A 72,089-nucleotide genomic window follows, 5' to 3' on the forward strand; every position below is an offset into this window, starting at 1 on the left:
TACACAACTTTTTACATTGCATCCATTTATACAGCTGGTTATATACTGAAGCAATGCATGCTAAGTACCGTGCCCAACGGCAGTGTCGTACCTGGGAATCGAACCTATGAGGTTACAGGACCAGCTCCTTAGCCAGTATGCTACACTGCCGCCCATGACGCTCATAAGCATATGTTTGTAAACTTAAACAATACTCAGATTACCTTTACAGCACAGTGGGCTCTTGAAAAAAGAAATTTGTTCTTGGTATGGAATGTGAAAGTTACAAAGACTTAAGATACCTGGGGCCCAATTTGACCATGCACACTTAGCCTTTGTGCAGATCTGGGGCCGTATTCACAAAAAATTCACAACAAGCATCGTTGTCATACCCAGTGAGTTGATATGTGGGAAAATGGAATTTCTAAATAAAAAAAAACTCTTAGAGTTACATCTGTGCTCATTTATAGAATGCAATTGGCCACGCACACCTCAAATCTGAATAATAGAGGGAACAGGGCGAGAGCTACAGTAAATGGCTAAGTAAGCAGCATTACCAGCATGGTTAATCCCAATGTCGACATCGTCAAGACCAGTAAGGTGGAAAATCCAATTTCCAATGCTCCAGATGGGTCGCAGCTTTATAATTTCGAGCCTGCTAGACATTAGATGAATTTAAAACACCTATTGTGACTGAATTTTCTTGTGGGGAAAAAAAATATTGACTTTGTATTTTGACCATATTATTACCATTGATAAACATGGAAACTGGTGGCTGAAACACCTACAAATGCAAAATGTTTGGTCATTTAAAAAATAAAAAGTTTTGCAAAAAAAAAAAAAAAATGCATATATATCTTATGGTCATAGGCAGCAATGCTACTAGAGAGAATTTTTGGCTCATCCAAAATAAAAAACGAACCCTTGTCCTAACCTTTCTTCAAGCTGCTGAACACGACCGTAAACATGCCTCAACCCTCAGACTTACCGTTTTCCGAACCCTAACCCTAGCTGAACCCTAATTTGAGCCCTAAAGCCTAATTGAAGCCATAGGTAACTTTGAAAACATCCTATTACTCATTTAAAATGAATGAAAAACAAAGTAAATGTTATGAATACTATACTGAAGCCAACCACACTGGCACTAGTGAGCAACGTTTCTCAACAAGACAAGGAAGTGAGCTTGGGTGAACCCTGTGTTTTCTTATAGCTTAAGAGGTCTCCCCTATCCTTTGTAGTCTCAGCAGCTTTGTGAATAGGTGCCACTTTTGGAGAACTTGTCATGGCAAGATAAAATGTTTTTTTGAATTTTGAGTCTATTACTACTGCTGAATTTAATTCTGATTTCCATTACCTCTAATCGGGAACTGATTTAGATTTGGCATACGAGGTCAGTGTCAGAATCTCTGGCCCATCAGTGACATTAATGATCAGGTAGAAATGAAAACCAGCAGTACTTCTAGTCTTGTGTATCTAATCTCTAGTCTATAGGTACGACATAGCTCAGGAGGTAAGAGCGGTTGTCTGGCAGTCGGAGGCTTGCCAGTTCGATCCCCCACCCTGGGTGTGTCGAAATGTCCCTGAGCAAGACACCTAACCCCTAATTGCTCCCAAGGAGCTGATTGGTACCTTGCATGGCAGCCTTTCACCGTTGGTGTGTGAGTGTGTGTGTGAATGGGTGAATGAGAGGCATCAATTGTAAAGCACTTTTGATGAAAGCGCTATATAAATGCAGTCCATTTACCATTTACCAGGTAAATTATGAGGCTGAGGTTGTTGGAATATTTTTGCCACTTCAGTTTTTTTTTAAATCACTCAAATTCATATGATGACAATGGCTGACTCTACTAATAGAAATAACTTTTTTTCAGGAAATATTTGATAATATATAAATATTGTAATGTGGTTGTATAATTTATGTTTTTAAACTATTCACTTTAATGTAGAAAAAGGACAATGTCTGGCTTCAGTGCCCACGTTCAAAAAGCATTTTGAAGTAAGAGTGCTGATCTGGGATCAAGTTTTCTCCATCCATGTTCTAATATCACCCATTATGATCTAAAATGTAATACTGATCCTAGATGGGCACTATGTGCTGAGCTTCTTCCACAGTCACATACCTTCCCAATGTTTGTAATGGTGTAGATGTGTATTTCTACATTATTCTATATAAACTGCATGTGTGCTGTACTGAGAAATCAAGGCTTTATGATACATTTCACTGTGTTAATTCTACATTTATTCATTCATATCCTCCACTTTTACTGTTTGGGGATTTTATGAACAATGTTTTTCACTTTCAGATGGAACATTGATGTCATGTTTTTTTCCCTCTTGCTCTTTTACCACCGACTTTGTTTCCCCCATTAATCTCATGCAAATTTAAAAACCTGTCAAAAACTTCAGGGGATGACTGATCCACATCAGACTTTTGCCAGGTCACTTATGTACTAGAGTGCTCAAAACGGTTGGTTCTATGTTTAAGTCCCTGTCCCCCGTCAACCTTAATACAATTGTAATGAGTGGCCTATTTACATAATCCCTTTCTGGCTGACATATGTCTGCAGTTATGTAACTTTTAAATATTCCAATAGCATGCTCCTTGTTCTAGAGGACTAGACTGAGATTTAGAGGCATGAAGTACAAAGCAAACTGTCAACCAAACGGGGATGGTGCAGATGATTTCTGTCAGCATCGCTTAGGGGGTCTGCTTTTGGTTATGGCCAAAGGAAACATGTAGTATTGATTCTAAGCGATAACACTGTTTGCCCCAGCGTGGTGTAAAATTTGAGCCTACAAAGTAAACCTGAGCAGTAAATCGGGTGTTGAGCTGAGACAGAAGTGTTCATAAGAGAGTCCCCTCAGTTTGGTTTAAATCCCTGATACTGGTATTTTCCATGCGGTTTCTTTTTAAAATGCACCTGGCATCTGCTGAGAAATACAAAATGCAAAGCACAGAAAGGGCTGCATATTGAAAGTTCCTGAAGAGGAAAGGAGATGTCATGTGTTGTCAGCCTGCTTGGATGGATATTTCGCAAAATGGCCGGTGTGCGTAAACTACCCTGGATTAGTCTGCTGAGAAAATCATGTAGTGTAACAAATAAGGATGCACTGCTTTCAGCTTTCTGAGAAACAGGCTGCTGAGGTAATGTGGTTTGGCATGTGTTAGAAACTAACGGTCATTAACGTTACATGCAAAATTTTATTGAGCCACAAACGGTAGACCTGAGCGGAAGGATCTGAGAAAAGAAAATATACACTGACATTTGGAAAGCCGAGGGCCTCCTCAAATTTGACCAGGCTCTTTGCAGGTCAAATGTTCACCGTCATGCACAGAAGGACAATTCTGGAATTGAAAATAAATACTTAAAGGCAGAGACATTTAACACCATTTCACGTGCAACTTGAAACACATTCTAGGGAAGTTTCGTTGTGGTTTTTGGTGTTGCTTTCAATTAGAAGATGCTTTTTCATTTAGAATCAAGTTTTCCCCTATTACTGCAAACTAACTAAAAATAAAAAAAAACAAAAACACATGATCTGACAAAATTGTGTTGTGAACTGCCCACAGCATGTTAAAAATGTAATTTAATACTGCAACTGAAGCAGTACAAATAGGCCAAAATACATTTTGAAAATGGAAAGTTCAAGGGAATAAAAATTCCACTGTCAGTCATTTTACAGCATGAGGAATGTATATTATCAATTATAGGGTCCAATAAATAGCTCAACTGGGTACTTAAGGTGTATGTTCAAACATATATCAAAATGGAATAAAGGCTTTCCAGCTGATACCTACAGCTCTACGATGGTGACCTTTGCACAGGCTTCTATTTAATGTTCGCGGCTCAGTCCATCTAACACATGTTGGAAAACGGAACTGCTAACCATATGCTATCCAATGTTCCCATGTATAAATGAAGCAGTCTGGCGGGTTTTATTGATTTACAGCACACTGCAGATGCCTTTATCAAGACAAGCAATGCCTTTGTGTTCCTACCGCAACCCTGGTTCCTGAAATAAGGCTTTACTGTAAATGTATTTCAGTACGTGACCATTTCTTAGCACGTTGTCATGTAGATTTAGATCATAATTTACATTCTATAGTTACAAATGTTTGATTATTTTTGATCAAATTCATTCTGTGCCATTGCATAATGTTAGAACAAAATGTCTTTATTTGTGAAGCAGTTCACACATGCACGTTTCACCCATTCACATTCTAAAGTAAGTTGATTCTTTGTTTCCAGGAATTTAGTAACCTACTAAAAAAGCTCCCTTCATAATTAGGGGTTTCTTCTGCAAAGCTGTTGTAACCACTGCTGTAGTTGTCTCCACCTATTAAATCACATGATTTACTGTGGTTTGACCAAAATGAATGTGTATTATCCAGAATTTAAAAAATGCGTCAAAAAATATATATTGAACTGCCAGCATGGAATGAAATGTTGATACAGAACATTATGATTAAGTGAACAAGGTTTTGCCTCCTTAGCAAATAGGAATTCTGTTAACCATTCTTGTAGCCAGTGACACTGGTACTTCCTGCCGTGCCCCATTTGACAAGGTTAATCTGCCCTGATGATATGCAGTTGTTCTTGGCTTCATTTTTTTCATAGATTACTTCCAATAACCGTAACGTGAACTCTGGCAATATGTGCTGGAACCTGAAAACACACCATGCGCTATTCCCACATTCAGCAAACCTCCAGGGATTCTGCTAATGTCGGGTGCAGTCCAGCGGTATGAGGCCAATTTGTGTTGCCATGCTTGTCACTTCCTTCGAAAACCCCAATCGCACCGGTCATGGTGAAAGTGGGGTGTTTCTGTGAAAGTTACCGGATCAGTGCTTTCCTCTGGAGTAGTAAATTTTATTTTTTATTTTCATTTTTCCCAGCACAAGGAGCAGCACAGATTCTTCTTCATTATGGGAAACACTGTGTTTTATCTCTATTTCTGTGCCAAGAGAAACAGTTTAAAAAAACATAATAATGAAAAAAAAAAACAGGTACATAACTTTTACAAGGCTTTAATGTTATTAACCAGCAATGCTTATTATTTTTTTCATTAATCTTTTGGCAAATCTTCATTTAAATGTTTTTAGTGATTTAGTGAAGGTGACAGCAACAAACAAACAAGAAAGGTTGATAGTGGAGCATGCCTGCCACTAATTCAAAAAGGCTAAAGTAAAAATTAATTTGGCTACTAATTACATCTTCATGGAATGTGTTTGCTCAAGGCTTTATCTCATGTGGTTGTGCATATGTTAGTGTCCAGAAGATATTTTATTTAGTTTTAAATCACTTAAAGAACTTTTAGCTGTGTGAATATATATAGCATGTGTGACATTGTTTTATCCCAAATTTGAACAAAGCTAGAGTTAACATAATCATTAAAATAGGGGTTAACAAAATCCTTTACAGAAATACATATATAATGCAGCAAGCCACGTCTATAATGTTTCCTTTGTAAGCGTTGGATATCACATTTAGACTGGCAATCTGCCATTGAGAACAGGTTCTAGGTGAAGTAAATCAAACCACCTGTTGCAAAGCAGTTGCTATGGGAACACCAACACAATATTTATGTTAAAATGTACAGAAGACATCTGATAGGGACAGTTCTACCAAAAACACATTCTGAATTTTCAGCTGTCCAAGAAAAATAATACAAACTTTTTATTTATTTTTTTTAGGATACAGAATTGTTCATACACCACTTGCCCTCAAGATGACCTGATTAAGAGAGTTCAGCTCTGATCTTTATGTTAAGACATAGGGAACTGAACTATCATGTTTTGTAGTATACCATCTGCAGAGAATTGCTGCATGCTTAAAATAGACAGTGGATTCAGAAAATATTTCAAGATGTAATGCTGGTTACCATAGGCATCAGCTTGCCATTATTTTTGTATTTATTTTAATTTTTTTTTTTTTTTTCCGAGGGGGGGGAACTATTTTTTTTTTTTTTTTGCAGTTACATAGAAGAACATGGATCAGACAGTAGAATTTCATCATAAAACAGTCGCACAATAATTAAGATTTGCACAAGTCAGCACTCCTGAAATAGCTGAATGAACGGTGACATGGGAGAGAACTTCTTTGTCTGCTGAGATAGCAGGCTCACAAAAACAAAACAAAACAAAAAAAAAAAAAAGCAGCAGGCTCACTCCTAGGGAACCAATATAAACAAAACATGCTAGATATCTGCCAGATGAACAGTAGCCCATAAGGTAAATATGAGACATCTATTCCACAATAAACAACACCAAGCATGTTGCAACCAGACTCAAGCCTGAGCTTCTGTGCCCTCTGTCTTAATTAACCCCTTCACACAGACGCCAAATCTGGCCAATCATTGTCCATTTAATGGGTGTTCTGTTTCATACTTATAAAGGCCAGAGGCAACGCCATTGGATGTTTAGACTTTGAAATTAAAATTACTCCTACGCTACAAATGCAGTACCCTACAGAGCCCCTAAAGGGAGAAAACATTTTTCAAATTACTTTTCCCTTGCAAAACCTTTGCATTCCCTCACAGGATGTGCACACGATCTCGCAAAACTTTTACAATCCCTCACAAAACATTTGTGAGATCTCACAAACAAATGTATATAAATAACAGTACATATGTATTTCTGGGTCATTGTCACTGTGTCATAGTTTCCTGAGAAACTGTAAACATGAAGGAGCAGCTGCTTGTGTTTTGCTTTGAACTTGATTTTAAACATGAGCAAGTTAGATTATCGTAAAAACGTGTAACCTACTCACAGTTCCTCTGTCTTAGGCTGCATTCAGACCGGATCAGGCAATGCGGGAAAAACAGCAGCCCTCCCATTCATTTGAATGAGGGTAGTGCGTTTAGGCTGCGGGAGTGGGGACCTCATGGGGTGCAGAAAAAAAACGCAGTGGCCGTGCGGGAAGAAGTAGAACCAGAATCAACTTTTGCCATAACGCAATCCGACGTCACGCTGCGGTGGCCATTCACGTAAACCAGCGGAATTAAACCAGTAATACAAATACAGTCTCTTTCTATCATTAAATATTATAGTGAGTAAAATAAATAACAAAGTATGTATTAACAGCTTATGTGTACTATCCTACAAATGAGAGCACTCGCTTTGTTTGTGTGTGCGCACACATGTCTTTTGTGGCGGTAACGATACTACAGTTATGATAATCAAAAGGAATTCTACAGATCTTTTAAGCCAACATGACATCATGCAAATGGGCCATGTAGTGACACGCCCACACCTCCGCACAACCCTGCGGGAAGGTGCCGCATTGCCTGATCTGGTCTGAATGCAGCCTTACACAGCAGTAAGAAAATGCTGTGTTTGTATTAGCTAGCTGACAATATGTCTTGCTTGTTAGCAACTTGCTAGTAGCAAGATATAATTATATACGTAGCTAGTTAACAAGAGAGTTATATAGATCTCTGTCTATCTGTCTAGCTAGCTGGTGAGACAGAGGTAGACCAGGCGGAAAAGGTTACCTATGGCTAGCAGAGCTAGGCCGACGAAGAAAAACGAAATTCAGACCTAGTATGCAAATATTCTGTAGTGTTCTTCTTTATATATGGTGCTGGGTATGGCAAGAGATTAATTAAACTATTTAAAAACCAACTGTATCAGTGGATTTTTGCAAACTGCATGCTTGGAACAAAATAATCTCTGCAGATTAGTAGCATGCATCCATTCGATTCATTTTTCTCTGATTCAGTATGTTTTACACTCATCGGGTCACAGAACACTACAGCATAGCTAGTGGCAACTGGAATGGAGGTGTATCTTTCACAGATTTCACTGGTAGCCTGTGGCTACTGGCATGCCATTGGAACTAACTAGGTTAATGGTAGCAGGAACCCAAGGAACCCTGGTCAGTTTGGCTGTGAATGACATCACCAAGGCTACAAGAGACGAGCCTTCATTTATTGCGAGAAACATTATTGACTGAGCCAATTGGGAGTCCTGGTTTGAAAATTCCCTTTCCGGTTTACTGCTTGTTGGCACAAACATAATTTGAAACGAGTCCTTTATGAATGAATTAATGAATTTATTTGACAATTTAAAAACGAGATTTCATAAGACTGCATAGCAGACAGCAATCCTATAAAAATTGTCAAGGGTAGAAACACAAGAATGCCAGCAGGCTTATTTCCATTATGCCTTAATGAAATCAAAATATGATGAGTGCATATACAGTTTTGAAAAACCTTTTACAAGGATTGGTTTTTGTACTTACCAAATAAATTCAATATGAATTTTTATTGTAAACATTGTTACATGGTGTTTACAGCCTCATTCCTAATTAGTAAGCATTTTGAAATAACTCTAAATTAAATTCAGACTATGTGATTTAGTGTGTATAGTTCTCAAAAGCATTCATCTTTTTAAAAAAGAGGTGAGTTTGCATGCAGGCTGTGCTGGACAAAGCTGGGATTGTTTGCTCCTGTCTATTCATGATAACAAAGTGCCATTCTGTACCTCAGCAGAACTTAATTTATTCCAACTCTTTGCCCTGACCTGTAATCCCCCGCCTCTCTGCCCATCTGACCCATCTGTGCTTCATTTCCCACTCATCACCAGCCAAAGCCCTGGGCCAAGGCCATGTTAGGAACCATTAGACAGAGCTTGGCACTCTTCCCTCTTCCTGTACCACATCCCCAGTTGAAAAAAAATGACCATCAGATTGGAAGAACAGAGCCTGCTTTGTCGACGGCAACCGAGTTCTGGAACCACTTTCAATCATTTGCACTCCAAACCCACTCCAGTGCATTAATGCGATCAACATCAAGCCTGTTGTACGCATTTTTCCCCCTCTCCCAAAGCTTGCTAAAATTCCAGGCATGTACTTCCCTGAAAACAAGGCTGAGACAGGGTTCTGGATATTCAAACTGGGAAAAGGAGCCAAGATTCCAAAGTTTGGGTGTGCATTGCTGGTGCTGATTCCTAATAAGTAACTTCCTAAAGCTGTGGCACGGTGCTATGCTGGCTTCATTTGCATATCTGATAAATATACAGGAGTAGCATCTGGTTTCATGTTGGAAACATAACACTGGAAACCACATCCTAAGCAGGTATTTTAAATTCTCAGTAAAGAGTCTGTTCACAAGAGAAACCATGCAAGAGGTGAGCTCATAGACCACAGAGCCTGAACACTTAAACTTTCAGATATTTTTGTCAGCTGTAGCATCATACTTACTGTGAGATTCAGAAGGGCACAATTAGACTATTTAAATGAAAAATTGAGAAACCAAAAGTTAAAAAAAAAAAACCTTTTCATTAATAATGGTATCACTATTTCTAGTTATTCATGAAATGTTGACTATGTACTACAATTATAATTGTAACTTTGCAAGTAATTTAAGTTTCTTAGCCCGTTGAACACAGTTTTACTTTTTTTGTTCATAATATGAAATTTTTAATTCAGTTTAATTAGATGATGAAATGAACTGGCCTCAGTGAGAAATTTGTGCCATGGTATTTTACTTAAAATGTCCTTCTCCCTACTAATTATCCAAACTAAACTTAATACAGCTTAAATTTGAAAATCCAGGCTATGAATTTCAGATATTTTCAGATATACTTTTCTGATATTCCATGTGACCACAGAGGACATTTTGGAAGGAATTACATTACTGTGACTCATGCCAACAAGCTTCGAAATGCATAAGTTCTGTTGTATTTTCCACATATTTATTATGCACAAGGCTGTTTGCTGGTGTGAATCTCTTTATTGTAACTGGCCCCCTGCAGCCAGTGCCTGCCAACACCAGCCTAGGATGAACACTGCACTGTGCACTTGGAAGCAAATAACTTGGCAGAGCTTAGTCCTTGCCTTCCCCATAGCATAGCAACAATCCATGTCTTTGTGAGAATCCTTACTATCTGAATTGTTCTGCTATCTTGCTGTTTCTGTCGACCCATTCAGAGCACGGGGGAAAGCATGTCAGCATAGCTCTTTTGCAAAATGCAACTTGATCTCAGCCTTCACTTTGGGATTAGAAGACAGTGATTTGTCACCTCAACATATGTATTCTTCAGCTGGTGAAGTTGCAGAAAAGCTGCCTAAATTTATTAGCAAATAGTATAGAAATTCCTAAGGAAATAAATATAATCTGTAATTTCAGCAGATCCTCTAAAAATGCTGCTTCTTTATTATAATTCAAAATATGTTGCTTCTGCTCTGCTTAGTTATTTGTAGAGTAGATGGTGTATACAACTCACAGGGTTATAAGAGAAATTACTGGGGTTTCTGGACTGATTCATTCCCCACTCACCTTTGAGACAATAAAGAAATAACAGCGTAATACTAGGCATAGTACATTCATTGAAACCACAATAAACCACATCTACTTAACGAGTCAGAATTGTTCATTTATACAAGCTGTAGCATAAATATAAACAATGTGCAAAAATATACAAGGGAGTAAAAACAAATCAAGGTTCAAATGTTCCCAGTCCTTTGGATGCTGGAATTACAGTGTGCCATTCTATATATTGCATTTATAAGGCAGCCTTGAAAAGTTTGATGCTTCTATTGTAATTTATTTGTTTGGATGAATGTTGATAATTGGCTTGGTTTAGTAATACACTTCTGGGCCTATATCTGTCAGTGAGCCAGCTCTTTCCTTTCAAATAAGACTATAAAGTCTAATTTATAGCACTTTATTTCATTTTTTATATTTTGTGAGAATGGCCATGCCATTAATTTTAGGGGATGAGGAATTTTGGTTTTACCGTGTAGAAATTACAGACGTTTTTATGCGTGCCATTTCAGGGCATAATTATGCTTGAGACAAATGGCTTCACAGGTGTTTTTGATTAGCCAGGTGTGTTCAGTTGCTTCCCCAGTGCAGGTATAAGAGAGCTTGCAGTATTGATTCTAGTCTTTTGATTGTCTTTGGTGTCTGTTATTGGTATTTGGCAACATGAGGACCAGAGTTATGCAAATGAAAGTCAAGGAAGCTATAATGAGGCTGAGAAAAAATCTCAGAGACATTGGCAAAACCTTACCAAAATCAACTATTTGAAACATTAGTAAAAAGGAAGAGAGCACAGGTGAGCTTACCAATTGTGAAGGGTCTGGTAGGCCAAGACCTCAACAGTTCATGACTGAAGAATTCTCACCGTATTGAAGAAAAACTCCCGAACACCTATCTGACAGATCAGAAACACTCAGGAGGCAGGTATGGATGTGTCAGTGACTACTGCCCGCAGATGACATCACAAACAGAACTACCAGGGCTACACTTCAAGATGAAATCCACTAGTTAGCTGCACAAAACAGGGTGGTCAGGTTACAGTTTGCTAAGCAGTACCTAAAAGAGCCTGCAATTTGGAAAAAAATAATAGTACATTTCATTTGTAAAGTGCTTTTCCCATGCTCAAAGCACTGTACAGTACAATAAAATGAACAATAGAGAACACAACAAAAATAGCATGAGTAAGACAACAGCAAAACAATACAGACAATATGTACAAGGAACCAGGAGAGAGAAGCATACTATGTATGACAAAAAGTGTTATAGACATTCCTAAACATGTAGGTTTTTAACTATGTTTTAAAAGAGTGGATGGAGTTAGAAGACCTACTGCACTCAGGTAGGTCATTCCAGAGCATGGGAACAGCGGCACAGAAAGCCCTGTCACCCACAGAGCGGAGTATGGTGGTAAGCACAGTAAGTGTGCCAAAATTGGAGGAGTGAAGAGTGCGGCCTCGAGTGTCAGGATTTCAAAGGTTCACTCATGTAATGGCCGTGAAAGACCAGATAGAACCTTGTAGGTCAGCGAAAGGACCTTAACCTCTATCCTGAAAGTGACTGGGAGCCAGTGGAGGCTTTGCAGTACTAAGGATATGTGCTTACTAGCATGTGTGCAGGTAAGAACTCTAGCGGAAAAGTTCTGAACCATCTGGAGATGTGATAGTGAATTGGAGGGGACACCTATCAGCAGAGAATTGCAGTTGTCCAGGCATGATGTAGTAAAAGCATGGACTTGCTTCTCTGTGTCAGAGAGGGACAGAAATGAGCAGATGCAGGCAACGTTATAAATGTTGAAGAATGATAATGTTTTGACATAATTGATGTGAGCTTGAAAGGAAATAGAGGGGTTGAAAATAACACCAAGATTCCTCACAAAAAGAGAATGAATAATGTTGTACCCACAGTAAGTAAGCTTTACTGATATTGCACTTTGTTCCAGTTAGAATCAGTTCAGTTTTGCCACAGTTCAGCTTCAAAAAGCTGTGCTCCATCCAGCATTTCATCCAGACAGTGGGTGAGTTGAGGGGTGACCGTTTACTACCACTTTTTAAGATAGATTTGCGTGTCATCATTATAAAAGTGCTAGCCAAGCCCAAACCTGAGAAAATGTGGCCTTACGGTAACATATAAATACAGAACAGCAGTGGACGCAGCACAGAGCCTTGAGGCACACGCTGAGTGACTGGCGCAGGGTTTGACTGACAGTGGTCCATGCTGACAAACTCATCTGTCAATGAGGAAAGATTTATATCACTGCAGGGCAACACCAGTGATCCCACAGATGCTGTCCATTCTGTTCAGGGAGAGGCTGTGATTGACCGTATCAAAAGCAACACTAAGGTCCAACAGGAGCAGTATACTGATAAACCCAGAATCAGCAGCCCTGAGACTCTGATCAGGGCAGTTTCACAACTACACTGTGCTCGGAAACCAGATTTAAATGGTTCTAGCATATGTAAGGGTCGCTATTTTTTCCAAACCATGCAGTTAGAGATTATAGAGGTAGCAGAGGTCTGCACATAATGAAACAATGAAGTAATGGCATAATTAGAATAATTCTGACTTGATAACAAAATAAATTGTAAAATTATTAACATTCTTTTTTTTTACATGTATGTCAAAAAACACCAGACTTTAAAGGTGAAAAAAAAAAATCTCAATTCCAAAAGTGTTAAATATTCTTGGCAGTACATTGTCATGATTTCTACTTTACACACACACACACACACACACACACACCCAAGCGTGCATACACGCAAACAGAAAGAGTTGAGCTTGTGTTTAAGCTTTACATCTTTTTTCTCTGGTACTATAATTCAGTGGTGTTTTAATGCTTTTAATTTTATCAAGCTATGTTATTTGGGAAACAATGTTGTAGACTTTGCCCTGGAGGGATCTCATCAAACACAAATTTTTGAGTAGAATTTATCTCTGGAAAATAAAATAACAGATTATACCCAAAATACTAATCACGCATGTTAACAAAGAGGACATTGTTTGCTGAAATATTGCACCTGTGTTAATTTCTCTGATGATACCTTTGGCAAAAAAATAATTTTTGTAGGTGGTTATTTTGAATCCCCAGGAATTTCAAGCATGCCGGCCATCTTTCATGCCTTTGACAAATTTCTGTCTTCAGCAGCAAACGAGGACAAGGCTCCCTCACCCCAGTTGCCTTCAGCGGCTTGTCAGGACATAGCACCTGCACATTGTAACATTATACCGGAGTTCTCAAATACCTCATAGTTGTGTGACAGACTCAAGAGATCAATTTCCTCCCATATGAGGCACAGGCTGTTGTTCTGACAAGGCCCAGCCTGGTGGTGGGGAGATCTTTTTTTATGAAGCTCCAGGATGATGTGGGAGCACGAAGAGCTGAAACCTGAAACACTTTGCAGTTACCTTAAGAAAAAAAAATGTCACACGCTGTTCAATTAGTTAGTCATACTTCCCGAATATCTAATATTAAACTCTTCACCAGTACAGCAATTGTGTTTACAGAGCATTAGCAGAATTTTTTTTAAAAATAATACGGATTGGTGAAATGTGGCATGTGTCACTAAAAATGATCTCGGCTTATATTATAACATATATACCTTACATTATGTTGTGTCAGTTAATTCAAAAAATGATAATGAAATGGTGAGTTAGTATCAAGCAGTTTTGAAATGTTCTCCAATTTCTGTTTGGTTTGAGATTCACATGCTCTTACTCCCCCAATTCTGCTGCAGTTTGTTAGTAGTGTGTGTCTAGTTCACTCAGTTAAAGAACTACCCTATACGTGGTGGACCTTTCTTGAATCAGCAGGTATCCAGGAAGTTTGGCTTTGAGCTGGCTTCACTTTCCACTGTAGGTCTGAGTCATTAAGGTGCTTGTATAGTACTACATCAAATTAAATATTTTGACCAGAATTCCTTTTACATACATCATTAACATGATTAACATACTTTGTGTGCTTATCATAAGTAAAAGTGGATACATTTGGTTTGCTATAATTTTCCTGACTTGACAAATCACTTTTAAGATTAAGTATAATCTTTGTTGATTCAGGTAACAAGATCAACTCTGAAATCTGTTTAGGATTAGACCTAAACATAAATGTTAGAAGAGGAATGTGTTTTTGCAAAGAAATAATGGGACTAATTTGTGATTTTGTGTTTTTGTAGCCTTGAGTAGACCTCCTTGGTGCTTTGGGAATTAAAATGTCAGACCCAAACCCTTCGGAAATGGCTAGTTTAGTAGTGTTGTAGAGAGCCACTCAAAATGTCAGTTCACCTTTATTTAATGCCATGCCAATCAAATCCCCAAACAGTGAAACGGTACCAGAGCAAGTTAATGTTTCAGTGAGCACAAATAGATGTGACAAATTGCTGTATTACTTTGTCTGCATAAGATGCTCTTGTTTATGTTAAGTGATTTGATTTTGTTGCTTCCCCTTCTGATTTGCTTGATGCTCCATCCAAAAATACTGACTACTGACTATTGAGTCATGCTGAATAAATATACATGTATAAAAAGAATCCAAAATCATGTGCAGAAGTATCTTTATATTTCCACTCTGTTGCAGTGTGCAAATAAATGGCCCAGGGGCCAATAGTCATCTCTTAACATAACAGCAGTGCTCACAATAGAAAAAAAGATACTTGTCCTGTATGAATTATAAGGTGGCGCCCTTGTCTGTTTCTTCTGCTGCTGGTAAAATAAATGTAGCCTGACCCTATGTTTTATTGACCTCATGAGTCAGAACTTAGGACATTCATTATTTAGCTATTCCCTTCAGTATGAAATTGTACAAATCATGAACTGCTTCATTGTCTGAACAAATATATTTTGTGGTAGAATTTGGAATAACAAAATTTAAAATATAACATTGTCAGTTACATCTTCAGGTGATTGGCTTGCAATTTCCCTTCAGTATCTCGGTACATGGTGCTTTGTAGTCTTATTTGCTGACATTTGCTATGATGACGGTAGTTCCATCGCTGTTTGTGGATTTTTTATATGATTGAACAATTTCTTTAATATAATTTCCTCATATTCAATCCACTCAGGTAAAGGAATAGCTCATCATATATGTTTAATAGTCGAGCTGGCCTTATTCATGATCCATCCAATATTCCTTAGCTCCTAGCATGGTGTTCACGGAACATGACTTTCCACTCACAAGTGTCGATGGCTGAATCCAGGATGAGGCAAATTGGATAGATTACGCATCAGGTCAGCTCATGTAGGATTAAAATGCTTTTACTCAGTCTTGAATAATACAGTATATCGAATCCTAAACACTATCCAGACACTAAGTAGAACACAGTTAGGTGTGTCACTGGTATAGAATCACAGGTCAAACAACTAATTTTCTCATTTTGAAGTGTCAAGTGATTAACTCATAGGTTTCAGAAATCTCTTCCCAACATATTCTACCATCCTCAAAAATGTCTCATTTCCCACTTGGAGAGTATGGAGAGTAAAATGTGTGCTGACCAAATGTGTTCAACAGAAAACTAACTGTGTTTCTAAAACACGTTTTACAATGAAGTGGAAAAGGACCCCGCTTCCTAAGAAAAAAGTCAAATACACAATTTATGTGCACAAAAGTATGTACTGCATTAAAACCCAACAAAGGATTTGCCCTTAATTTTGTAATAAAGCTTTGAACCCTTCCTTTTGTGATTAACGGTTGCTCAAAGCTGTAAAGCACGTTGAATGCCCTGATGTAGCCTTAGATTGTTCACTGGTTAATTATTTGCCAGTACAACTGTTCACTTCCTGTGGAGGGATTTATGTTAAATCCAGTTATTAGACTTGCTTTGCAGTTGCCATTGTCTGTGACTGGGCGGGCGCAGGTTGAAAGGCCGCAGTCAGCCTTTCATTACACAATGTGTCAGTGAGGAGTCAGCCTGGCGCTACGCTGCAACTTTATGTAAGCACGCTGGGCCTGTGCCTGCAGATGCCTGCTGGCCTTAAAATCGATTCTCTCGCCTAAGTCTTTAAATATTTGACAACGAAAAGCTCAAACTATGCCAAAAATAGGTTATACTAAAGAGGGCCGTAGCACTGTCACTGTACTTCCGCAGATTTTATTTTCCACCAACATGACGATATGTGTGCTTCAGGATGATGTTACACCAAGAGTGTGCTTAGGTCAGAGTAAAAATCATATTGAGTGTGACCTGAATGGTTTCAAATAGTCATACTTGTGTATAAGAAGGATTTCACCATGGGAAGCTGTCAGAACAAGTTTTCCTTGGTTGATGAGACACAATGTTACATCTGTTTATTATAGTGACTACAGAAAAAAAAAAAACACAGCTGAAAATGTCATGACTACACAGAAAGCTAAATTACATAAGCCTCATGGCCATTTGTATAATTATTTGTCATATATATTATATTATATTATATTATATGTCATTATTGCTGAATTATTTAGAGATAAATTGCTTCTCTAAGTATCATTTGGTTGAGACTATTCTCCATTGCAAGTCCCACATGGCCATCTCTGTTAGTTTTGTGGTATGAATTGACCATGATACTGTTTTCATAAAATTGTGAAGGCCTAATATTAATGTGAATTTTGATATGTTGAGCTGTGCTTCAAAATTTTAATAAAATGTTAAGCTGTTACGCAACTAATGGCAAGTCGATATGCTCTCAAAATTTGAATGGGAACCTTCTTTCCTTGAATTTATTTAGGTTTGATTAATCTGGTTTAATCTGAGTGGATGTAACCACAGTAAAACTTGTTAAAACAGCCATCATCTGCTCAGGATAACTGGGCTCAGGATATGTTATGCTTCTCAGCATTACATTTTTTTGTTTATATATTGGTGGGGTGTGACTAAACTGCTTGGACATAACAGAGCATTTTATTTCATTTGTATTAAGATTCCAGACACATCCATGAACGTTTTAATTATGAGATCAGTCATATACAGTCGGCAAAATTTCTTGCTCTAGTAAATACCTCCCCTTCCACTCACTAATTAGGCCATTTGGCCTCTCACTCAATTAGGCGAGGAACAAGGCCACTGCCTTCCATAGCTCTGACAGCATTACCCCCAGGCAGATTGTTCATTTGGAGGTGTTTCTGAGATGTACAAAGTGAGGCCTGTTATGTAAGTTTAAGACCTCTCTCTCATTTCAGTTGTCCTGAAATTCACCTTTGCATAAAGATGCATTTAATACAACAAATCATGCTTGCTTTGTTAAATGGGTACTGAGAGGTAACTATTGTATACAGTATGTACTGGCTAGAATTTATTTATTAGGGGTCCAAGCAGCGAAGCTGGTGGAACCCTATTGCATCTGTTAGGATTATTATTATTATTATTATTATTATTATTATTTTCCTCCGCTAAAAGTGTCTGAGGCTCAGCAACCATAAGTCCTAGAGCAACCAAATTTGGCAGGTGGGTTCCCATGGCCCCCCACTACTAAGGCACTACAAATCACCTATGTCAGCCAGATGGTGGCGCTATAACAAAGGGTCATACTTTAAAAGGCCATAACTCCCACACCATAAGTCAGATCAACACAAAACCTCATTGACGTATGCATGTACAACTTTGCTATTGGGACCACCTATGTCCGCCATATTGTTTGCCAGCCATTTGGACTTTTTTATTAGCTGCTGTGTGGAAGAGCTGTAGCTCCACATCTAAAGTGTTACGACATCTAGTAAACTCCTTTACGGAAGGGGCTAGAAGACATCCATGGCGACGCAACTAAGTAATCCGACACCGTCGTGTCTAGTTTTTATCAGTGAGGGGAGGGTCTGAACTTCATAATGGACAATATTAAACTATCTGGACATTCATAAAAATATTCTTTCACCACTCAAAAATCGTATTCCGTCATAGCAACAAGATAAACCCGACAATAGCCCTAAGATATGCCAATACGGTTGTGAAAACGCTGCTCACTGAGTAACGAAATAAACGAGGCAACATTTTAAAATATGCATGAGCGTAAGCTACAGGGGGGGTTAGGGGGGGTTGTAACCCCCCCAATAATCAAAACCGGCCAATACAACCCCCCCCCCCCCCCCCCCCCCCAAATAATCATATCATCATGATGAATGAAAAATATTAACTGTTATAAAACATGATAAAGTGGTTGGTTCTCGCGATTCAATGTAATTAGCACATTGGCTTAGGAACCGGGTGGGACGTGTTCCCCGCAATAATGGAAACAGTTGCATTTGTCCCACCCAATATCGGAAGTGCTATCCTAAAATGTATTCTTACCGTGAAGAGTTCTCACGGTCGGGAAAAATTTTATGACAACGTCAGCTAAAGTCAGTGACTCACAGCGGTTGGAAAGAACGGTAACGGTAATCCTATCAATATGTCAGCTAATGTCAATGTTAGCTAGCTATCAATCAATCAATCAATCAATTTTTAATTAAAGTGCAGAATCACCATGCAGCATGGTCCCAATACACTTTACAAATAATGCAGAACAGAGATGCATTAAAGAAAAAGGAAAGAAAGAAAGAAAGAAAGGAAAAGAAATGTAATTAAATAGACAATTTAAGACATCAAATTTGAAAAGCAGTAGCTATTTAAAACACAGTATTTAAAACGGTATTTAAAACAAAGTATTTAAAACACCGTATAGTTGTCAACAAATGAACTATGATATCTGATAGTAGAGAGGACAATCGAAAAATGTATTTCCGGAAAGTCTGCCTTACTTGTTTACATTTTGGACAGATGTGGCTCGTGGGTAAATCTATCGCTGTTTCCGTCGCAGCACTTTCCTAAAATCTTCTTACCGTGAAGAGTGCCTGACCCGCAACCGTAGTAATGTGTTAACACTAAATTTTACGACAACGCTAGCTAACCTTTCAAAAGTCGCGTTAAACAAGTAGAAATTAACGCTTGGGCCCGTGCCGGGCCGCCAGCCCCCGTCAAATAATACTTGCCACCAGGCCTAACAACTTATCTTGGGGAAACCCTGTTTGGTATCGTGATACGTGACAACACTAGTATCACGCTTTTTTTAATTGCGGAAGCGCTGCAACTCTACATACACGCCGGGCCATCTAAGTGTTACGATATGCCATCTAAGTGTTACGACGTAGTAAAGGCCTTTACAGCAAATGGCCAGGACACATCCATGGCGACACAACTAAGTAATCCGATAGCGTCTCTTAGCACAAAATTAGCCATAAGTCATCAATATTTTGTACAACCATCATGATATCCAGTAGATATGTTGGGTGAAGGTATATGATCGTGAGGACAAAACCATTTTAAAATCGCTCCATAGGGGGCGCGATAGTGACAATGCTTGGACCCCTCCCAATGCCGCTTGCGGCTTTAATTAATTAATTAATTTATTTATTCATTTGGTTTTGCATCAGGAATAGTCATGGGAAAATAGATTTGTCAAGTTTTTTGTTAGTTTTTTTAATCTCAATTACATAAGCCTTATATAAATGCACACAAAAAACTAGTAAAATGACAAAGCTATATATACATATATATATGTGTATATGCTAAGTAGATTAAATATGTTTCAACAATTTATTGTTTAAAATTCTTTGCCAAACAAAAAATATCAATCCATTGCTATATATAGCGTGCCACATATTTGGTCTATATAACATCCTTCAAATTCTTCACTTTTAGTGCGATGGAATAGATTTGTTTTTTCTTGTAGTTTCTACTATGTCCATCTTTGAAATAATATTAGGCTATACTTAATGAAATATTGCATTAATATATGTATTAAGCTATAATGTATTAAGTAGTGTGTGACACAAAGAAAGAAAAGGCAGGGGGTAGGGTTGTAAGTCAAACAGGAAATAGTTTCTTGTCGTACCACGTCTCTGTGGCCAGCTATACCTAGGCCTTCTGTACTGGAATTGTCGTGTGTTCTGTGAAATGAAAGGAGACTAGAGAATGCTGTTTGAAGTGTTGTCATGGCATCACTTTTCACACCGATGAGTAGCATGAGGCCACATCCTGTGTGCTTTTCTGTGCTTTCTTCATAAAGAGGAATACAACCTCCTTTTTGCTTGCAATTGAAATGCGGTTACAATGGCTGTTTTTTGCTACAAAAACTGGACTCAAATGCAAAATGAAGTAATGTGTTTTATGTTGCAGTGTAAATAATCTGGGCACAGCAGTCAGGAAACCATAGTGACCACATCTCAACAAGGATCCATTATACACTTTGACTGCAGATCTAAAAATCGCTTTTATAATACGCCATTATACTAAATCTGTCTTGGCATTCTAGCTACATGTGCATCACTTCCTGGTAAATGGAAATGGTTTGAGCCTTTTACAGGTCAACCTGCACAAGCACTGCCTTAAATGATCTTAAATCAGGATTATGATGAACCGTCAATGAATTACAATAAGGTTTCTTCAATAAGGTTGACTCCATGAGCTTTACTCTACAAGTCTCCACTGCCAAAAGGCCAGATAATAGATAGGACTAGAAATCACTTTTGTTCACATGGCTACTACATTTAAAAATATATATAAATGCATGCACTTGTGGTTTTTATATTTATACAAAACACCTAGTACTACAATTCCTACAATTTTAATTTTCATTATCCTGCTGTTTAACACTGCTACTTTTGCAAAGTGGTAAGATTGAAAATATGAAAAACAAGGCTGATATTGTGCAATTCATAAGTTTAGACTTTTCCACTATGTTGTTGTGTAGGTCATATATAATGCATTAGCACAAATTCACAAAGCATTTATGTCAAATGGCTCACCATTTTTGAGAGACATAGTTACCATGTCAGTTTTGATCAGCTCTTGCCTATTAGTTATCTTGCACACTTGCAATATTGAGAGTATGCAGATATAGTACTGCTTGTGCCATGACTAAGTATTATCTTGCTTACTAATAACCACAATATTTATTAAGGTTTCAGCACATATACAAAACAGTACAGCTTGCTCACAGTATAGCTGAATATTAGCAAGTGTTATTTTTTTTTTAAACTTTCCAAAAATGGAATGTGATGATTGATATTTGTATTTGTATGTTCCTATTTTTCTTATTTTTCATTTGCTTGCACACCACAAGCAAGTAAAATCATTGCTCTGTCTTCACATTAATAACAGCTTCATTGACCCTTAAATAATAGGAACAGTTAATAACTGAATCGTGAATATACCCCCAACATTAAGATTTAATATCCATCTTGTTTAATTAAGTCACAATGAATACCATACTGAATTGTACAGATCCACCCCCCCCCCCCCCCCCCCCAATATGATTCATAACTTGATTATGAACAGAGACTATCAGTCATAAACATACAGATAAAGAAAAGAATGGTGCAGTTACTGAGAGCTCTTTTAGGGCAAAGTATTTGGGATTTTTCTCTCTAGAAATCTATTAGGATAGACTGTGAAACAATGTTAAAACAGAAGTTATAAAATAAAGAAGCAGTATTTTGATAGATGGTGGCTTAAGGATACACAGTTCAAGGGTTTTCCTGAGCAGGCTACAACACTTCAAACAACAACATTATGAACATAGTTTACAGCACTAGAAATCAGCTTAATTTATTTTGCATGTTATTTCAGGAATATGTCTAAATATATTTACCAAAATGGAGCTTGAAATTGGTATTTAAAAATAATAACCATTTGTTCTGCTGATTCCTTTATGTAAAAGACCAGTTGGACACACATAATCCACCACAACAGGCTGGTGTATGAGTACCTCAACCCGGACTGCATAGCTGTTTGATTGCTTAAGCCCAGTGGTCAGACAATAGGACCATAAAGAATGGCCTCTTCCTTCCTTCCTTCCTGTCGAGTGTTCTGCATTAGTGAACAGATTCAATAGCTCTCTGCTTCACAGCAACGCTGGACTGCAGTGCCGACTAAAATCAACAAAGAGCCATTCTAGGGCATTTCCAATTGCCCCACTGCCAAGTCATTGCACCGAGGAATTCTTTTTGTTCCGTGTGTGTGTATCTGCAGGGATTTGTGTGTTTGGGAATGGGGTGGGGGTGGGGGTGGCGGGTGGTTGGGGGTTTGACAACTTCTCTGATATTTAAAAACTAATAAATGCAGCCATTTTGTTTTAAGTAAAAAAAAAAAAAGCTTGTTTTTAGTGAGAAAATTACATTTTAAATATTTTACTATGAGTGTACTTTCAAAGATTAATCATAACAGAGATGTTGATCTGTACTTGTTCCATGAATAAGAGAGATGATGTTTGCTTAAAATAACAGCAACATCATACAAATGGACTCATAGGGCAGTGTGCTCTGTGTATTAAAATGCTTTCTACCCAATTGTAAAAAATAAAAATGAAAGTCATATGAAGATTTCCCAAGCTACTTGGGAATGTAATCCTGGTAAAAATGATTTTACCTGAAAACGTCTTACATACTCATAACATGCAATCCATGTGAATGTAACAACTTTCTTAGATACTGCCAACTGAAAGATGACCTTGAGGACAGACTATTTATTGCACTGTATTGTGTTCAACATTAACCACTCCCTCTCAAACCATAGACTTTAGATCACTCATATTATTACGGATAGTGGATAGCTCATTCTTTTTTAAATTCCCATCACCACACCCATGATCACCGTTGCACTGTAAGCTTGCCATAAAAAAGCCATGTCCATTCTGTACAACCGATTGACAAAGAATAAGGGAGGTGCAGTTCACACCCACAAAACACCCCCCAAGCATCTGTCTTGTAGACTCCTTTCGAGCTCTGTAACCTTTTCATAGCACATAGCCAGAGGCAACGTGTCTTTGGTTTTTTTTTTTTTTTCAGTTTTTACTGCAACCTGTTTTTTAACAACTTCCTAACTTCCTGTGTCTGTGACTTGTAAGAGCACATGTTTTCAGGGCCAATCTTGCGTCGGTTTCACTCCCACATTGCATCTTTTTTTTTCACGTCAGGCCTATTTCTGTTTCTCAGCATTGCGTTCGTTTATAGTTGTTTATGCCCCTCTAATTCCCGATGAACTCTGCTTGCACCGACATGAGCATTTGCCGTGGCAGCTTTTCAAAGGGGTGTCATTTTTCCCCCCAATAATCTGCCTTCCTTTTGTGCTGGAGGCACATTAACAACACATTTACGGCTGGAAGCCTTCTCTCTCCGAGCTAAGATTCCTGTACTATTCTAAGGCTGGCTCATCCCCATTAGCACACAAATACAAAACACACACCAACCCAAAGCCCCCTCCAAGAATACCAAGCAGTGGCAGGTAGTTGAAGGGCTTAGAAAGCTGAAACAGCCAAGTCCATAGAAAACGGGATGAATACGTAAGGACCTGAATGTGGGGTAAACTGTTAGCCTTTTGTCATTTAAAGTGACGTCTTTAACCCTTTGCCTTCGCAGGCATGTGTGCCACCAACCCCCACCTCTTCTAGCACTCACCATTAAAAACAATAAGGGAAAGGAAGTTTTATAACTGAAGGAAAAAAATAATGCCTTTAATGATTAACATTTGTAGGCTCTTGTTTCCACAAATAAAAAGGCAAAAAAAGGGACCCTATGAGATGTAAGCTGCAATTAAGTCAGTTGTTCTAAATGTGCATTTTAAAACATTGCAGCATAGTGTAATATTACGGAAAATAACATGAAAATGGATTTAGAAATAAGTGAGGCCAGTGGAAGAGGCACATATATTGAGTATATCCATTTGTATTAGTATCAACAAAGTATGACTCGTGGGTAATAAGGCCTGATTATTCAAAGTAAAACACAACTTATTCACGTGACTCCTAGTGTAACTGAATTACATTAAGTTCAATCATTGGCATGCAATGTCCAAACTCCCAAAACTGAACAAGGGAAAAGGTCTGCCATTTCTGATGTGCGGAAAAGTGCACCATTCATGTAGACTTGTTTAATGCCCATGTGTGTACACCCTTGCCATTCATTTAGTCAGAAAAATTATGTTTTTAAGCAAAAACAGGTGATTACACTGCTAGAGTTGCATGAACAGATAAGAATGTATAGCTTCTTTTAGACAGGGTATTTAGATGAAGGCAAATTATGTATCCTCATGAAAACTGGCCCAATTTTAAATGTGCGCGCACACACACAGTTATCATACACATTGATATAGTGGTTTATTTACCCAAATAAATGTGCTTTTTTAACAAATATAACTTATCAATTTCAGAGACTTGGGCTCCTCTTGTCAATTGTATCCTTGTATTTGTCTTCTGTCCTTTGGTCAACCTTCTCATTGCATCAGACATAGAACTGATTGAAATCATTGCTTTTAAGAAACTACATGTGTGTGCAATTTGTAAGTTGTGTAATGTTTATAAGTTCAGTTATGCAAAAAGGACTTGTGTATTTCTTTTACCAAAGAAGAATTGTGTTTGCATTTTTAAGCAACATTTCCCATGGAAAGTTTCCACAACATGAGTAACTGAGGGAAACCACACAAAAAAGTACAGCCTACAGCAATGATTAATGCTTCACCTGATGACAGCAAGCAATTCACTCACTTAAATGCTTGAACCACAGCAAATGTTCCCCTTGGAGGTATGAAAGGAAAGAAAATCAAAGGTATGCAACTTTTTCTTTTTTTTCATTTGTGCAATCTATTTTGAGAACTTGCCCAACTCAAATTTAGTTAGAAGTTATTGGAGGACCAGGTAAGCAGGATAATTGTCTTATTCAGTTTTCCCCTCTTTAGCCATTCTGAATTTTTAAAGACTTGACTACTTTCCAATGTTCTAAACATATTTTCTTGATTACACAATACAGATTGTCATTTTCTTTCATGGTAATTACAAAATATCCAATCTATCCAGTTAATGTGCACTTTCAGTTTAGTACTGAAAAACATATATCCATTCATAGGTTTAGTAAATCATCACTACAAACAATATCTAAAAGTATACTGTGAAGAATACCTTTTATAGTTGTCCAAACTGTATTTGTAATCATTTAAGCTTATTTGACTGATGCAATGTTTTCTCCCATGGGCTCCAGGTCGTATTCCGTATGGCTTTGTGCACACTAAACATCTGGTGGAGAAACTAAAACCAGAACAAGCAACAAAGCGGGGACTGTGTATGTTGCCCTACAGCTAGTCCGACTAAAGAATGCCTGCAAAATGATTTGGCTTCTTTATAACTTCCAGATGCACACTTGGAAACAACATGAGGATTTCAGCAATTGAAACTAGTTAGAAAGGTAGTTAGCCAAGTCTTATTTCTCTCCCTCTCTCTATAAAGATGTGTTACTTCCTTTTTACTTCCCAAAGTCATTTTGTAACTTTTCTCCTGAAGTAATGCGTACTGGTGTTACCTGATTCTAACCTTTCAAGCCTGGAAAAATTATTCACTTATCTCTCAGTACTGATTAAGATCAACTTCTCTCACACAGGTCATTGTCAAGCACCGAAGCATAATCACAAGGACATTCAAAATGTTGCACACAGGAATTGAGACAAAATACACAGTCTACTTTCAAACATTAATATATTTTCTATTTTATAGTGAACATATGCATCAGGCCTGACACCCTTGTCACCCTCATTTTCAGCAACCACAAAAGTATACTTTAAAACAGGGCAAAGTTTTAGATGTCTCTCAAAATAAATATTTTTTTTTTTATAAAATAATAAAACTTCAAATAAATATACTTTACACTAGACAATATGCTGAAAATTTAGAAAATAGACTTTCTTAGGCTCACTGTACAATTTGCATGTATATTTGAGGGGATAAGTTTCATGCAAGGTAGTCTACCTGACTGATATACATTCAAATGAATGTACAACATTAGTATGTGTGTACATAAATGCATACATATACACACACACACACACACACACACACTTTTTCAATCAAGTTGCCTCTGGGTTGGCACAATGTTTCACAGTTGTAATGTATATATACAAAAATAAAACTTCTCTGGCAAAAAAAGTCAGCTAATTTACATATTCTGGAAATACTACTCACAAACAGTTGGTAAGGAAAGTTTGTAGCTGTAGCTTATCAGTTGTATTAATAGTCTGTACGATTAACATTCTGAATCTGTGTCAGAAAATGACTTCTCCACAAACCTCCCTTGTTAAAAAATTGTAGCTGGAAAAAAAAAAAAAAACAACGTGAACCACTCCAAACAAACAGCTATGTACACTCCCATCCCACCTTGTACTACAGTGCCAGAACTAAAGTTAATAACCGTTGCCGTTGATGATGATGAAATCCTATTCGGATTTAAGGTGCTCGCCTTACGTTAGCTTTTCAGCATTTTTGCAGTGGACAATGTTGGTGTTTTTGCACCTACAGCCTGGTCGCCTGGCACGGTCGTAGCAGCACTGGGTCAGGCTGAGGCACCCCTTTGCTGGAAGGTAACACAGCAAGCAAGGCATAAAGATGGACAGGACGCCCATGGCAGACCAGCGCACGCAGCAGTGGGACTGGCTGCAGGAGCAGGGCTTGTCCGTGCAGACGTCCTCGTCGTCGCTCGAGCAGTGGTAGAAAAGGCACTTGACGCAGCAGACGCACGTGCTGTAGTCCAGGACGTTCTGCGCCGAGCAGACGCAGCGCCGGGCACAGAACCAGCACGAGGGCAGGGTCCGAGGGCACGTGCACTCCTCGCACTTGCACTTCCCGCACTCCTCGCAGCGGTATGCGTGCTTTCCCGACTCCTCCTCCACGGAGGCCTTCAGCTTCTCCACCGCGACTTCCGAGAGCTTGGGCTGCGTCCTGATAATCCGCTCAGAGTGGGAGCTCTCCAGGAGCCTGTGCTCGGAAGACGTGCTGCTGGTGCTCATCCGCGTGCTACTCCGGGAGCCGGCGCTCGCTGTACTCACCGACCTGGTGAAAGCGGTGGGAGAAGTGTGCACGTGCTGGTGGTGCTGGTGGCTGTGCCCTCTCGGAACGGACCTCTGCTGCTCCTGCTCGATCAACAGGTCCTCAGCTGGCTCCATTTTCTGCTGGGAGGTCGACAAAGTGCCGACCTGTTTACTCCCCGGTCTGTGCGCCACCATAGGTCCTTCTGTGTACTGATTGGTACTCCTGATTATCCGAATCTGATCCAGCGAGAGCACCTGGACCTGCTGGCTCAAGGCCTCCCTGGGATCGGAATCCCCAACATGCTGCCTCCCGCTGTCATGGAGAGCGTGCAGCAAGCCAGGAGACCCATTGCCATTCTGAGTTCTTGTCTCCATGTTTAATCTGAAGAGGGATCTCTCCTGCAGGCATTGAACACATCTGAAGTCCTGTAAGAGATGAAACCAGCAAGTCAAGTATAAGCTTGGGCCGAAATAATAATCTCACATATTAAGATTGACGTAATTGATAGAGCCAAATCTGCCACCACTTATTTGCACATTTGCATCCAATTGGTATAATGAGAATGCAAGAAAACTCCTTCAAATCCTTGTCAGCTACTCTGCTGTACACTCCTAAATGAGAAAACAGGATGTTGCCATTATGAATGGGTCCATAGCTCACTTTAAGACAACAATAGATAGCAAGATCATGAAGGTGCTGTATTTCCCCCCTCGTTTTGTCAAACATGAACAAGTTTTACCAGTATAATCTAAAAACGAATGAAGGGCTGTGTTGTACTTGCAGATTTTGTCTCTTAACTGTGGCCCAGCACTATGGACTTCATGTTTTCACCTCATAAGAACACACCCATAGTTGTATAAACAAGTAAGCGATGGGGTAGTTCTAAAGAATTTCACATATTATCATTTTGCAGAAGGACTCACAGCCAATATATTCAATAAGCCTAACTGATAAAATTCAGTTGGTATCAACATTTGAGGAAACCCAATAAAAGATCAAAGTGACCTGAATGTAAACTGAACTTTGCATAACTGAACATATAAAAACAATATGTAATAAATTACAGCTGTGACATCCAAAATATGAATGCAGCAATCTGACATGTGGGCTACACAATTAGGCCTATGCAAACTGAGTGTTTCTGGCTATAAATCGACACACTTGATAGTATATTGCTAGAGGGGACACTAAAACATGTATTATAATGCTAAAGATAGATTTTACATAACAAATGGCTTACAATAGACCTGTGCATTTAAAAGGACCTGTGAAGCTATTAAGCAAGGGGAGTACAAAGTATGGCTTAATTACAATCTCAAAAGTGAAAACACAATTGCATATACTCAGAAACAGGATCCATTATTTATTTTGAAAGATTTTGATGAGAAAACCTTAATTTCATGCAATATCCTAGTCAATCCTCGATCATTTTCTACAGAATCAAATCAAGTAAGCTGTTATTTGAAACTGAGAGAACCAAAGTTATTAAATATGTTTAAATAGTATGAGTCTACTCAGTAAGTTTCACAAAAGTTTCTCATGAGTTGCATGTAGGTTTGTGCAAATTTCTGACAACAGAAAGCAAACCCCCTGTGTGGTCGGTTATCTGGCCACCACGAAAAAGTGAAGTTATAAATCGCAACAGAAAAGGATGCAAGATTCAAGTGACACCGTTTAGCATTCACATTCACACAAACGATACAGTTAGACTAAACTGTTAATGTGATGAAACAAAACTATGTAAATTCATAAAATGTAAAGAGGCGAAGCAAAGGTCATTGTGTGCGCGTTATGGTTGTGTGACTATTCGAAGTAAGTTAAGGTTGTCATTGGGGTGGGGCTTTTGACAGACAAATAGCTAGCCCTGATAACAAGTAAAAAGTTTCCGAAACCAATTTGTGTCAACAAAACCGCAAACAGCGTGCACTGCATCTTAAAATAACCTTAACCGGAAAATGGAAATTGTACCATCATCACCGTTAGCTACCTTGGCTAATTATATTATCTAGCTAGCTAAGCAATGCATTCGACAATGGCAAAAATGACTTTAACAAGCGCGTGTAATGTACTGGTTCAGTTGAATTAACAATTGCTAGCCATTGACTTATTTACACTAATGTTTACACTACATCTAGCGAATATTACATAACTAGATAGCTACACCCTAGACCCAGTTAAACGAGACTTTAAAAAGTCAACATTAAATAGATATAATTATTTTGTTGGATAGCTAGCTAGTTCCAATGTTTTCATGTTTATCGAACATTAGCGAAATAAAGTTATTGTATCTTGCCAACCAAAATGTCGGTAATAGCTCACTAAGTATTAATATTTAAATGAACATATATAAGATAGCTAAAACACCACAGCACGCATAATCGAACATTATACAGTTATAACAAACTGCATACTAAATGCACAACACCGTAACGTCAGCACTTAAGTCATCTGTAAAGCTAACGTTACAGAATAGCTCAAATGGCGCGCAGTGAGCCCATGTTAGTTACACACAGAGATCGCCTAGTCACTGCTGCCGAATCCGAACGCTTCGAACACACGGGCAGAATTCACAAAGCTAGCTGATAGTATTACATGCTAGCTAGTTCGGTTGGCCACTAAAGGTTTCCCAAAGTCATCCTGCAAAAGGCTGATGCTTTACTGTAGTTACACAGTTTACTTTTTAAACACTTACCGTGCTCACACTGCTGCCACCCTCCTTTTTGTTTTGAGTAGAAGTTGCTAACAAGGTAACTCCAAAAACGGGATCTTTGCCTTAAAAACAACTTAATGAAGAAACTGGCAGCTCCTCCGCAAAATGCAGCTGAATAATTTTCTTCCAGTAATTAGTGCCGATCCACTTTTTGCATGAAAAATATTTTCAAACGTATTCCTTTCAAGTGAACACGTGGACGTACACAGCAGCAGAGAATAAAGCCATTAGCTAGCTAGTTAGCTAGCTCGTTATCTACTTTCTGCTATAAAAGTACCTAGCGAATGTTAGCTAAATATATTCCGCAAGCGAGGCGTTAGCAAACTCGATGTGAAATGTAGCTAAATCTACAAAATCGCTCATCGATATTGAAACGCGCACAGTGGCATGCGTGATGGATTGTTCTCAAGAACCGACGTTGTGGTTATTGAATGTTTGGCTGCTTTGCACACTGAGGTGCTTTCAAGTTTTTTCTCGTCTTATTTTTTTCTTCTTTCCGGAGGAGGTCGGGTTTATGCAGTAAATGGCGTCATGTGGAAGTGAGGGGGAACAGAGAAGTTGTTGTCCCAGAGGATATATCGTATCCGGTCCCAGCTCATTGGCTCCACAGGACTTTGCATTCACACTGTTCTGTGCCAGCAACTGCTCTGAACTGCGGGGTCATTCTAAAATTCTGTGAAGATTTGACAAACAGTTGGCCGAAAAGTGAAACGTATACTTGATTGTGCTGTTAGATGATAACACAGCGAGAGAAAAAAAAAAATCAAACCTTGAAGAACAAAGTACAAAGGGCGATACCGGATGCTACAAAAAGAATACTATGATTGTCATTCACATCATTGTGAGTTCTCAGCAGTATGTCGAAACAATTTTTTTAAGGATGTTTTCGCATGCACTGCAGACAAATTTGGTACAAGATGAATGATTGGGCTGCATATGTGATTAGGCTACGGTGGCAGAGAAACGACAACATTTGCTGCTTGGATTTTTATTTTGTAATAAAAAAAAGTGTATGTGACAGCTGTCTCCATCAACTGTGCATTAAAACAAGAAAAAGCTTGCATACTGATTAAAAGTATTATACTGAATCACAATTTAATCATATTTCTCAGGCTCGTTCAGACATTTTTTGAATATGCATATGCAGGAGTGTGACCAAAACCAATGGCTATGCTGCCAGCTGTACTGTATCTGACGTATACTGCACAATCTGTGGCTTATTATCTACTTCCAACTTTAAAAGCTTACTAGCTAAACGTTGTTGTTCTGTAAGTGAATTGTATGGTCACAGATCTGATACAAAAAAAAGAGTAAAATAAAGTGGAGGACAAAACTTGTCAGAAACAAATGATTTCAATAGCCCTTTACACAAAAATGTCAAGATATCTTTATGTTTCTGAGTTATTGAAATCGTTGTTCCTCTGCTTTAATCCAAAGGGCTGAAATACGAGCACAATCAATTTATTTTTAAAGGTATACTATGCAGGTTCTTTGCAGCTCTTCTAGACTGTGTTTGTCTCCCCCTCTGTCCTCAACCCCACCCACACCATCATTGAGGACACACCCTCGAGCAATACAAGCAAAATGTCAAGCGAAGAGGTGAGGTGGTCAGAAATATTGAAAATCACATTTTGAGCAACATGAATGATTCCATATAACTTGTAACAGTAATTAGGCAGTGTTATAACAATCTTTTACATTGAGTGCACCCCTTAACATGTGAGAACATCACATAGTACTCCACTCCACACATGATGGTGGTTGATAGTCATGACACTGTTTCATATCTTCCTAACCCAGGTGGTGCCTTACAAACACAATTGAACCCCTTGTTAGTGATTGATAGTTTTTCACACTGCCGCTTACCTCTGGTTACCTTTGGTTAACCCTGGTTCTATGTTGTCAATGCGATTGGGAAACCCTGTGGTGATTACGTTTTTATTAAATGAAAGGTGATTCATCATTTCAATATAGTCTTTGTAAATTAATGTTTAAGAAGAATTATGTTATTAACTTTATTTTTATAAACCAATTAATTTGATGCAAAAGTAATGATGACTATATATGGAGTGTTTCCTAAACAAAACAAGACCAGGTCAAAACCTAGTATATGGCTGGACCTAACACACGTGATCTGGCCACGTGATCCGGCCGACCAATGGTGTAACTTCATCACTCACTCAGTCACTCAGTCACAGACATTTGCTTTTGTAGGGCTGGCCCCACTGTTGTGGTCCAGCCAAAAATAGTGTATCTGATCATCCAGAAATAATTTTTGTAATTAGGTTTTTCATGGCAATTACAAATATTGTGAACTGGAAACAATGCACAATAATAATAATAATTAAGTAAGAGTATTCACTTGTCAGTTCGACGATTTTCATTGCAACTTTACAGCACCTGTAAAATAACTGCTTAGATGGCATGCGCCAGAATGATCGCACTTAATTTTGATTAATTGTACAATTTGGAATTACAATGAGCAAAGAGTCAAATAGCAGGCTGTAAAGGAAAGGTTGGCCGATGTTGTTCCTTGGAACAGCAAAATCTATAGCATATTTGTGGACCAATAAGATGGGACACTTGCTATGCATCAATCAAAGTAATGAGAGAATCAATAATTTGTTCAATCGGTGGTTTGGTGCTCAGGGTCATTGTGATATGTCAAACCCACAAATGTGGAAAATTGTAATTATGTAAACAATATGCTTTGAGACTAAAGTAAATGTATGTTCTGCACAATCCAGAAAATCCATTGTTATATTGTCAAACAATATGATTTTTTTCTAGTTTTCATCTGCAACACAGTGGATACAATCTTGCATCAATGTATGCATTCATATATGGATAGAATTATGATCAATAATTCCTATAACGGCAACATGCCTTCAAATTCTTCTGTCATAACTAGTTCCAAGGAAAAACCCACAGCAGATTTAAACAAAGGACAAGACAGACCATCACTCAGGGACTAAATGCATTACATCACATTGGACTTTTATTTTTCGTGGCAAGCATAGCTATTCCTGACATAATGTATATTAACAGGTCAAATAATCCCTCTGAACATGAAAAGTACCTAATTAAGAAAAATGAATAGCTTGTTAAAATTATGGGATTGCAATTGTGATTGAAACAAAAACCAGCACATACAGGGGGTCCCCAGACCCAAGTTTGAATACTAGTGCAAGCCATAATATCCAGTGAACAGTCTAGTGACTGCAGCTCAACTGTGGGCAAAGGCTAAAATGGAGCAGGACCATAATTAATGGACGATGCCTGCTATATGTATCATGTTCATCCTGCAGTAAGCACCAAATGAAGCTAGTAATTACGGTTGCCAGCATTCACAGATTTTGGTTGCTATATATTTACTATCCACCACAAATGTTATTAACATTTAACTAGATGACCATACTTTGTACATTATAAAAAGAATAACATTACCACCACCTCCACTCCACCTCTCCAGCTTCATCATATATTATTTTCAGGCACCTATCTGAAGTCATCAGGCACTGCCAGTACTTTATAAGGTGACCAGGGTATTTTATTTCTATTGTTTTTCACATACATGTATTGTCCTGTATTTTCTTGATTAGTACCATTCTTGGGGACAAAAAGGCACATTTGTTTTCCGGGATGCTAATCATGGGGAATTTCTCCTTAAATGTTATGAGTTTTTGAAAAATTCAAGGGGTAGGTTTCAAAGGAAATAGGCAAGATTATCAGAGTCGTGGTTTTGATTTCTCTTGTCATTAAATGATTTTGAGAAGTGATTGAAGTTGTCTGTTAATCGTTAACTTTATCTGAAATTGTTTTACTTTTAATCAGAGAACTTTCAAAATTTTCTCTTGAGACCTTGACAGTAAAATGTATTCTTGTCTTTTTTCTCAGTGAAAAAATTGCTTTTTGACATGAAATTAATTAAGATAAATCAGTAAATCAAAATTTTGCCAGAGGGCCAAGCCCTTCATTCTGTTCAGATTTTCTCAAATTTGAAATGTCAACATAAAAAATAATACTCTGCCATTGAGAGTGTCAGAAGAGTAAACTGGACAGCTATAGACACAGGGTCAACTAGAAGAGTTTTTAAGAGGCTCCTCATATATTTTCAGCCATTTACTGAGGTATAATTATGGAAGATTTTGACAGGGTCAGTTTTATTCCCATTAGCACCTCTGAGGTTACAACAGAGTTTTTTTGGCTGGACCGCAACAGCGGGGCCAGCCCTACAAACGCGAATGTCTGTGACTGAGTGACTGAGAGACTGAGTGACTGAGTGATGAAGTTACACCATTGGTCGGCCGGATCACGTATGTCATGACAACCAAATAAACAACAGCGTGAGTACAACATTTTCTCCTCAGGTAGAGTTACAAACAGGGCAGCGGATTGGATTACGTTACCGGAGAACAAGAAAAAAGGTAGATTTAACTAGCTAACATTAAGTTAGATAGATTTTACAGTTTAAAAAAACATTCACAATGTATTCTTTATTGATGTTCATGGCCAACTATTTCTTATTAATATTAATAATATATTGTGAAATAATGTTCCAGCTAATGTTAGCTAGGTAACGTAAACAGTTGTGCAACTATATATGAAATAGGCAAAATATCACTAACAACCTGTACCTAGTTATGTAGGAAAAAATGTCCTTGTTATCCTCCAGTGTTTTTTTTTTTCAGTACGTTCCCAATTTTTTTAAGGTGCCAGCAAATAAGTCAGAAGTGGCCCAGCGCTAGCTTTTGGTTGCTAAGGGGACCTGTATCGACCACCCCATATAAATGAATGGAACTTGACATAAATTTGCTAGCATACTGTATAAGTGTCCTGTCTGTCTTGCGTATTTGAGGTTAATATGAGAAAGGGTGGTTGCTATCAGCACGTCCAGGAATCGTTACATATTCACAGTTGTAACCCAAGTCGCAGGACACAAAATAGCCATTAGGAAAGCAGTTTGAAATTATGAAGCATTGTCTGCGCCATTGGGTTTAATGTGTCGCGATGAGATAATTCCGAGCGTGTTCCTTGTCTTAAAGTTGATATAGTAAATAAGGCTGTATTAATATAACTAAATGTATATGTATGAAGTTGGTTTATCACATTTAGAAAGTTTATTATGTGTATTTTCACAGGACTTACATTTTAATAGGTGACAATGTCTAGTTCTCTCTAATAAATTACGAAGTAAATACACCAGCGGTTCAGGTGGTCGATACACCTGCCCCTAGGGTGGGCGATAATGGGCTCTCGCACTAACGTTACTTTCGCTAGAGAGGGGCTCAAGGTTCTTAGCTAAGCCCCGAAGTTTTGAAGGGAAAGAAATTCCTTCTAGTTCTAAAATATGTAACGTTAGTGGTGGCTACTACAATATTTTAATGTTCTTCCTGGTTGCGTGATCAAATATTTGTGATGTGAGAGAATTATCTAACGTTACTCATTCTCAAATGTAACCTTATTAGACAAGTACACAGGCAGGAGTAGTGGAGGCGAGTGGAGCAGGAGAGCAGAGTGAAGCAGGAGAGAGGGCAGAAAGAGATGAGTGGTGAGGAGAGTGGAGGAGGACAGGATAGAGGAGAGAAAACGAAGACTAAGCACAGGCTATCAGGCTGGGACCCTAAATGGGTAGAAAAGACAACGTTCCACCCATGGTTTTCAGCCAGGCTGCAAACTTTGCCACTGATGCTAATATACAGTGCCCTCTGTAAGTAGTGGGTCAAAGAAGCATTATGTATGAATAAATCGATGTCAATAAATATGTTTTGCAGTCAAGTGTCATTTTTTTCATATTTTTAAATGACCTATTGATATTCACTCCGAAGCCGGCGGCACGCGCACACCAAAATCTTAGAGGAAACACTGTTAGGTACAGCCATATACTAGGTTTTAACCTGGTCTTGTTTACAATTCAATGCGCCAGTTAATAATATTTTTCCACATTTTTTCATGGTGAAGACGATAAAAGAGGAAGTACAGAGTAGATAAAAGGGATGTACTTCTATCATAAGTAACTAGCTAGCTTGATAACTAACTTGTCATTTTTATCATTTCATGTGTGGCTGAAGCTTGAATTTTGATCTAGATTGACAGGGTTGTGGTTCATCAAAAACTCCATTGATGGTAAATTTATTGAAATAGGGGCATTTGTCTTTCAGTAAAAAAAAAAAAAAAATTCTGGACAACATTGCAGGGACGAAATTCAGAAAATGCATCAGCATCAAGACCTCTGCATGAGCTGTTCCCTGTGCATCCCTTGCATTCTTTACAAATGTGATGGGTGCATAAAAAAAAACTTCCTTGTTCCATTGGTTGGTTCAGGAAGCAGGATTTGAAATATGGCTCAGGGGTTATTTCAGGCTGGTGGGGTCCTGTGGTGGAGTGGGGAAACACTGGAAAAGTCAGTGGGGCCTTTCCATTTTTTGAAAGGTTTAAGACGAGAGTTTCCTGAAAGTCCCTTCTTCAGTCGTTACCTCTCACGGCTTTTATTGACAACGTGTGACCGGGGCATCCGAGCGTTTAAAGCAGTGGGAGTCCCTGCCAAACAATTGTGCTGTCAGTTACCTTTTCGCCTGTGCCATGAAAAGGGGGCCCGGGACAATGGGGCCTCTCAGCTGGGGGTCGTAGTGTCCTGGGTCGGAAACCCTGGCTACACCAAGCAGCATTCAACACTATAGAAAGACTCCCTTGGTAAATTCCTTCCTCCACTTCTATTTTAACATCCATAGGTGCATAGATCTTTTTTTATCTTCTATAATGGAATTAAAATAGTTTCCAAGTTATTTTGTCCCCTTGTGAAATGCACTTTGCTTTAAAAAGGAAAATAAACATAATGTGGCCTACACTGACACACACTAAGTGGCCTACATTGTTGCTTTGGGAGGTAGACTTCCTGTATGCTTTTGCTTAAATGATCTGTCCATCATACAGGGTCTTTGTTCAGCAGTCACTTCCACACTGAGTAAACCTGCATTATTTATACAGAACAGCAGAACTTCTTATTGGTGGTGTTTAATGGGGGAAGGGCAGTTACCAGACTGGTCATGAATTCTGGAGAGAGGGAAGTGGCATCTGAACAATTGAGGCAACAGTGGGAAGAAGATAAAAGGAATTGATTTGGTGAGAGAATACAACTAAAGAGATAAGACCACCATTGCATGCTTTTCTCATTCCAGTTTATTTAAACAAAAATGTATTCAGTCGTATCCAACCAGTCTGAAATGGAACTGGTCAGTAATAGTCAAAGACACGAGACTAAGACAGATTTTTGAAACCAATCTATGAAAAGAAAAGATTTTAAAATAACCTTCAAGAAAAAAGGGAACTGCCTACTTGTTAAAATGTTACCGACTGTTACGGAAGCTACTATCTCTGGGTATAATCTTCTGCATCTGACCAATTCAAGAAAGCAAAAAGCCTTTTTATTGTCTTTTCATTTATCCCATCCTATATGTGGTACTTATACCATGTAGTTCTAATTTTATTTGGGAATACATTATGAAGAAAATTTATACTTCATACCACAAGATGGTGCCAATTGCCCCACATAATCGGAAGGATTGGTAAATTTGATAAAAATTAAAGGTAAGGATAAGATTACAGAAAGGCTAAATACCTAGGTTTAATTTTTGGCCAGTACGCATTCAGGATATTAAATACAGGATTTGAAATACATTCTCAAGAAATAAACATTTTGTCACTGTCTGTGTAGCATGTTTTGTGGAGGCAAATGTGCATTTAGAATTTGTGGGAATTAACAATGTACCTTTAGACAATATTACACATAAACTCATATACTTCACAATATTTTTAATTCCTGAAAATTGTTCTTCATTCATGCAGCAAAATACATAATTCAAGGACATCATAAATCACAGAAATACACAGTACACTATATTGCTGGTATGAATTTAATACCCCATCAGTAGTTTTGTTTGTGGAATATATCCTTGAAGAATTTGCCTTTAAAATGGTCATTGTCCTCCTAGTATGCATGCTGTTCTCAATTTCATATTTCATTTAATCTGCAGCTCTTCATCTTAATGGGGGTCAGGTTACCATTCTTGTTTGTTGATCCACTGCTCCATGATCCATGCTTGTTTATTATCATTTATCCACCATTTATTTTATTTTAAAAATGTTATTTAAAAATTCAAAAGAGTGAACTGCAACACCTGGTTGCAAAACACCCCCCCCCCCTTACCCTTACACCAGCCTAACCCTTGTCAATGTTGAAAGCCCAAAAAGCAAAAAGAGGCCCATGTTATCTGTGGAAATATGAAGTCAATTAATTTTTTGAATAATGATGGTCTAACTAGTTAATCACATCCCTTCTGTCTCCAGCTGTACTAATCGCTATACTAAGAATTACTCTCTTCAATCAGTCTTCTTATGTCCACTAGCAATCAACGTTTCTCTATCCAATATTGCTATCTAGAAAGTGATCTATCTCTCTTCCACTAGCACTACTCTATCTCTTTTGCTAGCTAGCTATACTGCACTGCTAGCAGACTTCACAAGCTACCATAAATAAATGTTAACTGTACATCGTCTGACTAATATTAACTTAATTTAACCTTATGTTCATTTACATAAACTTGAGATTATAACTCAATGTGTATTGGACAGTTTATTTGCTGTATGAGTGTATTTCATATCGATAGCATTTAGATTTTTCTAATGTCCAGACTGGCACCAGCATCTTTGCATTTTTATGCCAAGTAAAGGTTTGTTTTTCCTGATAGCTTAACTACAGTCCGTAGCCTACAGTTTATGTTTTATGTTGTTGGCAAGTTTTGTGGAATTTAATGCCAGACATTCAATTAGTAAGCTGATTATAGATTATTGAACTGTTGGCTCAATTGTGGTTGTGCATGAACATCATTTCATTAGCTTAAAGCTAACATATATGTTTGTGACAAGTGACATGCTCACAGTTCTCCCTTGAGAGAGGTATAAAACAGGGCTGTTCCCTTTCCCTTATTTTGGTCATGCTATCGCTAGAGCTTTTAGCTCAAGTAGTCAGACAAAGCTTATTGATTTCACCTATGCGCATAAAAACGTTCGTACATTATATCTCATTGTATACTGATGACTCAATTCAACACTTAGATTTGTTTTTTTCTCGGCCTATAAAGAAAAACTGGGTGAAGTCTCCTGATACCTCTCAGCGCTCATCCTAGTACACTCTACTTTCCAAGCTCTGTGCCAATACAGATACAGACTTCTGGCTTCACTCACTTGGGGGTAAGTATCCATTCTAATCTTAGACTCATTTGTGCATGCAATTTTACCCACATTCTAGACAAAATCAAGAAGGACAGATGGTCTTTGTTAAAGATTTCATTCTGCGGCAGGATTTCAGTATTGCAAATTAATATTTTTCCTCAGGTCATTTTTTATTCTCAATGCTCCCTTTCTCTCCACCATCGAATTTCTTTAAAGATATTGACGAGATTTGCATACTTTTCATATGGAATACAAAAAGGTCCAAATCTAGCACCTAGCACCTGCAACAAATAAAATCATCTGGTGGCCTTGCTCTTCCTAATTTTAAGTTTTATTTTGGGCCTTCCAACTAAGGACTTTAAATCCATCATTTTATCCTTCCTGTGTAATATCTTGGTGTTCCACAGAGCAAGAATTGGTTCCTATAGTGGACCATTTGTTTTTCTCCCTTGGTCTGACGATAATATGTATACTTCTTGGGAGGGGGGTTAGAAATTCATCCCATGCTTGAACATATGCAGAATTTTAACTCACCCCAAGGTCTGGTCTCTTGTATGGTTTATTTATCACATTTAAAGCTCCAACTGTAGGCTCACTCTCAGTTTAGAACAGGGAGCTTGGTGCACTTGGTGTTGACCTAGATTGGGATGTCATTTGGGATATTTTAACTTCATCTAAGAACTTGTCTCATAAGTGAATACTTTTTAAGTTGACTCACATGGTTTACTTTCACCATGTCATGAATATCTGATGAAACTGTAGAGATGAAAATGGTAACAAATGCAGTACAGGCTCTGTTGGGGATTATGTTCATATGTTTTGGCAATGCCCACACACTGCAGCTTTCTGGACCCATGTAGTGGAAACACTGTGTGGTTTTCCACAGATTAATGCCCATTTATGTCCAGATTTACTTGTATTAGGAGATAACTCAAATAAGATCATTAACTTAAATCAGAAAATGATATGGCAGCATTAACGGCCACTAAAAAGTCAATTTTGGTTTGGGTCAGATGTTCAGCTACCATCTATTTGGCAGTATTACCGCCTAGATATGTTTATTTATGTATTTATTTATTTATTTTTGGAGTGTGCTATAGCCAGACTTTATAAGGCAAAGGCATTTTGTTAAAGACCTTAAAGCAGGAAGGCCTCTGCTACCAGTATGTTCTATCCATACTGATAGCAGGAAGGCCATTTATTTGGACTGATCTAGCTAGACTCTGCTCCAGGAAAATCTGCTAACTCCTTTCCTGTCTGCTCTTGCATCAGGCAAAAAGCAAAATACAGATACTCCCTAGATTCTACTGTTTCAGAATCACTTCCAAGAGCTAAACACTGTTCAGGGCTAATCTCAGAGTCAGTACCTCTTACAGCTTCCACTACCTCCAACATTGGCCCTTTAAGACCTTCCAGCAGTCTTTTCCTTTCTGTGTCAGAATAGTCACTCTCTTAACAGCATAATCATAGCTTGTTCCAGCCAATGGTCAAACTGCTCTTCACTTCCTGAAGTTGCCAGTGTTCCAGTATAATTGTGCATGTGGTGATACCCTCTCTGATGGTGGTTTTGTTGTTTTGTCGAATAAATCACCAATGGCATGGAGGATTGACTCAGTGGAGCTCATGGGTGGTTGCACTCTGGGGAATAAAGTGTGAAGGCTCTCCCTCATCATTCCCTCTGCCTGTAGTAATTCATTCACTTTGCCACTGAGGTCTTCAGCTTAGTTGTGGTTTCACAAATGATGATGATGTGCCATACCATACCACCCTCTGTGGGTTGAAGCTCAGGAGGAACTAGCTGGAAATCCAACACTATACCAGCGATGCCTCCAATTATGTAGCACTACCACAAACCATATTATCATGGGTAGGGTCACAAATTATTTTACAATACCAATACGTTCCTCTTCAGTGCATTGTTACCAATGCATGAATCCCTCTGTAACATTACCTTTATGTTCCCTTATAAACTCAAAGCAACGCATGGATTAATTACTCAAATAGGAAATTTCTCTTAACCTTCCACTCAATATATGAATAAACACTACGATCAACAATAAGGTAAGTTTATGAACTATTTATTTTAAATTAATTTCACATATAAAATTTGAATAACCACATTCTCTTCAGATGTTAAGTTGAAAAAAAAAAACAGGCCCAAGTTACGTGAAATAATTTAGGAAACATTGGGTAGCACTTCTTTGAAGTACAGCATGTTTAATTTGCTGAATTAAGTTACCCAATATTGTTTATTGTGACATGGCCCAATTTTTATATCAGTACTTTTAATTGTATGCCTGATTTTGCTGGTATGAAATAATGACTAATCCCACTGTCTAGAGCACCATTTTTAAGGGAATCTCCAGTTCCCATATCTGAAGATAAAGCCTCTAATTCAGATCTACTTTTTTCAAGCTCTTGAATTGCTTCTGTAATTACAAATTAATTTTATAGCACTATACTAGGTTGTTTTGAGAACGAGCTAGCTTGGGTCTGTGCACACTATCTGCTTGTAAGCATAACCTACTGTATACACAGTTATGCACAGGGAGGGGGACGCAGATATGACTTTAGATTACTCACAAATGGCTGGACCCATTGGCCCTCATTTATCAATCTAACGTAGAAACCAGCGCAGATCCGAGCGCAGAAATCATCTTACGACAGGGTTCACGTGTGATTCATGAAACGTTCGTATCTCGCCAATCACAGCCTAAGAATGATCGGACGTTGATAAATGTGGCGGCTTAAAACAATCGTCATTTAAATATCATGCCCCTATATATTCTCGGTTTAGAGGCCTCGCCCCTAGAGTTTACGACATGGAGAAGCGTAATACGGCCAAGAAGAGAAATTTCTCCGACCTAGAAATAGAATCTGAACCAATTAGTTCTATTTGGCAGCCTGAAAAGTGGGAAGTCAGAAAAATGCAGTGTGGAAGGAAATCACTGCTGCGGTCAACAGCGTTGCCGTGGATAATCAAACTCTAGCTGAGGTTGGGATATTTAATTTATACATCCGTGATATGTATTGCCTATATATATAATAGTAATTAGCTTATATCGTAATTCTTTACATTTAGGTGACGAAAAAATGGTCAGACCTCAAACTCGCCACCAAGAAGCGTGTTGCAGCCGGTTGGCGCAGCACCCAGCTGACTGGAGGAGGCCAGCTAGATTCCAGCCTTGCATTGACGCAGACTGAGGAGGGAGTGTCCGCGCTTATTGGGGCTGCTTCCATTTTGGGCACAACAGGTGGCGGAGGAGGCACAGATGCACCACCTGTGTCCGAGCCGGATAATGGTAAAAATTTTATAGCCTAAGCTACTAGTATTTAAATAATTACACGGTTGCAGGGTTAATTTATTTCTTCATTTTAATGATGTTTTAATGATGTTATAAGCATGCTTTTGTTTCATTCGTTCCGTTTTCATCTTACGGGTGCGTAGAGGTCTTCTAACTGAGCCAGATCTGTCATTGCCGAGATTTGATGACTGTCAAAGCTCTTGTTTAAATAGGTGACTGAATAAGCATCTAACCTAATTGCTTGTAATTATGTCACCAGTAGCGTAGCCTAACAAGTAGGCTATCTCAGAATGAAAGAGAAATTAATCTCATAGCCTACACCAAAAAAACTGTTAACCCCGTTAATTGCAAACAATCTTAAAATAACTATTTATGTTAGGGATATGACACAGTCGATGTCGGCCTTTACAAAATAGAATATTTTGCCATAGGCTACATATGTTTAAGTGATGAATATGAGTCAGAATATGGTCTAATAACAATTCTCCGACTCACATTTACTATGCTGCGCACCGCAAGTCCACGCTGACATGAAAACCTGCGTACACGAGTTGAAACTTGACGTGAGATTTTATCGTAGCCTCCACTCACGTCCAAATTGATAAATGCCGAGCTTTGCGTGGAAATGACTGTACGCCCAGTTTTCTGTCGTACGTTCGTTTCTTAAATGAGGGCCATTGACACCAAATGAGGGCTTTTTTTTTTTTTTTTTTTTGAAAGGTTACCGTCTTGTTTATTTCATCCTATAACTTGATTGACCTAAAAGTAAACCAATCGCTCTTAGGACAACCTAACGTCCGTTGACCAGAAGAAATCTTGTACGTAAAGAGAGCATTGGTGAGGTATGCCAGTCATGTTCTATGTGACAACTTGTCAGATTGAGTTGAAAATGGCTCCTGACCTAGCTAACAGTTTTAGCTTGAATATGAATGGAGGCAATTTGGATTGATACATGGACGAAAGAACCATAAAGACGCAAGTTTTGGATATACCAAAAATGACTACACTATAAGTACATTACATAATAAATATTATCTATTAGGTGGTCTGAGGAGGCACTGTTCTGAAAGCTGAAAGGGTATACAATTTTTTCATGCAACGATAAACAAAAATGCACAGTAACTGTATAAAGTATAAGAAATATGATGTGGTTTAGGGCATAGTAAAAGGATGAGGTATGGGGAAGCTCCTTCTGTTTTACTGTCATTTATTGCTCTGAGAACTGATAAGGGAACAAGTGGCTCTGTTGACCAGAGCCACTTGTTCCCTTATTTTTTAATGAAGTGTGGATTTTTGCTTTATCCCCATTCTGTGGGTGTCACCGCCCGTACCACTAGGGGCAGAAGAGATATAGGGTTACTGTACCGCAATGAGTAAAATGCTTAGTGGCCTCAGAAAAGGCCACAAGAAGTCAGAAAATTGGGAGGATTTGTATTTGCTCCAGCAAAGTGGCCCTTTAACTGTTACTCATGTTTAAATCAATGGATAAAGACCTAAGGGGAGTATGAAAAATGCAACTGAAGTCGGTGGTCTTAAGAACATATTCTCTCTCTGTATATGTTATGTTATCAAATGCACAAACCGTTTGGATATTTCTGTTTGCAAGGTATATCACCTACCATTACAGAGGATTATTTTGATAGTTTTTGATTTATGAAGGGAAGAGTGACAAACAAGACAGAGGCAAATGCAATCACAGGATGCAGTTTACAGACAATTCTGAGAAATTGGAAGCCCACAGTCTTCAGTCCTTGCTCTTAAACTCCAGCATGCTTTCCAGATAAGAAATGAAAAGAATGTCAGCAAACCTAGACAAACATGATTGGTTACTTCCTCCTGACCTTTGGAAATCTGCTTCAAAGGTTTCAGTGCTCTAGTTACTATGTTGGGCTAGTGTGATTTTAGTTGTGTCACACATGAAAAACAAAAGTATTGGTTTCTTCTTTAAAATGTTCTCCTTTGGTTTATACATTTTCTCTGCATTGACCTATTCAGACATATTTTCTCCCCTTTCCATGCTTTGGTCTTGGTTATTTCCTTTTGCCCATAAGGTTTTCTGGTCTTTAAAGACATTATGAGTTCCACTCCACCAAAGAGCACATCATTGTTTTACATCATGGAATATTTTTTTCTTACATTATTATGTCCTTTTTTATCTTTGAAATTATAGCTGGACCCATTTCAAATGATTTCCCAGACCATGTTAAAACAGTGCAACAGTTAAGAAATTGTAAGAGATTGTTGGTGGAAGAGGCAAAGTGCTGGTCTTTAACCCTCATCCTACCAACATATTTAACATACATGGACTACTGACTGGGGTCCCTGGGGACCCCAAGAATAGACTACTGTAAGAATTGTCATAGTAAAATGTTATTTCTTCTCAAAATATTATTATTTATGAATTTAATGTCATCTGAAAAAAAAAAACAGATTATAATTATTTTAGGAAAGTTACAGTTAATTTGCATATTGTGTAAAATGACATTTGTGCTTTTTCCCACACTCACACCATGTCCTGATCATGCTCTGACTGCATGTCAATCATATGCATGACACACTATTTTACAGTCTTATCCTGTATACTAGAACATAAACATTTAATTTGATAGTCATAAAACATTTTATTATTAAATTATGTATTGCATTTCTGACTTTGAACATCATCTTACCTTAGGAAGAGCAGTATTTAGTGTCGTCGACAGAGCACGTGAGGAACTCTGTGTCTGTCTCATTCAAAATGACTGACAGAGTGCCCCTACCTCCCCTGATGGTGTGTGATACTTTAAATTATGAGCCATGTCAAACATGAACTCAATAAATAGTTCCATCTATTAAAACTGCATAGGTGGAATTGGGTGCTTTTGACTGGGGTCCCCCAGGACCCCAATACATTGGTATTTTTAAAAAGCACTAATTAAAAGAGAAACAGAAAAAAATGATATGAAGTAATTAGTAACACATTGATTGACACAGTCATGAAACATTGGAATGGTAGATTAAAGCACCTGTGAGATATGACAAAAAGTATACCTCTGGTGTCTGCGGGTATCCCAGTCGGTAGGATGAGAGTTAAGAAATGTTGATTATGTAACCACACTTTCTGGGTTGGACAGATAAAAATTGTTGTGTATTTGTGAACAGCTGAAATGGTTGCAAGCCTATTCGGTTCTTCTTCTGTCAGTGCAGAGTGCGCATTTTAAATTTTTTTTTTTTTTTCGAAATCTGTACTCTCCAAGCAACACTGTTATCTCATAGTTGCAAGCCATGTAGTTATTTCCAGAGTTATTCTCCTTTCATTTCACAAAAGTTTTTTGTGAAATGTTATGTGAAGTTTGCCTCAATCATGTGACCTGCACGGATTTGAACTTGTGTTTAATTTGTTATTCTCAAGGAGACCCTGTAGGCACTCAAACGCCACTGTCAAGTGACCAGCTATACAACTGAATGACTAATTGTGACATGGGATTATTCCAGAAGGGGAATAATAAACTGTCAGCAGGGGAAAAGACAGCATTGAGAAGCTGGTGGATGCCATTTGAGATTTAACAGATGCATTCTTAACTGCAAAAAAGGCAAACAAAAAAAAAAGTGGATAATCACAAATTAAGTGGATTTTTAAACATGCATGCAAACACAGGGCAATTCCAGACAGGTAGACATAATTATGAGCAAAAGACCACTACTTTGTATAAAACTAACGTGAAAGAACCGATTAAAAAACTGACAGCGTATCTGTAGGCAAGGATGAAACAGCCACAGTTATCACAGAGTGATGCCTCACTGTTACTGTTGCAAGCTTTCCATTAAAACTAACTTGGTTTGCTTTGGGATAGACCACTTAACATTACGTCAGTCACAGTGGCATCGCACGATTTTCTGAACATGTCCGCCGAAACATTGCAAATTAGGAACCATTTCACTGTTGAAAAACAATAATTATGACACACCCTGTCGCTATCACTAACATAGCTTGCTATTTTAATGTGTTTATTACCCACTTATGTCTTGTGTAGATCACAATGGCAGGGAGAGAGCACAGGAGCCCAGTCAGAACTAGCTACCATTGAATGTATTTTTCACTGCTTCAAACAAAAGCTAACGTCCCCCTGTAGAACTTCAAAATTCTGCCTCATATCTCTGGTCCTAAATAATTGGTTTGAATTTAACATGTGAGTGTTGCTTGTAAATGTCACAGTTAATCATTGTCTGAGCTTAAGTAAATGATTTTGGTGATATAATAATAATAATAATAATATTATTATTATTATTATTATTATTATTATTATTGTTTCCTTAGTTTGCATTATACCTATTGTTAATGCTTAACAATGTAATAATTATAAGCTTAGTAATAATACTTCCATGACAAGCTTCACACAGAAGACCCCAACATAATCCCTGGCAAAAATGTAACAAATGAGAAAACAAATGTTTTATGTTAAAATAATTTATATTTCATCCTGCCAAAATGTAACTGTTAAAACAGATATTGACATGTAAAGATAGCATGACAAAGATCGGAGGTCCTTTTACTTTTTCCTCCCTTCTGATTTTCTTTTTTCAATGTCCTTAAGTAGTGGGAAAGCTCCTTGGCTGGGTTTCCAGTGATACTAGCTTGCTAATCTCGTACATTGTAAGCTAATTAACAAACAGCACTGGGAGCATTCAGAGACAAGACCTTTCCCAGGCTCCAAGCATCTCTCTCTCAATGTGCTGCCAGTCTGTCCACTGCTTGGTAGGCCCTAAACAACAGCTGCAGGCCACTGCAAACATCCGGCCTCTGCTGAGAGGCATAAAGAGTCGATTGATAGCTAGAGACTGCAGAATGCTCAGGAATGCTTGCAAGTTTACAACTTAATTCAGCAAGATCCAGGCCTCACTTTCTTTAGCAGAAACACTTATTGAAAAACAGATACAACAGGCTCAAAATATAGCCCTCTTTTCCAAGCAACCAGGAAAAGTACAAAATTAGCATGCCAGACATTCATTGGTGAAATCTGTGCTGTTGGGGATAGCTGTCTCATTGTAAAAGTTTCATATATTTTTTTCCAAGGACACAAGGAAACTTGCTTATTAATCATCCCCAAGATTTTTAAAAATAAAAAAACTATGTATTTTAGGTTGTTAACAGATGAATTATTAATCAGTGCAATAAGAACTGCTGTCCTCTAGAATGTTTTCTATCCATGAGAGCTAAAGAACTTAAATGTAAACTGTTTATGAACACGAAAAGTACTGAAGACAGCGACTAATTGCAGGTCACAGTGATGATTTCTTCTGTGGGTTTTTAGTATGTAATTACAGCGCAAATACTGCTGAAGGGTGAAACTAAGCGCATTTACGTATACAAGTATGCCTGCCTGAGACTAAATCTGTTTCTATTTAGTATCTTTCTTGCGTGAAACATGCACATGCTTGAATACAGAAGGAATGGTCAACCTTTACACTCACTGAAAAAAACAGTCATTTTCCTCTGGTGGCATGGTTAAAATCTAGAGTGTGACAGTGGCATCTGTGTTTGGGACTCCCATAATGTCACACCTTAATAACAGCCATAGCATTGCCCTGGGTAGGCTTTCAGTCAAGAAGACAAGCCTCAACCCATTAATGTGCCCCACCTTATATTACATTTCATTACATTGCATTTCACATTTAGCAGATGTTCTTATCCAGAGTGACTTACACAGCTAACATATAATGTACGTATGTATATTACATGTTAGATTAGTGAGACATTATGATACCCATCATGGTGGAGCTAATAATTGGAGCATCTAAAAATATAGGCCCACCCATGTTGTGATTTGTTGTAATCTCTCATCACTACACTGTGCAGTAGCCATGGAGGCTCATCTGGCAGGACGCAGACTATTAGACTGCTGATTGGTTTGCATTTCAAATGATACGCATACTAAGTTTCATCCTCCCGATAGGTCAAAGAGATTTTTGACCAAGTTTTAATTAAAAATCCATTTTACCTCCACAGGGCCCATTTCTGTGCAGATGACAAATGATGCATTACTTACAAAATATGCATGATCAAATGCAATCATTCCCTATTAATAAGCATATTAATTAGCAAAGTTATGCAATAAATTCAATTAAATCCCTACTTCAAGTTTTTCTTCAATACTGTGTTTCTTGGTATAAATGGCCAAGGCGATAGCTTTATTAAACATGTTAATTTAACTTTTGGTATCATATAGTCAGGGTGAAATGATCAACAATACCATTTAATTTGAAATTACATGTAAAATAAGTGAAATTATTTTTACATCATTTAACAGTGCTTTCTTGATTTAAAGCAGCATTTTAAGCATCCATGAGAGTATAACTAAAATATTTTTACAGCAGACTAAGAGGGTAATGTTAACTGTGAAAGGAAAGAGTCGTTGCTTCAGATCTACAGTTGCATCTCCTTACCTGAACATGAAAACTCTTGCATTACAATAAACATATGGAAGACAGTTTGATGTAGAGACATCAATTGACAAGGAAGTGGTGCATTTGGTTTAAATGGAAGAGACATGTAAAATAAATCTTATTTACAGCTGCCTCACAGGGAAATTAGCTTAACAGCTTACCGCCTTGCCATGTCTGCCACATGATTTTTATTTTGGTGGGAAGTTAAGGGAATCATCAAATGTGAAGTGAAGCACTTGGCCTTGTTATCACGGCATTCTGCAGAGTACAAGTCATAGCTGGCACAGTGTGCTCTGTTCTCTTGATAAGTACCTAACCAGGATGTCCTTGTATATTACATGCAAAAATGTTCTGGAAAGACTTACTTCCTTTGCTATGGGTATTAATAATAGCAGCTGGAGGGAGAGGAAGTGGAAAGGAATGTGGTTCAGGCAGTGTTGCACAATGACTCCAGCAGACCTCACGGCCTTGATAATGCAGTCGTTTGGAATTCCAGCTTTCTTGGTTTTGAGATTTTGGAGTTTTACTTCGGTTGCAGCCACAGTGGATATAGCGGCTTCACTGACAGCCACAACCCACCCTTGTGTGTGTGCGTGTGTGTGTGTGTGCGTGTGTGTTTAGGTGTGTATGTGTGTGTGTGTGTGACAGCTGTAATGATCTCTCTGAGACCTAGCTCTGGGGGTCCCCCTCCCTGCAGCTTGGAGCATGGCAGGGGGCCAGAGTGGGGATTCACTGTGTGTGAGTGGTGTGCAGGAAGAGAGCAACATTTCCAAGTTTGGCTGGAGGGGTGAGAGCTATTAGCAGTGCATGCATCTTTGATGTACCCTATGAGCTAACATAATAAAGATTGCTTTTTTTCCTACCTGTCCATTTGCGATTTGTCGCCATGGAGACCTGGGATCTGAAAATAATATGTGCATTTGTTGTGGGCCATTACCCTCAGGCTCTGACATAAATACATTTGAATGTCACAGAAATGGGATTTCAAGAGTATTACATTTTTTATTATAATCATGGCCTCCACAAATATGCCTGTTATTACTTCCCTAGTTCATTGTATGCATTAAAACAATGTCCTTAGTTGCATATAGTTGCATGTGTAGTTGCATACACTGAATATGGCAGCTATTAAGATATTGCTTGTCTTTGGAATCCCTGACATTCTTCAACAAATGATGTTTCTGGTGTGGGCACGCTGTTTCATTGTCTACTACTACATATGATTATCGTCCTGCTCATTATGCCATTCACATCATGCCCATCTATGTGGACCCTGGCTTCTTCTTTCTACCTCCCCTGAAACCATCCACAAGAACCATTTGTAAATAGGCAGTTTATGCTATTTTATGATATCCTACTGAAAAAGCCAATGCCTTTGGCAGATATTTTTGCATAATGCAGTACAGAGTGAGACAAGGCACCTTTTTCCAAATTAACCAAAATATTAATATGAAAAAAAATAATAATATTGAGATATAAATAAGCAATTTGACAGCATAACAGCTGTGTGAGGAAAGCATGTCCATTCTATTGGAGTCAACTCCAGACCTCTCAATACCTAGACCAAGACCAGACACCCCAAGATCGAGATTCAGACTATGGCCAGACCCCCAAAACCGAGATCTAGGGCAAGATCAGACTTACCTGGTCTTGAAAAGATCTTTGACCAAGATCAACCAATTTCATCAATCCTAGGATGCAAAAGTATGCAACATTGAAAATTATGAGAAAACAATTGTATTTGAAAAATGTCATATACTTTTCTATCCCCCAACTTTAGACATTATAATAAAAAATATATATATTTTAGTCAATTTATTATGGAAAGGAAACCTTACTTTTTTCCCATGTGTTTTCACTCCAAAGGCATTTACATTATATATAAAAAATAAAAATTATTAAAGCTCATTCTTGTATTATGATTTATTTTATTTATCAGGAAAAATATGCAGGTTAATGAATAAGGTTCTTTGATTAATGCTCATTGAAAATATAATAAATATGAGGAGCAATTGACACATTATCATATGTGGCAAATCAAAAGGCACTTTATTGTTTTGGTATCGTATTTTCGTCATCAGAATAAATGTGTAATCCAAAGGATATGCTCATTATTGGCATTCTCCTCTTCAAGTCCCATGACTGCATTAAGGGCTTACTGATTAAATCCATCCCACTTTTGGCCTCCTCCATTCATATGTGAAGACCACCAACAGTTTAAGGACAACCCTTAACCTTCAAGAAGTACAAAGAATGCATCAATGCTCCAGTTCTACCTTGATCTTTGTCTTTTTATGTTAGGTGGTTAATAAAAAAATGGACGTAGGGGAGGTTTCCAGGAGAATAAAAAAAACATAATCTCAACAGCTATAATAGGTAACCATATCCTGCTATGTAATTACATGCATATTATCCAGCGAGGAAATCAGAAGAGAGGTAACTGTTGAAGGACACACATATCTACTGTTATTTATATAGCTTAAACATTATAATGAAAGATGCATATATTTTTATTTGGATGCAGAAGACTGCAATCCAATCACATTAACTTTTTTTTTTCAACCGTGATGTAAAAAAAGCATTTTCACATAGATGTGTGGTATAAGCCATATGACCTGACTGTGGTTATTTTTTCTTTTACATCACTCAAAAATGAAAGGTGGGACACCATGGGAAGATTCATAATGACCTTTTATGATTTTTTTCCTTTTTCCTTTCCTCTCATTTGGAAATGTACTTTAAAAAAGTTGTTTCAAAATGAGAGCATCAAGTTAAAATGATGATTTAATTTTGGTATAACACAAGTAATTGTGTGGAGCTTACCCCATTATATTTGCATAGCATAAAAAAACTAGCTAGATTAGTTGTCTCTGCTAACCACATCACCGTTTTTCCTGGCAGTTGATTAAACTGGTCCTGGTCCTGGTAGTTGATTAAAATTCTTTGCATTTCAGTCATCAGGAATTCCATACATTTTCAGTATTCTATGAACAGATTTGGAATGCACATTCCTTACTGAATTCCTGGTTCTTGGAAATTTGGAACTGGTTCCAATTCAGAACCGACTTTAGATACCCAACCCTAGTGTTGTACTAAAGTGAAATATCCCTGTAATGGTCAAAGCCATGGTTTTGTATTTCCAATGTGTTTGGTAATCAACATTACAGAATCTCCAAGGAAGATGTAGCTACAGTTTCACAAATATTTTGCTATCATCGTAAGGGGATAAAGACTCTCAATAGTTTGTATAGCAGTCATGTTAAAAAGGCACTGAGAAATGCAAATGAAAGGAAACTTTAGATGTTTATTTCTTGAAATGAACTGAATTCTTCCTTGAAGAAGCCAGAAGTGTGTTGATGAAGAGTATATCAGTTCTCTCTTAACTTATCAGCCAGTATAAATTGGCATTTTTATAGGAATTACAGTAACAAACTACCATAAAATTGCCCCTCTCACAAACATAACTTTCGTGAATAGGAAAAGTGCTTCCACAGTATTAATTTGTAGCCCTTAAACTTTTATTGTCACAAAACTACACGGAAAAACATTGGGTATGCATTGGGTCTTCAAGCCCCCACAAAAATAACAAAGTGTGTAAAACGTTGTAATATTTTGATTAGATTGTGAGGCCATGAACAAGGAATTTATTTGAGATCATAAACAGGAACAGGAAATATGACTAAAATTAAATGGAAACAGAATATAAGCACAATGATCATTTCCCCTAAAAACAACACTAAGATTGCAGGTCAGCAGAGGACTTTTTTTTCCTCCTTCATCCATAGAGAAGATAATGACTCTCTCCACGTCTGATGCAATAAGAGTAAGGTTAATAAATCCAATGCAGTTAGTCTCTGAGTATCCAGATTGAATGTTGTTTTCCCCTCATATTTCTTCAATGAGATGAGCCACTGAAATGAATAAAAAAGGTGCATGATGCTAAAAAAATAAATTGAAAACTGTTCAAAATGCACAGCACAAACTTTCTTTTTTTAAGAGGGCTTTGTGTTTCTCCATTCACCCTAATGAAAAGATCTGGCCAAAAGCCTTGACTGAAGGGTAGGGTTTCTGAGCTCACAAGATGAAGTTTGGAATGCTCAATCATGCATGTAAATACCTGATAGATATCATCAAACAAATTACATTTTTCTTCTACCAGAGACCCCATTTAAACTCACATATAAAGAATCATCATTAAATAATATTCAGTAACTGACATGATGCAACAAATCATGTAATCGGCAATATAAATTTATGTAATTCCATTCCCATAAAAAAAACAAAACACCTGTGCTCAATAAATGTGTTTAACATACAGGTGAAGTAGCAATCTTGCCATCAATATTACTCTCTGTTGAATTCATTGTGGCTTATTTGGAGGTTATTGAGTGCACAACATAAACAAATTACCCAACCGACTCACCCTGTCTCTTTGGCAACCACTGCAATATAATTATTTTTTTTCTGACTGCCTTTGGATCAATTATTCCAAAAAAGGAGCAAAATCTCGTTAATACAATTTTCAGTATATACAAGTTCACAATGTAAAGAACAAATGATTCATTCGGGAAGAATAAATGTTGTCCATTATTTTGAGCTCTATGAAAAAAATGCTTCTCAAATATTGATGAAAATAAATTAAAACAGAGATAATAGTAGCCTCTCAGAAAACTATACAAAATGGCTTAAAGCAAAACAACATGGAGATTTTTACATATACCAGATGTATCTTCTGACCGCATTCAAATGCAGTCTCAAGTAATATTGGAACTCTACATAAAATATACTTTATCTCATACATGGCAGTTGTTCAGGTCATAGGTTTACATCCTGTAAAAGGCTCATAATATAATTTCCAGGTTCTTCTCAGCCTTCGAAATTTAATAAATGCAGGGTTCAAGGTGCTGTGCACTAAGGCAGCCAAGCAAATAGGTATAATAGTATTGCTTATTATAAATGTGAAGAATTTCCACGACTTGGCATCCACATATTTAAATCTACTGTAGATAGACATATTTTAATTAGTCATTATAAGTGTTTGACTGTTTCATTAGGAAGTTATAGAAAAGTATGAATTTATCACAGTCAGGTCATAAACAGGCAACTATGAATCTTTTAAAGTTGCAGAGTAATTTAACATGTAAAAAGGTGATTGATGTTATATTGATGGCCATGGCTGTTCTGTAGTTAACAGTGTAGCTCTTAACTTCTTCCAAAACAACAAGTAGTTCTGAGAGAGAAATTCCCCAAGGGGAAGCATCTTATTGCTAGCATACAAATGACCCCAGAGCAAAAGGCTTCAAACACAGGCATGCCATATATTTATCCATGTAATGCATTATATCCCAGATGGCATGCACGTTGACAGCATTGGCAAAGCATGTTCAGGTGAATAAGTCGGATCAATCAGACCCTTTGAGATCTGTTTCAGATTCAGTCCTAAATCAGTGTCTGTTTGCATCAGTCTTTTAATTGCATACTAGCATAATGGACAACAAGCCCAATTGAATACGTTTAGGAGAGTAGCAAAGAACCCTAGTCCTGGAGTGCCAGTGAGATTCCTGTTTTTGTTCCATCCAAGCTTGATCACAAGGGTTAGAATGTCTGAGCCTAAATATTCAGAGCCCGAATGGTGAAATGCTGCGTACCTCCAACATAATGTTGCCTGTGTTCATTCAGCCTAATAATTTGTACACTTATGTAGTTATAAGTTTGGATAGAACAGAAACCAGGAACATCTCCAGCGCTCCTGGACCAGGGTTGCTTACCCATGATTTATGAGAACAAATTAAATGCCATTTCAGTCCTCCTAGGTAATTATAGCATTTATTCTGACTGTATTTGAATAACAATTAGTGATGTAGCAAGGTTTATTGAGTTGGTAATTAGCTAGGTGTGTTTCTGCTGAGGCAGCCTATCCTGGCACTAGTTATTTCATTAAGAGCAGTATTTATAGTTTTTTCTTCCTGTTCTGGTCTGCTCCTTCATCAGGAGCTGTGACTGCCATGGCCACACAATGCAGTACAGAACCCTTTCCCACCTCCTCCACCCTCTGCTGTTTTCCTGCTGCAGCAGTTTTATGGTCGTAAGGTTGTACGGTTCTACGGAACTGCTAGCTTGCTGTCAAATTTATCTCAGCCTACTTCTCCCTACTCTCCCTCCAGTTTATCGCCCTCACAGAAACATGGATCAGTACAGACAGCACTACAACCTCCTCCCACAATTGTCTGGCAGGAGAGGTGGAACTGGTCTTATTCCCTCCTCTTAGACATTTTCTGTTCTCTTACTTTCTCACCTCATCATCTCTTCATTTTTGTTCCATGCTGTGACTTTTACTATCCTCACAAACCTGTTAATGTTAGGCCTCTCCCATCCACCTGGTCCCCTGGCTAAATTTCTGGATGAGCTGGACTTTCTGCCTCTCTTCCACTCCTTTGATCTCACCTTGCTGCTGTTACCCAGTTACCATAGCCTCTCTACAGGTGCCCCTCAGGATTTGGTCCTGGGACTCTTCTCCATCTGTATATCAAGCCCCTTGGTTCTTTCATGTTCTCCCGCAGTCTGACATATCACTACTATACATCGATCTGGATGGCTAACTCATCTCAACTAAAACTGAGATTCTGTATTTCCCAGTTGCTGTTCCCCACACCCCCACCCCTCTGATTGCTTGCCCTGGTTCCCTGGTGGCAGAATGAGCTGCCCACAGCAGTCAGGACAGCAGAGACTTCTCACCTCTTCAAACTGTACCATGGCTCCCCTGACCTTCTTTATCTATTCTCTTTCTTTTTAAATAGACTTTTGTAATTGTAATGTTCAGGTATAACTGCATACAGATAGGTTCAGCTTTGTATTGGTATTTATTTTTGTTTATGATACAAATTGTTGGTTTATTCCACTTGCTCAGCTTTACATGTACTGATTATAAATGGGCCTTCTATGCCTTCTTGATAGTATTGCACTTCTGTATTCCTGAGAAGAACACTGATGTTCTCCCCTTTTATAAGTCACTCTGGATAAGAACTGCTGCTAATCGTATGGGGTGTAATGTATAGTAAAAATGTTTAGACTATAAACATTGAAATTCCCAGGAGGTGGTGGATGGGGTGTTCCATCATGACCTGTGCAAAAAGGAGCTAGTATCGCATCAGAACAGCAATGCTTGGTAATCACGGCGCCACCACCATTTTGATAGACTGAGAGCACGAGGGGGAAGAGAATGGCAGGGGAACCATATGCAACATGTGCAGCTTCACTTAAAATTAGGCTATATCCATAAAAACTTTATTACTGCCCCAGAAATCAATTCCAAGAGTTTGATGTACGTCTGAGGCTTATTTGTAACATAACAGGCAGGCTGTCCAAGGCCTACGGATACAGTGTACATCAGTTCCTTTCCACAGAGAGAACAAGGCCCAAGGGCATATCAAGTATGAATATTTTACATATCAGGCTTTGAATTTTTGTTCTTCTTTCTTTAAGGAAATCTCTGGACACACGAGACCCGCTCGTATTAAAATATGCACACACAGAAATAAATTGCAAAGAGCTCCATCTGCGTGAGATGTGAAGGGTTTTGTTCATTAAATTTCTGGAGGAGGTTGAGAAATGAACCTTTTACTCCTCAATCTTTTATTGTTTGTAGAGGCTTAGCATTATAAACGGCAGGCTTAAAAACGCGAACGGTTCACGAGGAAAACCATGGGGGGACGTGTGGGATGGACTCAAACCTGTTAGTTATTATTGCACTGTGCCATACACACACGGTGTATTGGTACAATAATACAATCCATGTTAAAATACTAAATTATGTATCAACTTGTTTGAGGCAACATAAAATGCTTACACATTCATATGTATTCTATGTGCCTTTTATACAGCAGGATGTTTATTGGGGCAATTGAGGTAAAGCACCATGCTCCAATATACAATTTTAATTCCCACTTTGATCGCACAACCCTGCTGTTTTGGCCACAAAAATGTATACTCAGAATAATCAAGTAAGCATCCATTTCATCAAATGTTCAGCAAGATATCAAAGAATAAATATATCAGAATTTGTTAGGGTATTAACTTTTTTACTTGAATATGATTCCAAAGATTTATATCCATCCCATGTAGTAATATTTTTAATTGACATATTGAGTTTTGTGGTATTGTTATATATTTGTTTACTTACTTTTCATTATAAAGCTATGGCATACTCTATATCTATGTACTTTGAGGTTTAAATCATTTCCATGAGTAAAATGACACTCAACTCATGTAATATGACAGACTGCTGTTCAAAATAGTAGTGTCATGCTCGATTGAACAGTCAAGATTACACATTTTCACGAAATGCGTGAATGTGCTGCCATTGCATTGGTGCGATTCAGCCAAAGATGCAATTCAAGGCAATGTATGGATTTATATGCAGCGCATTTGTAGTCATGTAGGATGTCATTAGATCACTGAGATGAAGCTACTTTGAAAAAAATAAATAAATCATGACCGATTGATTTGACCATGCTAGAATATTGATTTGAGTCAAAACTCTGATCCTGTATTTCATCACCCTCCTGTACTGGAAGGTTCATTGAAGATTTTAATCTGTTGATTGCTCTGTCAGGTTAAACTGTCAGCAGCTCTTTGTATTGCCAGTCTTTTAAGCTATAATTTGTTGACAGAATACTGTTGTATAACAAGAACACAACAACCCCTCTAATATGGGTCTGAATTACATCAACATTTTTTTTAACCTCAAATTTAATTCACGTTTGCAAGACCATAAATAATTACACTTGCATTGAATCCAGACCACAGTCTAAACAAGTGCCATCATTAATGGTTAAAGTGTATTAGCATTCCTGGCTTGCTCAAGCTAATGGATTTCAATGGTTTCTAGGTGAAGCCGCTGCAGGAGGTACAGAAGGGTGAGCTTTCTGAATGCCTGTAGCTGAGGTCTCGGGCCTGAAACCCCGGGTGCAGCAGAACCCTTGTTGCAGCATTGTGTGACGCCACTGAGGAGCAGCATTGACAGCTGAGCACTGACTCAAGTGCAGCTGGCCTTACAACCTTAATCCTCCAGACAACAGACTGCAACACAGAGATAAGCTTTCAGAATCACAGAAAAGTATGTCCCTTCGCAAACCCTGGTTAACACTGAATCAGAATTTATATGAGCATTTTTTTCTCTTTCTTAGTTTTCACTTTGGCATCACATCATTGCCACTTTGCTGTGTTGACATTCACACAGCCTTCATAATGTGTGCAGGTGGGTTTTCGTGGGAGGAATATCTTGTCTGTCATATTTCCCGTATGTCAGACTATAAAGGGATCCCTATATGGCAAGCTGGTGATAAGAATAATGAAATAACAAACATGTTTTTTGGATACTCTGTTAGTGTAAAACAGGTAACATAAAACTTGCTGCACAGTCGCTAAGATTGCAGACTGCTGGAGGACATCACTTTTGTGAACATTGTAAAATCGGGACAACTTTAGAATGGTTCACAAAGAACCTGATGTAGAAGTAGAAGTGAGTCTGAAAACAGTTGCTCAGAGAGTAGTACAGCACTGTGCAGTACAATGCTTGACCCAGGATTGTTATTTTGGCCTGAGTTCAGGCTACTGCTGTTTGATTGCCAATGCTGGCAAGTTACACATGTAACCACACAGTGATGATTACAGTGGTAAAACTCTAAATAGCTGGTGAATTTGAGATTTCACAAAGAAAAATGATCCCTTAGCAGCACGGGTCTATTCTGTGCAGTGCAGTGACTTTCAACCATTTGTTTGTTCAAAATGCAATGAATTACGCTTAGCATGATATGCAAATGCGGCTATTATAACATCATTTATGAAACCAAAGACAACCTCTAATTGTAGTTAAGAAATGAGCCAGTTTTTTGAGGGATTTTACGTGGTTAGCATTTTTTTTATACATACTTAATCTGCTGCACCATGCCTGTAGTGGTTTCATTGTTTGTGAAAATGATGGCATTAGAAAAAAAAAGTGCCTTTGAAATCTTTTTGCCGGCTTTGATTCTCCCCTGATCCTCCAGCTGAAGATAAAAGCACCCGATAAATATGTCTGGGAGTGAAACTTCCCCAGTGATATAGCTGGCCATTTATGTTTACTTATTTAATGATTTTTTTTTTGAAGGAAGAGCTATATTCCCCTGTCTATACAGATGGATTTTAAATAAATAAAGTAAAAGATCATTTGCATTTTTATACTAGCCCTTTGTGAACAATTGCATTTTTTTCCACTGTGCTCTCTATTCAACTGAAATAAAATGGCACTTCATCCTTATATCAATGCATGCTGACATAAAATCATTCTTTAAAGACACATTTGGAAAATTGAACGTGTGTGTGTGTGTGTGTGTGTGCGTGTGTGTGTGTTTGTATGTGTGTATACTGCTGGAATGTACTCACGATGGTCTTAAAATTGTAAGTGTACTTATGAGCTTATCATGTACCTTTCATGACAGGCAGTCTTGTCACAAACTCATTTGCTGAGCACAACAGATGTAATGCAATGAATTAACATTCATGTAATTACATTATTAATACATATGTGATAAAATTGATATATAGTACAGAATTTCAGAGCCAGTGTAGTAAAATGGCATAATTAATGGTCACATAATAACTTGTGGATAGCTATAAATTATTATTCTGGACCATAGTATGGGCCACATAGACTCATAGTAGTGTCCATGTCATAACAATAATCAAGAGGAAACATGTCTACCGATGCATCTGTTCTGCAAGGGCTGTTCTTATTTCATGGGCTGTGTTGATGACTTCAAATACAAAATATATAAACTTTCAAACTAAACCGTGACATTGGTGTTGGTAGGTGAATAATATTTGCATTTCTTTTTAAAATTTTAAACAGGGAAACTATCGGACAATGTTTCATATACACTGGTTACTGTTGATATTATGCTATAAGTTGAAATGAAACCATCATAATTATACACATGAGGGAGGTATTATCCTAATTTATACATTTTGTAAATTCAAAACATGGTATACTGCCCCACTTTATAAATGTAGAGTTCAGTATTGGCACTGAGATAAATATACACAGTGGATCGTAATTACCCCCTTGGATAGCCATATATCAGACTTTTTATCTTTATCAGTGTCACACACATTGCTGAGTCGTTTTGTATTGATGAAACTTGACAAAAATGTTATCGCCATCTCCTTGAAGAGGGTTTCCGTATCAGATGCTCCATCAGATGGTAGGCAATAAGGCAGGAAAGGAAATTGAATCTCAAATCTTTTCTTCTTCTTCTTACCCCAGGCATTCTGATGCACAGGGAATACCAAAATAATTAAATTATACATTTCAGATGGTGGTCCCTCTGCCTACCACTAGAGGGCAATATGAACTTGCAGTCTGCTGTGCTTCGTTTATTTTTTCTTTTTTCTAAGAAACAAAGTAATTGCCTGCGGCAGAGTTCAGAAGCTGCTGCTCCTCCTGACGCAAACCTGGCTGAGCCAGTCAATCATTATTCATCACAAGAACACACAGTGGGCACAGAGTTTGGTCCTAACAAGACCCAGTGGTGCATGTGTACGCATCAGGTGAGTTATTTGCCACCAAAGGGTTTCATCGTCCATTATTTATTCAATTAACTATTTCCAAATTTGATATGAAATCTGTGATTGCCATTTGGAAAAAAAAAAAAAACATAATTTGGTTACATGAGACTGTGTTGATGAAAGCTGTTACGAATGTGTTGAGCAGCTTAATTGAAATCTTGCCAGCAAATCATCATTTTCCTAAGTCAAGTAAATATTTCAATCAGTAAATTAAAAACATTTGTTCAGGCAAAAAAATAAAAATAAAAATTACCAGTGCTGCAAATCTGCTGTATTTTCTTTTGGGATTATGCTACATTGCTACAGCAAGGGCAATCATTTGAGCCAGAATGAGAATCACCCCCTGCAGTTAGCTTCTTAGTTATAGTTCATGAAATACAGTTCTCACAGTTCCCATGTATCTTACTGGTTAAGCCAAAAAAAGAAAAAAATAATAATTTTAGGGTGACGCAGGGACACAAATTTTCGGTAACTGCCAAGGACTTTGAGTCTAAAATGGTGTAATGCATCACAATGGAGTGTCACTTAGGCATATGTATAAAGGGTTTCAATGCAAATGAAGATATTAAAAAAAAAAGATAATATGATGTAAGAAACCTGGACATCTGGATTATGATTTAACCATTTAATCCATGATTCCTAAAAAAAAAAAAGAAAAAAAAAAGATAAACAAAAAAGAAGATATATTATGCTTTGGAGCTAGAGGAGCAACGGAATGCTTCCTCAGTAGAGCATCCTTTTAAGGAATTTGTCCTTATTGCAGTGCTGTCACCCATGGCTTGGGCCATGTCTGCATCTATACTATTGCCCTGGGAGGGTTTCTTCTCAGCAGTGGATCTCTTATCTTGTCACATAGCGGTAAAATCGTAAAACATCTGGTTGACTGGATGCCTGCAGTGTGCCCCCACCACCTGCATAAGTTGCACACTTCACTTAGTTGGTGAACTGCAGACAGAAATAATATTTTTTCTTGTTCTTTTTCATCTTCTCCTAAACATAATAATAATAAGAAGAAAAGAAAAATAAGAAGAAGCAGAATAAGAATAAGAAGAAGAAGAAGAAGAAATGGGTAAGAAATATGTGAGATAAAGATTGCTGGCTACAATAAATATATTTCAAAAACCAATTTAATAAAAACCTTAATGTCACTTGATTTACATAAAATAAACATAATTTAAGAGGCTAAGTAAAGAAATGGCAATTGACTGCATTTCAGGGGACATGAATGATTGCTGACAACCTTCCATTTTGATTTAAGTTTTTGCTATAATGGATGAGGAATTTCAAATTGTGGAGATAAAGTTTTATATTTTATTTCTAATGAAAAATATGTTGTAATTATCAAATTTATATATCCACCCCTACTTTGACTGACTATCTAAATCAACAATCTTAGGCATCATATGACTAACAAACAAGATCAAGACAATATGTAGATGGAGAACAGACATTAAACCAGCTTTGGCTAAAGGGACACACCATTAATAAATTCCTTTTTAAAAATGTTTCTAGGATGGTGATTACCCACATGGTGTGATGTACAAATCATTCCTGATGCGTAAGCTAATAATACATAAAATGACAAGAAGTATCTGGACACCCCTTGGTCTGGGGCTGTTTTTCATGGTTTAGGCTAGGCCCCTTAGTTCCAGTGAAGCCAAATCTTAATGCAATCATATTTTAGATGATTGTGTGCTTCCAACTTTGTGGCAAAAGTTTCGGGCAGGCCCTTTCCTGATATGGGCCCCGGGCACAGAGTGAGGTCCTTATAGAAATGGTTTTGTCAAGATCTGTGTGGAAGAACTTGACTGGCCCCCTCAGAACCCTGACCTCAACCCCATCCAAGACGTTTGGGATCAATTGGAAAGCCAACTGCAAGCCAGGCCTAATCGCCCAATCAGTGCCCGACCTCACTAATGCTGTTCTGGCTAAATGGAAGAAAATCCCAGCAGCAATGCTCTAGTATAAAGCCTCCCCAAAAGAGTGGTGGTTGTTATAGTAGCAAAGAGTGAATCTAGTCTGACACTTTCTTTCACAATTTGATTCTGGAAAAAAAAAAATCATACATTTCTCTCAAGTAGACTAGATCATGGCAATGCACAAAGCATGGTATTTGAAGACTACCATTGGTTCAAAATGTAGCTGTAAGTGTATTGACCAAAAAAAGGAGAGCTCTTATTATTACCCCAGGGCTTGCATCTTTACACTAGTTGCTTGTTAGATTTAGAATTGATTTTATAAATGTTTTTTTAAACTTGTTTTCAAAAAGTTATAAATGGCTTGGCTCCAGAATACATGGCTGAACTTTTGGAAAGATATTAACCCTTCTAGTCATGTCTGTAGATATTAGGCTTCTCTTTATTCCAAAAAAATAAATCCTTGGTGAAACGTCCCCGGTGTTTTTGCCAGGATGCTACAAAGGTCTGCTTCCACATTGACCGACAGATAAGATGATACTCCCTGACCCTACAGCAAGTCACCTATTCAACCATGGATTACTTTAATCAAAGCTTGTCGACCCAAACCCCAGAACACAACAATGGTTTTCAGATTTTTCAAGTCTCTACTTGAGGAGTACTGAATACTTGGAGCTCATCATTTGTGTTTTATCACACCTATGCAAGTTTACCTGCTTAAGCTTTTAAGTAACCACCAGAAACAATTTTGCGACATATTAATGTATGATTCTTTGAAGACATTTGAGTTCATTTTGTCATCATCGTGAATCTATGTGTTGAAAAGCATTATAAATATGACATAGTTGTAAGTTTCAAGAACTTTAATATGGCTTTTATTTGGTGGATAAGACTGACTGGTTATAAGGAACATGTGTGGCACAGGATGGACCCCAACTTTAAATGTCCCTGAGGATGCACCCTAGCCGCACACCCACCAGTTAATAGTGTAAGATTTGGACCCGGGTGCAGTGCAATCACTTGTTTCTTCCATTCAGCAAAAAGGTAAAGCACATTTACTTTCCCTAAACATGAAATTATAAATAAATAATTAAATGTACTTTAGCTATATCTCATTTATAAACAGGATAGATTGAGGTCTGACATGCTGTGTCCTTTCTGTCACTGCAAGGTCGCTTATGATTGGCAGCCCACTAAATGAATGCATTGTTGATTGGTTAAGATGACATGTCCGTTCCAGCACTTCAAGGTCACTTGATTGCCAGCCCATGAAACGAACGCAATGTTGATTGGTGAAGATGGTGTGTGCAATCTTGCACTGCAAGGTCACATCTGATTGGCAGCTCACTAAATGAATAAACTGCTGATTGGTTAAAATGTAAATCACTGTGCTACTTACTGTAGGATATCAACATTGCCTACAAAAAGCCAATACGAAGTTTTCCTATTGTAACCAGTATGTTCATGCATTAACGATAAAAATAAACTATTTAACATCTCAACTGTATAAAATAGGCTTAATATGACAGTATTTGTTTTATTTGGCCCTTAATATATAACTGTAAAAAATATATGTATATATTTCTCACCAACTAATCCATGCTCACATTCAATCTTCAACAGTTGTCATGAAAATGTCTGGCATGTGAACTTGGTCAAAGTGATAGGTCAGAAATCTTTTGACTTGGCTTGAAATAAGTAAAAGTCATTGATGACTGGATGTCCTGAAACTACAGTATCCCCTTGAGATGTTCGGTACTCCAACAGAACAGTACTCTCATAATAGATTGTTGGACAGAGGGAAAGGGAACATGGCTAATAATGCCTTGCTCGAGCCTAGTCCAAGAAGATACTTTCAGAGCTAAAACTATTTTTGTGTATCCTGCATCACTAGGGTTACATCATACAATAATGGCTAACTTAGTATGTTCCTTTATTGTATTTATCTGCAATAAATTGTTACTCATTTGCCTTGGGGAATTTCAATTTTTTCTGAGGAAACAGTAGTAAATAATCATTGAAAAAAATTATGTGTTTTTTTTATTATCATTATTTTTAATACAGTGGAACCATAGCTAGTGGTTGTGTGGAGAAGGTAGGACACACACCTTTGTAACAATATGTGGCCAAAGGGATATCACTGGCTGTGAATAGATTTGAAATTCATTGTTTGAACCTCTGCTTAAGCTAATGATTTCTTAATTATAATGCAAATCATAATACATATTTTCCAATTAATAACATAATGAATATGTTAATATTTTAAATGTGTAGACCAGTCAACAAACCACTCTACACTCATAACTGTGTCCTTGGACAATTCAATTAAAATGTATAGACATTGTAATTGAACACTTTGCCATTTGAAGTGACTAAGTTGTATTATCAGTTACCCTGTGAAATTACAGTAAATTGGCATAACATAAAGTTTCTAACATTAGAGTACAAGCTACTTTGTTTCCCATAAGTGGTTTTTTAAATGGACATTTTGTTCAAAAATTATTGTCTTGTTGTTTCAATAGGGTATAAACATAACTTGGTGAACGTCCATGATTTTTATTTTATTTTCAGGATGAATCACACATATTTACAGAATGACTGGTAGGTTTGTATCAATGCACAAGCACAACCCTTGACAATGGTTTAAAATGTATTTGGGTAAATGACCAAAAAAAAATAAAAAAAATACACTAAAAGATCACTAACATTGCATTCAGGTTTTATTGCTTATTGCAGGTCCCAGTTTGCTGTATTTCCCTTGCTGGCTTTTGGTAAGTGCAGCCAATGGCCAATGCATTTGGTAATTGGCTGCAGTCACATAAAACATTACAAAACGGGACCATATAAAATTCCACGGGAGGTGGACATTCAAGTAAAGTCCAGTCTTCCTGTTCCTAATGCTTCCTGTGTTGCTGGAAGTCTGCATGCTCTTGCACACTAAACAGATGAGTGACTCCACTAACTCAGCCTGGATGAGGAAATCACTTACCTGTCACTAAAGCGGCGTTTGTTTTTTATTTGTCAATAAAGAAGAGCAGTGAAGCATTTAGGAGGGCACAGATGTTCTATTTAGAAACTGTCTGTGCATCTTTTTGTTCCAGAAATCTGAAGGAGCTTGGCAGAGGTTACTAGACCAAGATCAAAATGACCTGGATTTAGAGTACAATTAAATAAATGTGGCCTTGTGTTTATACAGGGATAATTACTTAAATAGAAATACATTAAAAGGTTTAGTGTGGAAATCATGTGAAATTACTCTGCGCATAAGTGCACTGCAAATTGCCGTGGATGCCATATAGTTATTTAACAGGATTTTGGGAGACATTTGATAAATTGAACATTAGATATGATGAGGTAAAATAGGCTCAACTGATAATCACAAGTCAAAATACTTTACACTAACATTTAAAATGGAAGAACAACATGGGGGTATTTAACATGCCAATAGACTGTATTTACAAGGATACAAAGGGTACCTGTATAAGTAATCTGAAGAAAAACACGTTTTCAGCATACAGTACTGACCACATTCTCTTCAGATGGTAAGATGAAAAAACACAGGGCCAAGTTACCTGAAATTATTTAAGAAACATTGGGTAGCACTGCTTTGAAATACAGCTTGTTTAATTTGTATAAGCTAAGATGGCCAATATTGTTTCTTGTAACTTGTTTCTTGATTAATTTTCCTTTACCATGAATGACAAATAAATGAAAGCATTTGTCATATTTTGTACAATGTAGATTTAGGTGCCTTCTGGACTAATGTCATACACTCGCTCAGTGGACTCATTAGCATTAGCATTAACACTTGTGATGATGTAATTCGCAAGACGGAGGAAAAAGAAGTGAAATCCCTAAGTTTGGGGCTTTATTGAGTAGACGTGTGAAGTTGTTTGTGAATTCTGTCTGTTGACAAGAGGTCAGAAGGTACAGAAGTTAATGTTTTTGAGAGCTGCTTCACACAGAGTAAACAATAAACTCTTTAAAACAGTTATAAAAAAGGATATAAATAAATAAAAACATGAGTAATAATTAAATAATAAAAAGACAAAATCAGCTTATACAGGCAATCGTAAAAATAAGAAGAAGAAATAAGAAAAAACATAATGTCAAACATGATTTCTAAAGGAGGTTTAAAAGTAATTTAAAGGCCATATAAAAGAAGTGTGTCTTCGGTTTCATCTAAAAATTGTGAATTGATGGTGCCTGTCTAATATCTTTTGGCATATGGAGTATTCCAAAAAAATAGGAGCATAAAAAGAAAAAAAAGCTGTCTCAACACTTCTGTGAAGTTTCACTTCAGTAGAAGATCACAGATTTAGTTTCAGTTGGTAGTTTAACATATTGTTTATATATTTGGGTGCTAAACCATTATGTGGTCAAACAAAACAAAAAAAAAAAACTTAAAATCAATTATCAAACTTGCAGGCAACCAATGCAAAGCTGAAAGTATAGGAGTGATATGCGTTCTCTTATTGGCTTAGTCAGTATTTTTGCAGCAGCATTCTGTACCAGTTGCAATTGTTCAATTGTTGGTTTCGGAACACCACAGAGGACCAAACTGCAATAATCAAAAATACATGAAGTACTCTCTTGACATCCACCAAGCTGAGAAAGGGCCTTATATGGGTGTTCTTCTTAAGTGGCACTTTGTTCACATGTTTACAATGTGCATGAAATTTCAACTCTGGGTCAGGAATAACAGGAGACATGGGCTCTACTTTAGAGCAAACGGCTTCGTCTTCTTCTTCTTCTTCTTCTTCTTCTTATTATTATTATTATTAGTAGTAGTAGTAGTAGTATTATTTCAAATATTAATCTGAATAGTGCAGCAGAGGAAGTGGCAAAAATTAGAAATATGATGAAATACCTCCAAGGAGATTCAAAATGTTATATGTAAAGATAGCTGGGGTTTATCCAGGAGGTGTTTCAGGGGTTACTGAGATATGAGGGGATTTTGGGGCACTCAGGAGTTGCCCATCACTTCAAACATGTTCAGAACATTCTAATCTTTCTATGGGATCTCCTGTAATGTCCCCCCTGTTTACAATGAATACACAAAGATAAACTGGGTAGACTGGGTAATGAATGAAGAAATCACAAATCAGTAATGATGGCTCAATACTTTGTTTAATCTGTGACATACAGTGTCCCCAGGCATGCATGTGTCACCTTTCAAATCTTCCCGCAGACTCTTAGACCCATCGCCTGTCTCACTATTTGCTCTTACAGAGATGAAAGGACGTCTATTTTATAATCTGTACATCAATCCTTTTACAATTATTTACTGCGGAAATCAAAACAGACAGACTGTTATTAGCACGTAATATTCTATATGTCATGTTTAATTTTTGTGTGATGTACAATGCTGTCAGGCTTCAATCCACTATGGTAGTTTTTGCATTCACACTAAATCAAACAATTCATGACTTCCATGGAAGTCAGAAAGTTAATATCATGTATAGAAAGATGACTCAATTATGTTTAACCTCAGCTAAATTTGAACACTGCTCACTACCTCCAGAACTGTTGCCTAGCATACATCTGCAAATAAATACATTGCATTTCTGAAAGAATGTGGACACCTGAACATTACACCCATATGTACTTGGTGAACATTCCATTCCAAAACCATGGGCATTAATATGGATTTGGACCCCCTTTGCTGCTGTAACAGCCTCCACTCTTCTGGGAAGGCTTTCCAGTAGCGTTTGGAACATGACTGCAGGGATTTGCTTCCATTCAGCCACAAGAGCATTAGTGAGGTTGGGCACTGATGTTGGGCATAAGGCCTGGCTTGCAGTCAGCATTCCAATTCATCCCAAAGGTCTTTATGGGGTAGAGGTCAGGGCTCTGTGCAGGCCAGTCAAGTTATTCCCCACCAAACTCAGCAAACCATTTCTTCATGGATCTTGCTTTGTGCATGGGGGCACTGTCATGTTGAAGCAGGAAAGGGCCTTCCCCAAACTGTTGCCATAAAGTTGGAAGTGCAAAATTCAATCTATGCTGAATGAATGTCAATCTATGCTGTAGCATTAAGATTTCCCTTCACTGGAACTAAGGAGCCTAGCTCAAACCATGAAAAACAGCCCCAGACCATTATTCCTCCTTCCCCGAACTTTACAGTTGGCACTATTCGGGCCAGACAGCCAGATAGTGATGCATAATTCATCATTCCAGAGAACGTGTTTGCACTGTTCCAGAGTCAAATAGCAGTGTGCTGTACACCACTCCAGCCAACACTTGGAATTGCACATGGTAATCTTAGGCTTGTGTATGGCTGCTCGGCCATGGAAACCCATTTCATGAAGCTCTCGTCTGTCCCATTCTGTGAACTTGTGTGGCCCACTGCTTTGTGACTGAGCTGTTGTTTAATGTTTCCACTTCACAATAACAGAGCTTACAGTTGACTGGGGCAGCTCTGGCAGGGCAGACATTTGACAAACTGACTTGTTGGAAAGGTGGCATCCTATGACAATGCCACAATGAATGTCACCTAGCTCTTCAGAATGACCCATTCTACTTGTCTGTCAATGTAAATTGCATGGATGTAGGCTTGATTTAATGCACCTGTTAGCAATGGGTGTGGCTGAAATACCCGAAACCACAAATCAGAAGAGGTGTCCACATACTTTTGAAAATGTAGTGTGCTAAATTTGTGACTCCAGCGAACTTAATGACTCCTGACATCTTCTATTCAAGTGAAATAATGTTATAATGTCTCTCTGCTCTGCTTCCAGCGAAAACTCAGAACACACCTCTTCATAGAACATTTTAATTTATTCACTTCTTCACTAAATACTGTGTACTCCAAAATGTAACCGCTTGCTTTATTCTAGGTGTGATTAATAACTCTTGTTACATGGGCACAGGGATAACTTGCACATTACAGAACCGGACACAGTGTCATAGCTGCAATTATACTTGTGTTTTTAAAAGGTTTTCAATCAGGACCAAACTTCCTTTCATCATTTATATATATATCAACCATTATTGTAATTATTTGAAATTATTAGATAGAGATTAATGGATTTCATGAATACTACTAATTGGTGTCGTACATGTAAATAGCCTATTACACTGTGGAAACCAATGATGCAGACAGAAACCAGTGAATTCCTGCCTATTACAACAATTACACTTTATTTCATGAAAAATGTATCAGTGATGCCTTTACATTTAAATAGTTTGTACTCCTCATCTATTTAATGGGTGTTCACATTGATCGTATGGGTCATACCCTGGTAATGTATTTATTTTAATGTGCAGAATGTGTCATGGACAGGGAACAGAAGAGTCTTGCTCTGAACTGTCAAAATTGGAATTAATGCATCCAGTTTTGAGCTGTGGTGCCAGAACAACAGTAATTTAGTTGTTCTGGTCCATTGAACAACCCTCTTCCTTTGCTTGCTAGTTGGCCCCAAGGGTAAATCCTTCAGCTGTTTTTATATATATATATATATTAGACAGTGACACCATTTTTGTTTTGGCTCTGGATTTGAAATGAAACAATTAATATGAGGTTAAAGTGCAGGCTGCCAGCATTCATTTCCAGGTATTTGCATTCATATTGGGTGAATCGTGTTGGAACTGCAGCCCATTTGATTCAATGCCCCCTCTTTTAGAGGACCAAAAGTAATTGGACAATTGACTGCTCGGCTGTTTCTTGGCCAGCTGTGTGTTGTTGCCTCACTGCTTCATGCACAAGAAAGCTAACAAAAGGTCTATAGTTGATGCTAGTTTTGGAATTTTAATTTTGATTCTGTAGCTGTTGTCTCTCAACATGAGGACCAAAGACGTTAAGCAGGTGTGGCTAAAACACAATAAATCGACCAGCCAGACATTGCCGAACAGTGGGTGTGTCAAAAACTGTTTTGTTCATTGAGAAGGAGCAAGAATGCACAGGTGAGCTCACCAATAGCAAACAACCTGGTTCACCATGGAAGATGACTGAAGTGGATGACCAAAGAATTTTTCAGTTATAAAAAAAAATCCCTTGTCAACAGTCGAACAGATCAAGAACACTTTCTATGATGTAGGCATAAATGTGTCAAAGACATTAAAAAAAATTTTTTTTTTAAAGGAGGACTACTCCAGCATAACCTCAGAGGGTTCACTGTAAGATGCAAACCACTGGTAACTCTTAAGAATATAATGGTCAGATTACTGTACATTGTAGTTATGGAACAAACTCTTATGGACAGATGAGTATTGACCTGTATCAATATGATGGATAGAGGAAAGATATCCAGCGGAAAAATTAATTAATTTGCCCACGATCCAAAGCAACCCCCCACCCCATTCTGTGAAACATGGTGGTAGTGGTATTATGGCTTGGGCATGTATGGCTGGCATGGCTCACTTGTCTTCATTGATGATGTGACTGCTGACTCTTTATTCCAAGCTTTGTACCATGTCTGTATTGTAATTTTGGAGATAATGGGGTTTGTTTAAGACAGGGGAGATTCTTATAATAATCCCCGGGTTTTATGGGGTTAATCCAGAAATGTATCGGCCAACATCTAGCAGCATGAGTGGTAATGTTATCATCAAGTCATGAAATTGGGACTATAACATTTTAGCTAGCTCTAGGTAAGTTAATGACTGCAAACCTCATAATTTAGCAAACCATGTGATAACATCACACAGGGAGTAGGCCCATAACTTATTTTATATAAATTCATATAGATTTTGTGTAAGACTCGCCCCAACCATGCACTACACTTCCTGATTTCACTCATGAGCTGACTTCCTGAATGAAAGAGGTAAAATAATTAGTGAAATTGGGTGGAGTGCTTTGGCTTTGTTGGAATGAATACCTGCAGACAATGCAGACTGATGTTGCATACCACTGATTTTAGCTGTATTGTATGTTCTTTGCCCATAGTAATGGTTTATTATCAAAGGCTGCATCCTATTTATTTACAATACAGCATACATATGCTCAGTCACAGTAAATCGGCTTAAACGCATTACTTTACATTTTACCACACTTAATTAAAGTCACAATCGTTGTTTTATAAGCCTCAATGGGACTTGCAATTGTGTCAAATTATTACTAAAAAATGTTCATAATTATGATTTGTGTTCTGTATTATAATAGTAATATACTTATAGCAAATTATTTTCCCATAATGGCAATTAAATATTTATTTTTGACAAAAATAAGTATGGATTAATGTAATTTCCATTATTGGATTTAAACTTAACTAGAAATGTGAATATTTTAGTTTGCTACTTTGCGAGGACATGAAACATAAAATATTGTAACTTGTTCATGAAGACTCTGACAGCCCCACCAAAAGACTGTTCGAGCACAAGGACATGTCTGATGAATCAAGACGCCACTGACAGTTCATCATTCACTAGGAGTGAGTTCTATTCAGACTGACAGAGTCATTGATGCTCCAGACAACCGACAGCTAACCCAGAGGCTACAGGCACTTCGACTTCCATACCTAGACTTCATGTCTGCCAAGCTGTCAGAGCAATGGAGCAGTAGGTTGGATGGCCTGGTTGCATGATGTTCACTTGTGTCCTCAAAAAATGTTTGTTTAATAAAAAGGCTGTGGTACACACAGGGGGTGAATATAACACAAGTGTGTTAGTAAAGTGATATATGTTTATTAAAGTATGCAACATTTGTCCATGTGTTGTTCCTTACTGGACAACAGCTTGCACATACCCCTTCATACATTGGGCACAAGGCAGGAACAACCTCTGGATAGGGCGACAGTTCAGTTCATCACAGGGTGAACATGCGCGCACACACACACACACACACACCTACACCTACAGCCAATTAAGCGTCTTCAATCCATGTAACCTGCCTGTCTTAATATTCATTTATATAACTTATATAATATGCATCTT

At 37.8% G+C, this 72,089-nt stretch overlaps 1 protein-coding gene across 1 annotated transcript; it reads right to left on the bottom strand.

Annotated features, from left to right (window-relative positions):
• Positions 1-25,682: 25,682 nt before the first annotated feature.
• LOC118224294 (protein sprouty homolog 2-like) lies at positions 25,683-30,345 on the bottom strand. The gene is made up of 2 exons (XM_035411706.1): positions 29,720-30,345; positions 25,683-27,452 (listed from the first exon to the last, which is right to left on the bottom strand). Exon 2 carries the CDS (start codon positions 27,399-27,401, stop codon positions 26,460-26,462), a length of 942 nt encoding a protein of 313 aa, XP_035267597.1. The 5' UTR covers positions 27,402-27,452; positions 29,720-30,345; the 3' UTR covers positions 25,683-26,459.
• Positions 30,346-72,089: the final 41,744 nt, after the last annotated feature.

This window comes from Anguilla anguilla, chromosome 3 (genome assembly GCF_013347855.1).
Source record: "Anguilla anguilla isolate fAngAng1 chromosome 3, fAngAng1.pri, whole genome shotgun sequence".
Classification (NCBI taxonomy): domain Eukaryota; kingdom Metazoa; phylum Chordata; class Actinopteri; order Anguilliformes; family Anguillidae; genus Anguilla; species Anguilla anguilla.

What these genes read in the sequence shown, in the direction of transcription:
- LOC118224294 (XM_035411706.1), bottom strand. Translation starts at nt 27,401, where the DNA reads ATGGAGACAAGAACTCAGAATGGCAATGGGTCTCCTGGCTTGCTGCAC.